The sequence below is a fragment of the Lolium perenne genome, chromosome 5 (assembly GCF_019359855.2).
Source record: "Lolium perenne isolate Kyuss_39 chromosome 5, Kyuss_2.0, whole genome shotgun sequence".
Classification (NCBI taxonomy): domain Eukaryota; kingdom Viridiplantae; phylum Streptophyta; class Magnoliopsida; order Poales; family Poaceae; genus Lolium; species Lolium perenne.
The window spans coordinates 13,897,153-13,969,241 of NC_067248.2; the positions used below are offsets into that span (position 1 = coordinate 13,897,153).

At 47.4% G+C, this 72,089-nt stretch overlaps 2 protein-coding genes across 2 annotated transcripts; one reads left to right on the top strand and one right to left on the bottom strand.

The window, feature by feature from the left end:
• Nucleotides 1–13,124: 13,124 nt before the first annotated feature.
• LOC127303227 (disease resistance protein RGA5-like) lies at nt 13,125–30,138 on the bottom strand. Its single transcript, XM_071820678.1, has 4 exons — nt 29,351–30,138; nt 14,896–15,282; nt 13,333–14,697; nt 13,125–13,131 (listed from the first exon to the last, which is right to left on the bottom strand). The coding sequence occupies exons 1-4, from the start codon at nt 30,136–30,138 to the stop codon at nt 13,125–13,127; spliced, it is 2,547 nt and encodes an 848-aa protein (XP_071676779.1).
• Nucleotides 30,139–36,957: 6,819 nt separating this feature from the next.
• On the top strand, nt 36,958–47,609 carry LOC127304562 (disease resistance protein RGA4-like). Its single transcript, XM_071820679.1, has 3 exons — nt 36,958–37,166; nt 44,812–44,997; nt 45,779–47,609. The coding sequence occupies exons 1-3, from the start codon at nt 36,958–36,960 to the stop codon at nt 47,607–47,609; spliced, it is 2,226 nt and encodes a 741-aa protein (XP_071676780.1).
• The last annotated feature ends 24,480 nt before the right edge of the window (nt 47,610–72,089 follow it).

The following is a 72,089-nucleotide window of genomic DNA, read 5'->3' on the forward strand; positions in this document are numbered from 1 at the left end:
ACCTTCACGGATGATCTAAGTAGATATGGGTATATTTACTTTATGAAACATAAGTCCGAGACTTTCGAGAAGTTCAAGGAATTCCAAAGTGAAGTAGAAAATCAACGTAACAAGAAGATTAAGTTTCCGCGTTCTGATCGCGGAGGCGAATATCTGAGTTATGAGTTTGGCATGCATTTAAAGAAATACGGAATACTTTCACAGTTGACACCGCCGGGAACACCACAGCGCAATGGTGTGTCCGAACGTCGTAATCGAACTCTCTTAGATATGGTTCGGTCTATGATGTCTCTTACCGATTTGCCGTTATCGTTTTGGGGTTATGCATTAGAGACAGCCGCATTCACTTTAAATAGGGCACCATCTAAATCCGTTGAAACGACACCGTATGAATTATGGTTTGGGAAGAAACCTAAGCTGTCGTTCCTTAAAGTTTGGGGTTGCGAAGCTTATGTAAAGAAGTTACAACCTGACAAGCTAGAACCCAAAGCGGAGAAATGCGTCTTCATAGGATACCCTAAAGAAACAATTGGGTACACTTTCTATCACAGATCCGAAGGCAAAATCTTTGTTGCTAAGAACGGATCCTTTCTTGAGAAGGAGTTTCTCAAGAAAGAAGTGACTGGAAGGAAAGTAGAACTCGACGAGGTTGATGAACCTTCTCTCGCAGATCAGAGTAGCGCAGTGCCGGAAGATGTTCCTGCGCAGCCTGCATCGATAGGAGAGGAAGCTAATGATGATGATCATGAAACTTCGAACGAGGAAGCTACTGAACCTCGCAGATCGACGAGGGAACGTACCACTCCAGATTGGTATGATCCCTGTCTAAATGTCATGATTGTGGATAACAATGATGAAGACCCTGCGACGTATGAGGAAGCAATGATGAGCCCAGATTCCAACAAATGGCAAGAAGCCATGAAATCCGAAATGGGATCCATGTATGATAACCAAGTATGGACTTTGGTAAACTTACCTGATAGCCGCAAGGCTGTCGAGAATAAATGGATCTTCAAGAGAAAAACAGATGCTGATGGTAATATTACTGTCTATAAAGCTCGACTTGTCGCGAAGGGGTTCCGACAAATTCAAGGAGTTGACTACGATGAGACTTTCTCACCTGTAGCGAAGCTAAAGTCTGTGAGGATTTTGTTAGCAATAGCTGCATTTTTCGATTATGAGATCTGGCAGATGGATGTCAAAACGGCGTTCCTTAATGGTGATATTGAGGAAGAGTTGTATATGGTACAACCCAAAGGTTTTGTCGATCCTAAAAATGCTGACAAGGTATGCAAACTTCAGCGTTCCATTTATGGACTGAAGCAAGCATCCCGGAGTTGGAACCGACGCTTTGATAGAGTGATCAAAGACTTCGGGTTTGTACAGACTCATGGTGAGGCCTGTATTTACAAGAAAGTGAGTGGGAGCTCTGTAGCGTTCCTGATATTATATGTAGATGACATATTATTGATTGGGAATGATATAGAACTACTAAGCAGTGTAAAAGGTTATTTGAATAAATGTTTTCAATGAAAGACCTTGGTGAAGCAGCGTACATTTTAGGCATCAAGATTTATAGAGATAGATCAAGACGCCTAATAGGGCTTTCACAAAGTACATACCTGGACAAGATTCTAAAGAAGTTTAGAATGGATGAAAGCAAGAAAGGGTTCTTGCCTATGTTGCCAGGTAAGGTCTTGAGTAAGACTCAAGGTCCGGCTACGGCAGAAGAAAGAGAGAGGATGAATAAGATCCCCTATGCCTCAGCAGTAGGCTCTATCATGTATGCCATGCTGTGTACTAGACCGGATATCGCACATGTTGTTAGTTTGACCAGCAGATATCAAAGTGATCCAGGAATGGAACACTGGACAGCGGTCAAGAACATCCTGAAGTACTTGAAAAGGACTAAGGATATGTTTCTTTGTTATGGCGGTGACCAAGAGCTCGCTGTAACCAGTTACACCGATGCAAGTTGGAACACTGATCCTGATGACTCTAAGTCTCAGTCTGGGTACGTGTTTATACTGAATGGAGCTGCAGTAAGCTGGATGAGTTCCAAGCAATGCACGGTGGCGAAATCTTCAACTGAATCTGAATACATCGCGGCTTCGGAGGCTTCATCGGAAGCGGTATGGATGAAGAGGTTCATTGTTGAGCTTGGTGTGGTTCCTAGTGCATTGGACCCATTTGTCATCTATTGTGACAACATGGGTGCCATCGCCAATGCACAAGAACCAAGGTCACACAAGAAGCTAAAGCATATCAAGCTGCGTTTTCATTCGATTCGCGAGTACATCGAAGATGGTGAAGTAAAGATTTGCAAAGTACACACAGATCTGAATGTGGCAGATCCGTTGACTAAAGCTCTCCCTAGGGCAAAGCATGACCAACACCAGAATGCCATGGGTGTTAGGTACCTTACAATGTAATCTAGATTATTGACTCTAGTGCAAGTGGGAGACTGTTGGAGATATGCCCAAGAGGCAATAATAAAGTGGTTATTATAATATCTTTGTGTTTATGATAAATGTTTGCATACCATGCTATAATTGTATTAACCGAAACATTGATACATGTGTGTTATGTAAACAACAAGAAGTCCCTAGTAAGCCTCTTGTATAACTAGCTTGTTGATTAATAGATGATCATGGTTTCGTGATCATGAACATTGGATGTTGTTAATAACAAGGTTATGTCATTGGTGAATGGTATAATGGACATTCACCCAAATGAGCGTAGCATAAGATCAAGTCATTAAGTTCAATTTGCTATAAGCTTTCGATACATAGTTACCTAGTCCTTCGACCATGAGATCATGTAAATCACTTACACCGGAAGGGTGCTTTGATTACATCAAACGCCACTGCGTAAATGGGTGGTTATAAAGATGGGATTAAGTATTCGGAAAGTGTGAGTTGAGGCATATGGATCAATAGTGGGATTTGTCCATCCTGATGACGGATAGATACACTCTGGGCCCTCTCGGTGGCACGTCGTCTGATTAGCTTGCAAGCATGTGATTGAGATCACAAGAGATGACATACCATGGTACGAGTAAAGAGTACTTGTCGGTAACGAGGTCGAACTAAGTATGGAGATACCAATGATCAAACCTCGGACAAGTAAAGTATCGCGTGACAAAGGGAAACGGTATCGTATGTGAATGGTTCAATCGATCACTAAGTTATCGTTGAATATGTGGGAGCCATTATGGATCTCCAGATCCCGCTATTGGTTATTGCTCGGAGAGGAGTCTCGACCATGTCTGCATAGTTCGCCAACCGTAGGGTGACGCGCTTAAGGTTCGATGTTGTTTAGTAGATATGGAATATGAGATGGAGACCGAATATTGTTCGGAGTCTCGGATGGGATCCAAGACATCACGAGGAGGACCGGAATTGTTCTGGAAGAATTCTGCTGTTTTGTATTTCAGAAAAGTTGTTCTGGAAATATTCTCGGAATTGGACGAAACAAAAACAGAAGTTCTTATTTTTCTGTCACGCAGACGGAGTCCAAAGGGGAGACGGAGAAAGGCCAGGAGTGGGCCACACCACCCCTAGGCGCGGGCCCACCTCAGGTCGCGCCTAGGCATGGTGTGGGCCCACCAGGCGCCGGCCCTAGATGGGTTTTGGGAAACCCTAACCCTATTTCCCCACTATATAAAGAGGGGTGGGTTGGCCGGCCATAGCTGCTCCGGACGCAACCCTAATTTGCCACCTCTCCTCCCTCCCAGTTTCTCCTGCTCCGGCTTAGGCGAAGCCCTGCAGGAATTCTCCTCCACCACCACCACACCGTCGTGCTGCTGGGATTCCGAGGGGATCTACCACACCTCCGCTGCCCGCTGGAACGGGGAGAGGACGGGCTTCATCGACACCGTACGCGCGACCGAGTACGGAAGTGCTGCCGGATTGCAGCACCGGGACGATCATCTACACCAACAACGAGATCTAATCTCGTAGGCTTTGGAATCTTCGAGGGTTAGTCTCATCTCCATCTCGTTGTTCAGATCTCATAGATTAGATCTTGGCTTTTCCATAGATTAGATCTTGGATTTATTCGTCTTTGCGGTAGGAAATTTTTTGTTTTCTATGCAACGAACCCCTTCATTTCTTTGTATGTTCTAACCCCGAGTTATACATGAGAATTTGGTCACTAACTATTTTTCCCGAAATTTATACTGCTCCGTTACATAAAGGTAGATTTATCTAAATTTGAATGTATTTATATATATTAAATAGTGTGTAGATATATCTACATTTAGACAAATGTATAACATATTTTCGAGACGAAAAGAGTATTATCTTACATATTATTTAATTAATATAGATGTGTTCCTACATATACCGCAAAATACTATATGTACTTCATGTGTGGAAAATTCTATCAAACCGGTCTATTCGTGTATTTTTCTTGCAATATTTGCTAGACATACATTGGACTATTGATAGGCCAACAATTTTATTTACCTAAGGATGCAATCATGCAGCTAATGGACGTACTACGGCTTGGAGACGAAAAGAAATATTCAAATTATTGTAGTACATTGAAGCATCCAAGTTGGATCAATTAGCCCTGAAGTTAATTTCAAAGCATGGAGTAGCCTATGTGTGCGGTCATTGGACTCCTGCTACGTGAGAAAAAAAATAGAGTTGGAGACTAATTCACCTAACCATGTGTACATATACGCTAGTCTCTATACTCCTTCTATTTTCCGTTTGTACATATGGATGACCCTACGTGTCAAACATGACATACTCTGTAGGCCCAAAAATATATGTTTTTACATGTTACGTAATTGTTTTAAATCTAGGCTATTAAAATTATAGATCTAATAGTTAAGATAATTCTGATGATGTGGATTAACGTAGTGTCTCTATTTCAGACCCTCGTATCTTGCTTTTAGTATATAATAGATTACGGGGTTTAAAGAAATCTTCTACATGTCAGGGATGGGGGGGCTAGGCCATTGATGATCCCCTCCCTCCGCCATTCATCTGACCGACCAGAAACACAATTCTAACAGTGCCGTGGCCTACTGGTCAAAAATCCACCGCTGAAACCACGTCGTGATTCGTGCATTCCTATACGTACCGTTAAGTTACAGACTAAGTTACAAATACTGAAATTTAGTCGTGCGGTCCATGCCTTCTGCAACACGAATCACGAGGAGCAACGGACGGTTAAAACTTGACCGGTAGGTCACAATGCCGCTAGAAAAATCGCTTTTTCTGACCGACGCATCGTTCACATTACCGCGGTGGCACCTCCATCGAGTAACCATGGTAGCCACCCCTATCCAAATTGCATCTGCTGGTGTTGGATTATGATGATTGCCACTATGTCATGCCGTTGATACGACAAGGTTGTCCACGCTGCCAGGACACCGCAGCGAGAAGACTCCATCCGCGCCAGATCAGATGTATGCCACACACCTCTGCCTCAATTGGACCGCCGGGAAAGAACAATGTCGCCACGATCTACTCATTAAGGGTACTCAAGACCGCACCATCTCACCTCGCTAGGAAGGGAAGAATTCCTCCACCGCCGTGCATACCTTGCCCGGATGCGCCCTAGGCAGCGGCGAGGGGAGGATCAACGGGAGAAGAGGTGTCGGTGGCGGCTATGGTTTCTCTTGTGCTACCGCTGGAGCTACATGGGAGAGTTTATGTTTCTCCTTACCTCATGTGGTAAGGAGAATGCTTAAACTATACATTATGGAGTACATATTTTTTGTTTAGTGGTGAGTATCTTCAAAGTATTGTGGTCTGGTTGACCTAAGGCAAACGGACCAAGGTGGTGCCGGTGTCCGGTGTCCGGGGCGGCCAAGGGCTCCAGGAAGAAGGCGGTGGTGACGACCCCGATGCGGATTAGTTCGAGTAAAGCGGGAACGGCGGAGGTGCATGCAATGGAGAAGGCCCAGAACCTGGCGGCGGCAAAGAACCTGGAACACCCCCCGGCGATATGTATGGATGCTGACTTCTCGATCCTTCCCTCTTGTTCAGATGCACACCTTTCTTCTGTGATCGTGGATAGCAACATCATCTTCGCCCCGAGCACGGGCTCCTGGAAAGTGGCTTTGGACCTGGTCCGGGCCAAAGAGTAGGCTCAAGCTGCATTGGCCGTGGTGGCAACACGCAACATTCAGGAGGAACAAGAACGGGTAGCCAGGGAGGCTAACCTGGCAGTGGCAGCATCCGGGGAGGATGCTGACCCAGTGACCGGAATGGGGAGGACCCAGCTCCGGTTGTTTCGGGTGCGTCTCGGGAGGGCGACACTTCATGTAGCAAGCGGCTGAGCGCACGCGCGAGGCGGCCTCTGCTGACGACCCGCAAGAGATGCGGGAAAGGAGCGGGATCCAAATGAAGGCGTTCATATATAACATGAGGGGGTTCGGGGAGTCAGGACGACAAATCCAACTCAAAACCTACCCACGCCAACACAGGGTAGATATTGTGGCGCTCCAGGAAACCATCAAGGCTGACTTTTCCATGGCGGAGCTCCGCAACCTTGAATTTGGGGGCCAGTTCTGCTGGAACTAGGTACCGGCGATCGGGCCTTCAGGGGGAATGCTCCTTGGGTTCCGCGATGACTATTTCGAGGTAGGGGAATGGAGGAAAGGCTCCTTCTTTATATGCGCCTCTATCTATCAACGAAACAACAAGCTGAAGTGGTGCTTCTTCATGGTATACGGACCAGCGGACCACAACCATACGGATGAGTTTCTAGGAGAACTTGCCCGGGCCGTGACGGATGCCCCCTACTCGGTGTTTGTGGGCGGGGACTTCAACCTTATTTGCTCTGCTAGGGATAAATGCAACAACATCTCGTGGTCTAGGGCTAGAAGGATCAATGACACGATCGCCTCTTTGGCCTTGCGTGAACTGGACATGGTGGGGGCTCGGTTCACGTGGACTAACAAGAGACTATGCCCTACTTAGTGTGTGCTAGATCGGGTCTAGTTGCACCTGCCTAGGAGGCGGCGTTCCCTCTTTGATCTCTCATGGTGATCACGAGGGTAGGGTTGGACCACACCCTCCTACTGATATGTAGCGGGGAGGGCTCCTTTGCCCAATAAACCAGATTTTCCTTTCAGACCTGGTGGTTCGGGGTACTAGGTTTCGGGGACCTGCTTGGGGTAAGATCTCGAGCTTCATCGCTGGCCGGGGCCCTCACAGGTGTAGCGTGGCTCAGTGGTAGTGCATCTCCCGTAACTCCCGCCAATTTCTCAAGGGATGGGGTGCCAACTTGGAAAGGGAGAAACGAGACTTTAAGGAAAATCTTCTGGGCCAGGTTTCATACCTGGATCGGGAGGCGGATGCTGGCGGTCTCGCTAAGGAGGGCTGGGCCCTTCGTTACATAATTGAGGATAAGCTGGTGGCGCTTGACCGGGTGGAGGAAGAATATTGGCCGCAAAGGAGTAGAGTTCAGTGGACCCTCAAGGGTGACTCATGCACTACGTACTTCCATGTTATTGGAAATGCTCGATTCCACAGCTCATAGTGGAGGAGGGAGAGGTGGACGTGACGAGGAGGCTCCTCGGTAATGTCCACCATAAGGGGCTTAGGGTTGACGGAATCCTGCAAGTTAGCACGAGACATCGGATACCAAACGAACAGAATGCGAGATTTTCCCAGGTTTGGGGCCCTCGATGAGGTAAAACCCTTACTCCTGCTTGTCTGATCTTGATTTGTCGATGAAAAAGGTTACAATGGGGCAGCCGATAGACTGCGTTGTGGTAATCTCGCCGATAGGCAAGGTTTCTAGGGTTTGGTGTATGCGAGATTGTGTAGGTCGAATCGATGATCCCCGTGCAGGCCCTCTCTTGGCCTTTATATAGGAGGCCAGGTCCCGAGAGTCTGGCACGTATCCAACTATGTTACAGTAAGATCTAGTCTATCCCTTTCTTATTCGATGTCTCCTTGCCTTGTCAATCAAGAATCTATCTCCTTCTATCTTTCCACCGTTTCAACCGATGTATTGATCCATCTTGAGCCACGGTGATTCTCACGGGCCAGTTGTTGGGCCAAAGGAGGTAGGCAAATGTTGGGTACCCGAAAGGTAATGCCCACATCAGTAGCCCCCAGGTGACTTGCCGAAGCAAAGCTTTGGGCAGGGACTAAAGTTGTCATCGCCCGAACGTCTTGATCAGTCGAAGAATGTTGAATCTTGTGCTTGATGTAAAATTGAAATCATTTGTTATCGGGTGCGCGAACAGCACTCCCGATGGGAGTAGCCCCCGAGTCTATGGGTGGATGCTTGCAACCGTGCGTAGACTCAAGTTGTACTACTCAAATGTCTTGCTGTTGATGTAGATGTTATTGAATCTTCTCCTTCATCTGATGTCTTTTGAATATATCGGGTTTTAAGGAATGTGGACTTCGAGAGAAGCTGATTAATTGAACGTACGTAAGGGATGAATGTAACGAGCCCAAATTTACTCGGTGAACCGAGACTGGTTAACTGCCGAATCGAAACAACGTTACCTTACACAGGTTCAAGTCCCCGGGCTCGAACCTAGCTTGTTAGAACCTTCGGGTCCATTCTTCCTTGAATGTTTTTTTTGTCGACGAGGTTTCTATCTTTTTATCGGGTGCGCGACCAGCGCTCTTGATGGGAGTAGCCCCCGAGCCTGTGGATGACGGTGAAGTAGTCATGCATAGGCTATAAGTTGCCGAGTCGAATATCGTAAGTTTCTTCGAGTTCCAATAATATTCGGGTGCTCCATCACGAAGGAGCCGATGATTTTGATCATGTCATTAGCGACGCGGCAACTGCTGCGGCGCGACTGACAGGACGTGACCTAATGGGTCCACCCCACGTCTGCGCGGTCAGTTAGGAAATGACCGGACCTTGCGCACTGACCGAGGCGTTTCCTTGATCCTCGTGCATAGTGGGGGTAGTGGGCCGCCAGTTTCTCTCCTCTTGCAACACGTGTAGAGTTAGATTTCCATCCATTTTTTGCGATGTGCATTTGATGGCCGAAATCTGAAGTAATTTCTCCCTTATAAAAGGGAGACAAGGGTTAATCTAGATCGCCCCTGCTCCATTGCTCATCTTCCTCCTTGCCTCCCGCTCGCCATTGCTGCTGCACTTAAGTCTTCAAAGCTCGAAAGAGAACTCCCTAGCGCCATGGGAAAGGAAAGGATCGCCGCGTCTTGCAGCATCGTCGTGAGCGCCACTAGCTCGAAGGCGCCCAACGCCGTGCAGAGGTTCGCCACCGTCGCCAGAGACCTTCAATGTGATTGGATAGCTTCCTCCATCACCAAGCGTGATGAGAAGAAGATGAGGAGCTAAGGACTGATTTCCGCTGACGTGAAGGATGTTCGCTTCCCAGGTTTCGAATCTCGCCCTAATCCCCCTACTAGATTTACCATCATGTTTCCTGCCTGCTTGTACTGTTGGGTGTCCCTTCCAGCCCACGAATTCCTTCGTTGCCTCCTCTTTTCCTATGGCATTCAGCTCTGGTTGTTGACGCCGAACTCCATCTTGCATATGGAGATCTTTATTACTGTATGCGAGGATTTTCTCGGCATTGACCCACACTGGGGTCTGTGGAAGAAGATATTCTTTGTCAAGCGCCACAGCGGGGGCAGTGGACCCCATGTTGTCGGAGGAGTCGGCTTCGTCACTTGGAATGAAGTTAACTATTTCAACTTCCCGATGAGAGAATCCATTCAAGGCTGAAGATCAAAGTGGTTCTACCTCAGGAACCGACCGGCTTCGGGTCCTCGCTCCAACCTACCAGCATTCGAAGATGTCCTGGGGGCAACGCTGAAGAAATCTTGGCGGAATATTTTGACTGCCGAAGAAAAGGCGGTAGCCGATATTTTGTATGAGAAGGTCTTGGATATGAAGAATGCGGGCGGCTGGACAATGTCTGGTACCGAGGTTGCGTCTTTGTTCCTGAGGCGCCGCATCCAGCCAATAATGCCCAGGGCTCATCAGATGTGGCTGTACACCGACGCTAAGGATGTGACCCGGGTTAATGCCGCAGATCTCTCGGAAAAAGAGCTCCTTGATGAAGTTAGGCGCCTGAGGTACTTCAACTATTTTACACTTTTTTTTGCGAAAACTATTTCACACTTCATTAGCTCTCTATTCAATAATATTGTTCTCTTGTATGAATTCAAATAATGCACCCGTTTCCACTTTTCGATTGCAAGGTAACTCTTAAACTAACTAGCTTACCTGGCCAGCATGTTCATCCGAGCATTCAGATTCATTCAGAATGCTGATTATTTCTGATATAAAGGTTCGATCTTCTGGTTCTTCTTCCTTGCAGCGTACTGCTATTTCCATGGAAAAATATAAAGAAAGACAAAGAAGAATTAGAAAACTTTTGGTAGATCTTGCAAATTGTTCATTAAAAAGATTGGGGGAATGAACTGTAGAAAGAAATCAAGTATAAATACCAGTAATAGGTAGACCCGAGGACTCCGGCTGCATATGAATCCTGATAGCAATAATCATTAAAAATGGGTCAAACTTTATTTTCATTATTTTCCCTTTTTTTTACCTCAAACTGTATATTCTTTTGGGATGGTTTTTACGGTAGGGGCTGGCAAATATCAACCATCCACCTAGGAGATCCAATGGTCAGGCTTGACCAATACTTGCCAACTAAATGAGTAGTATTTTTCCACCAAATGGCAGATTCGGTAGAAAAGACACACATTCATCTAATATAGGAAACTTCCTTATATTAGTTTCCTTAGCTTGACGTTCTTTATAATACCATTTTTATCTTATTTCTTAGACTAATTTTGTGTACAAACTATTCGTGCATGTGGCTCACAAAATCAAATCAACACTTCATGAATTCTAGAGAAAAGAAACGTTACATGTGGTGTATCCCTTCGTAAGTTGGCAATTATAATAAATTTTATTTGAGATCCCATTCGTAGTATTGAAAAGGAGTAGACTTGTTTTTATGCCAAAATGCAGCAGTAGCAGTCATGCACAATGATCTTACTCTCTGACGGGGTAAAGATGATTGATTGATTCTTGTTCTTACATTCGTTGTTCTTAAGTATTTGGGACCACTACTCCTTAGACGCCTTCAAATGTAGTAGGTCTTAAGCCCAGATACATGCAACAATTTCACATGACGCATATTCATATGAGTGTAGGTAAAATAGGTAGGGATTGATCGATCCGTATCTACGTTAAGTATTATTAGCTTATCAAATCATGATGTGGCACGATTACACTTACCATAGTAGCAAATAAAATCAAATCCCTATTATGATTTCTTATCCAGCGATTTGTCTGAAATACTATTCCTCGAAATAGGCTTTCGTCCCGCTTTATAAATAAAGCCGCAACGGCCGAACCGATACAAGGTGGAGAGGAGAGCCTCTTACAAAGCAGATCAAAGATAAAACAAAAAAGAACATAGAAAACCTAAACTTGCCACCGGAGACAGATGCACGAAACCAAGTCGAGTCGGGACTCCACAACGACGCCCCCAAGAGGGTAACGACGTAGCGCGCCGCCGCCGTCGAGACCGTGAGGTCTAAGGTTTTCACCCGGAGCCCTACCACGGGCCGGATACCCACAACAACGCCCCCAAGAGGGTAACGACACCCGTAGGTCATCGCCGCTGTTGGCGCCGAGGCGCTGAGTTTTCACCCGGAAGCATCTGCACACCGCACCCAAAACTAAGCCGCCCCTGTCCCCAAGTCAGGCTCCCGAAACATGATCTGGGAGTTGCCAAAGCCGAAGCGCCGCCAACACCAGGATCCCCCATCGTCTGCTCCTCGCCATCCCCATGACCGAAGAGAAAGACCACCACTACCGCCACGTTGCCCGCCGTAGAGCCACCCGCGCAGTCCACCTTCCGAGGCCGCCGCCCCAGCATCCCCACGAACTCGAGCCCATGGCTTGATCAGCACACCGCAACACGAAATGGGCAGGGTATGACAACACCATAGCATGCAACCGTCAAAGCAAGTGGCAACCTAGGGGAGGGGATCCACCCACCGCCACCAGAGGAGCACGCCGTCCGGACGCAGTAGCATGGCCGAGGAGGCCTAGATCAGGCCCGGCCGCCTGCCAGGCCATGATCAAGCCCCTTAGCCAAGCCGCCGCGCTGCTGCGCCTAGGCTGCCGCCGCCATCCAGCTGCAGCTTCATGCCGGACCTACCCAAGCCACCACCGAGCCGCCATGTGCTAGCCATAAGCCATGAACGGCGTCGCCGCAGCCTCACTCCTCGCAAGACGGCCCGGCCGAGACCGCGCACAACTGCAAAGAAGCACCCCTGCCACGACGCCCGGGGACATAGCCGCGCCGTTACTGACGCCACCACGCCGCCGGTCAAGCCGGTCCATTTGTCGGCATCTCCAAACTCGCCACCGAACAGCAGCCAGAGCAACGCCTCCACCTTCTCGGACGTAGGAGGAACCTCACGGGTCGCGCTGCCAAGGGCCGCCGGAACCGAGCCCACCTTGCCCAGATCCGGAACCAGCAATGGTGCAGCATGGGAGGGGCTCCGCCGGCGTTGGCCACATCCAGACCCTCCTGGTCCAGGACGAGGCCCGTCCGGCCCAGATCGGGGCCCGCTTGGCCCCAACCTGAGCGGCGCCGCCACCAGCATCTCCCCTCCGCCGCTGCCTTCCGCCGCTGCCCTCCGCCGCACGCCGCGTCCGCCCGCCCCTCCGCCACGAGTCGCCGTCGACCCGCCGTACCGCCGCCGCTGGACCGAGCTCGAAGAGCCCCTAGGAGCACCGCCGCTGTCCGCTACTGCCCCGCGCAGAGACGCAACACGAGCGGGTAAGGGAGGTCCCGCCGCCGCCGGCACCGCGCGGGCTTTGCCCAGCGGCCCTCGCCAGCGGCGGCGGAGGAGGAGGGAGGAGGGGGTGTGGAGGCGAGAGGGGCTAGGGTTCGCCCGGTCGTCGCCCGCGGGGGACGACCCGAGCGAATCGTTTTTTTTTTCTCCGTCTGAAATACTATTAGTCCTATGGACTAGTAAATTGTACTGTAAGAGAACTCTATTTGGTACTACCTCTGGTTCGAATTACTTGATGCAGGGCCAATCAACCTCATGGTCTGCGGCAAGTAAATGGGGCTGGAGGGAGTAGTAAAGTTTGTCCGGACTTATTGTAAGCGAATTTGGGTCCTATTAAACGCTATTATCATATTTGGAAAATATAAACCCCTTTCCAAATTCGGAAGGAGACAATCCTAACTTTTTTCTTTAATAAAAACACGCATATGTGTGTGAATATTGATTTAAAATATTAAAAAAAAACTTACTTTCCTTTCGCAAGCCATTGTGCCCAAATAAAAGGACAAGGGAGGCGGTACTTTTTTTAAAGGTAAATTTATACCTTAAATCAGCTTCGTTGTTGTCATCTTCCCCTGAGTCACGTGTCACCATTCCTCTACCTTGGTCACCATAATAAATCGAATCGACCAATTGCACCTTAGGATTTCTTGGATCGTTTCTAATGGCCTTCCGCCAGGCAGACCCTATATCAACGCCCGCAGAACCAATTATTGCAGAGATCTCTTTAAGACCTAATAAGCGCTCAATGATGATGGTCCGTGTAGTCCCTTGTTCATCCACTATCGGGGAATTGAAACATAGCTTGAGCTTCTGGAGATTAGGCATTGCACCCGCTTTAAATATCAGCCAAGGAGTGCACGTGAACTTGAAGTATTTAAGGACTGAGAATCCTTCCTTTCCAAAGACAATTCTTTCTGCAAACATTGGCTGGACATGCAACGAGAGAGTAGTGAGGGCAGGTAATCCTTTCAGGATATCAATATCTTCCCTATACAGTTCCCTAACTGCAATTTTAAGAATGCATAGTTGATGAAGTTCCCCAACCCACTTGGGGGGTCTGGAGAATATGCAACAGCAACACGACAACTCGAGCCTCTGAAGATATGCTGGGACATGGGCCAGGATGCACAAGCTGTCACAGGACATGCACATTCTTGAAGAGTTAGCAGGCAGATTATTTACATTACATGATCCTGAGGCAGGAACCAGAGCTAGACTTCTTAAACTCCTTAGTTTCTCCAGAGTTGAGCGCAGTAACTTCATGTGCTCTTCCAGATTTTCAATTGTCGTACAATTGAGCTGAAGATCCAGCAGACTTGTCAGATTGCCAAGCTCCCTGACATCAGCGTTGCTTGGACAGCAGACGTGCATTAGTTTCTTCAGATGACCAATATCAGATGGAATAGCAACTAATTCTGCATGTAATTCCAGTGTACCTAATTGTTTCAACCTTTGAATCTTAGATGGAAGTCTGACGGTGATATTACATTCGATCTTAAGATATGTCAAATGATACAGCTCACTAATTCCAGTGAGATAAAAAATCATGTCTTCATCAGCCCAAATATTCAGAATAAGAACTCGAAGAAGCGCATAATCCGCAATAGAGGGCACACATTCCAGGAATCCATAGAATGCAAGTGACCGAACTTGGGACAATATGATGCTTTCAGGTATGCTTGCAGCTTTTTCACATCCAAACTGGACAGACAGTCGACGAACAATGTCAGGGTGTCCAAGAGTTGATTCAAGATTGTCCACAACAACAATGAAATTGTCCTCCTTGGATTTGTTCCAAATAAGATCCAATACCATATGGTGAACTGTACATGACAATAACTCGCCTTTATGATTTATGTCTACAGGTTGAATCATTCCTCTAGTGACAAGCTCATCGAAATAAACACGTGCAATTTCCTCTTTTTGGTCTTGATTAACCTGTACAATTTCCTCTGCTTGATCTTGAAGAATTTCTGATATGTTCTCTCTCTGGTCTTGAGGGACCTGTGCAACTTCCTCTCCTTTATCTTGAAGAATCTCTGAAGTGTCATCTCTTTTATCTTGAGCAACCTCTGCCATTTTCTCTGTTTTATTTTGTGGAATCTCAGAAATTTCCTCTGTATCTTGCCTTTCTAGTGCAGCGATGAAACCTTCAGCTACCCATTGTTTTATTACACCATTCTTCATAATCGTCCATCCCTCTGGATACATACTAAGATAGAGCAAACATGTCTTCAAATGAAGCGGAAGATTATTGTATCTAAGGTTTATATCTTCGTTCTTCTCTTCCGAAGTAATAGTATCTGTGCAACCATTAAGAGCATCCATCTTAAAAGTACTAGACCCTAAATCATAAGCAGAGCATGCCGATGCTACATGCTCACTTTCTGTGGTTATTATTATTCTGCTGCCACAGTGATCATCAGGAAGAGCACGGCTAATAATATCCCAAACTGATGTTCTCCGTATATCATCAATTATTATGAAGTACCTGTAATATAATATGTTCATAATTGAAATTTTATAGTTGATACAAAACCAACAGTATAGAAATAACTATCTCCATGTTTATAAATAATTATAAGGGTCGAACGAATATGGATAGCGATAACCAGATAACTCGCCAAATCATGTAAATGTGCTGATTTGAGTATGAGGCACATCAACCTCTGGCTCTACTAATCTAGAATACTGCCCGTACCGGTGTCCACTATGCCCTCTGGAACCGACTTTTAGCGCCTGGTCAACTTTGCTACACTTTTGATAGAATTTTCTTCATTAATTGCAGGTCCATTTATCTTAAAAGCTTGATTTTCTACCTTCTTGGGGGACATTAACATACAGAGTGGCACGGTACCGGTCAGTATTATTTACCTCGCTAGAAAATAATGACATAAATAATGATTCGAGGCTTCCAAAATTCTTACCGATGCATTTGCACATCGTACATCATGGCGGTCCTGCAACCGTGGTCTTCTAATCTAGACTTCTGCTTAGTGCACTAGGTGATTGCACAGAACATGAATTTTATTTGAAGTTTATGATCCCGTAGCAGCTCACTAGCACTTAGCTAGTAGAAATAAATATCTATATGTTTATAAATAATTATAAGGGTCAAACAAATATGGATTACGATAAACCAGATAACTTGCCAAATCATGTAAATGTGCTGATTTTTATCCAACGTATGCAATGCCAGAATCGTCTATCTTTTTCCGAGAAAAAGGTTGAAAACTCCCTGCTCTGCATCAATGTGATGCATGCAGCCGTTTTGTATTAATTATTGAGCAGAGTATATAACAAAGGTAAAAAATAACCAAAACATTACAAGATATGAAACAAACACGTATAGCTAAATCGACTTCTTCCCCATCAACATCTTCATAATGATAACTTATCGAAAATCGGCCGTAGACGGCCTGGACAAAGTTTTTCATCCTATATGCCGAGACTAGCCAATGAAGACCAGCACACCAACAAGTAGACAATGCTATCAACAACATAACGATGCTTTCAACAAGATTTTCATCCGTCCCAAAAGGCCAGGATAAGAGTTTTCACCTCGATTAGGCCTTGTTTGATGCAAGAGTTTTTGTGAGGATAATTCCCACGGCGATTGGGTGAAACTCCTACCCTTACCCAGTTTCCTTAAATCCACACAAAACACCAATTTACTAGGTAAAGATAGAGTATTGGGTACTGAGAAAATACACTAAAATTTGAGAAAAAATGAGGATAGGTGAGGATTAAACTCGCTCAGTACTTGATATAGTATCAAACATGCTTTTAAAAATGAGTGGAGATTTAGGATTTATTAGAGATTATCTCCACTAATTCTAAAATGCTAAACAAGACCTTATGAAGTGGTGTTCCAATCAGCGTCTTGATCACGGATCGATGATCTCTCAGTACTGGATCGATGCATCTCTCAGTACTCCGCGCTAGGCCTCCCGATGGCCTTTTTTCTCGTTGTACGGACTTCGTCACAAGTCGTGGGTAGTTGCGATCGGACATTGTTTTCACCTTTTTCCGTGTTAAAATATATAGCCTAGCCCTTTTCATTAGTTTGGATTTTTGAAATAATTATTTGTGCATCAATCTAATATGGTATCAGAGTCAGGAGGTCTCAAGTTCAAATCCCGGTTAATGCACTATTTAATCTACTTCAAATAGTTGCGGCCCCCGATTACCCACGTCTAGTGTCTTCCCGTTTGTCCAGCCTAAACATCAGAGGAAGTGTTAAAATATATAGTCTAATTCTTTTCATTAGTTCGGACTTTTAAAATAATTGGTTAGTGCATCAATCTAATATCCCGCATTCCTTTTCTTTGCGCGCGAACAAATTCTTGATTGAGCACGCTCTCTTCTCCACGACCCTCATGCCCTGACTGCTGCCGGTAGCTTTTTTGGCTTAGCTTGTGAGGATCGGTGCCAGTCGATGCGGGTCCAGGCGCCGCGGGTGGCCACGCAAGACTCAGCAGAGAAGGTCACCTCCGCGAGCATGCAGCCGCCGTCCTAGGCGGCCATTTGTTGAAAACAAGCACTCCCGAAGGACAAGCAATAATGGAAAGCTGCGGCTCCAGCCTCCAAGAACAGTTCTGGTTAAGGGCGTCTCCACCGGGCCGATGTATTTTGGATGCTAAAAATAATCACGCACGTTCGTTTACGTTAAGCCGCGGATGCGGAAATGGTCATCGGGCCACTCGCGTTCGTTTGCGCCTTGGGGTCTCCCAGTGCCCGACGCATTTCGTCCGGCTCAGCTGGTTTAGTGTTATTTGCATCGAAAATGTGCAATATATGAAACAAATTAGCCATAGAAAACAGCGAAAATAGAGATTCTAAAATACTTTATTATTACAACCAAATAAACACGAAAGTCTACATGCATCAAGCATTAAAATACATAGAGCATAGCCCACAATTAACAAATAAAAGTGGATGAGATTGGCTACTCATCCATCTGTTTATGCCCAAGCCAATGTCCACTGTCAAATCCTTCTGGAGGTCAATGTTCATATTTAGGAACTCCTCCCAGGTATCTGCCCCAGGGTTTGGCTCAACCAACTCACCCGGAAAGTCACATCCATTTTCATTGCGGCCATTAGGGCGCTCTGTCTCGGCGATCATGTTGGGCATGATCACACAACAGGTCATCGCCTGATGCATGGTCTAAAAAGACCATGTTCTATCTGGGTGATGAACAATAGCTCGTCAAGTTTGGAGCACACCAAATGCACGCTCCACATATTTCCGGTAAGCCTCTTGCAACTTGGCAAATCTCTTTTCTTTGTCTGTTTGGGGATTATGGATTGTCTTCACTAGTGTGGCCCAGTCAGGATATATGCCATCAGCAAGATAATATGGCTTGTCATATGCATTGCCATTGATCTCATAGCTCACCTTTGGAGCAGTGCCTTCCATAAGCCGGTTAAACACTGGAGAGCAGTTGAGCACATTGATATCATTGTGGGAACCGGCCATGCCAAAGAAAAGAGTGTCAAATCCACAAATCTTGCGATGCCACTGCCTCAAGAATAACAGTGCATCCCTCGGCATGACCGTTATACTGACCCTGCCATCCAAATGGACAGTTCTTCCATTGCCATTGCATGAAATCGATGCAACCGATTACGCCCGGGAACCCTCTAGCTTCATTGATCGACAACAACCGTCTAGTGTCCTCAACAGTTGGGGCTCTCAAATACAGTTCGCCGAACACCCCATTCATGGCTCGACAAAACCGGTACATGGATTCAAGGCATGTGCTCTCACTCATTCGTAGGTACTCATCGAAGATATCACCAGGCATTCCATACGAAAGCATGCGAATAGCTGCGGAGCATTTCTGGTAAGAGGCGAAGCCTAGCTTACCAATGGTATCGGGCTTGCATTGGAAGTAGGGGTCATAGTCTCTGACACCTCATTCGCAGGTACTCATCGAAGATATCACCGGGCGTTCCATAAGAAAGCATGCAAATAGTTCCGGAGCATTTCTGGTAAGAGGTGAAGCCTAACTTACCAGATGTATCAGGCCTGCATTGGAAGTAGGGGTCATAGTCTCTGACACCTCATTCGCAGGTACTCATCGAAGATATCACCGGGCATTCCATAAGAAAGCATGCAAATAGTTCCGGAGCATTTCTGGTAAGAGGTGAAGCCTAACTTACCAGATGTATCGGGCCTGCATTGGAAGTAGGGGTCGTAGTCTCTGACGCCCCGTAGAATGACCATGAACAGGTCTCTTGACATCCGGTACCGGCGCCGAAACATGTGCTCATTGTACACTGGATCGGTGAGGTGGAAGTACTCTTTGTAGATCCGGGCATGCCCGCTGACTTGGTTGCACGACACGTTGCCCTGGCGGCCCTTCGTCGAGCCCCGTTACACCGGCATTTGCTTGTCATGGTGTTCGTGGAGGAGGGATGCCGCAGCAACCATGAGCTGCGACGTCTGCTCGGCATCTTCGTCGGAAGAGCTATCGATGCATTCCTTGCGCAACCTCTCGAGCGACTTCCGGATGTCCATCTACGAGGCACCAACAGTGCATCAATACCAAGTCATACTGCCACAGAATGGTCGGAAATGCCATCTGAAAAGTGCATCGGGATCATACCGGAAATTTATCGAACATGTCCTGGGCGTCGAGGCCGGCAGGCGCTCCCTGCAGATGTGCGGCCTACACGGACGGGAGCGACGCAGGCAAGACCTCTTCACTACCTAGATCCAAGTCTGGACCGAGGAGGAAGCGTGGCATGGAGAGACCATGTCGACAACGGCGGTGTGGCGCGGCGGCGGTGGGGTGGCGGCGTCACCCAAGGGACGGGGGACGCGAGCGAACGCTGTTCTATTTATCTATCCCTAGCGTGCGGGGCTGGCTTGGATTAGAAGGTCACGAAACGCGTCAGCGCCGTGTCGGCGGAGACGCATTCGCGATGCATATTTGGGCCCCTTTTGCGTCCTCGCGGACATGCCGGACATTTTACGTCGGGCCGCTGGGCTGGGGTGCAGGCCCATTTTTCAACCGTGTGGACGCAAACGGTCGCTTTGCATCCGTTTGCGTCCGCTCGTTGGAGATGCCCTAACAATTCTAGAGCATCTTCAGTTGCGTCCCCCAAATAACATCTGATAGAAGCGTTGAATCGATCGTTTGGGGATGCTACCGCGTGGTGAGTCGTGGTCCCCAGACAAAATTACGAAAAAATTAAATTCAAACAAAAAATTTAAATTACATTCAATTTTTTTATATTTTAAAAGATTTTTAATAAAATCCATCTAAACTGAAATTAAATTCTAGTGGCGACCACGGCAACTGCCAACACGGATCGGAGGGCTCGTCGGTGGGCTCCTCCTTCACAGCGCTGCTAGATCCAGAGCTGTCGTCGTTGTTGCCCGTGAGGTCGACTATAGGCTTACCAGATTCTCGGATGGACGCTGCGATGACATCCTCGACGTTCGCCTCCCAAGCCTTGTGGTCATTCACCGACTCCATCAACGCCACGTTGTTGGCCGGCGTGTCGGCGGGGTCATCGCGAACTCTTCCTTCACCTCTTGTTTGATCGACGGCGTGGGATAGGGGGAGGTACGGGTGATCGATGACGTGGAGAGTGTCAGCCCTAAATACAACGATCGGGACGAGGAGGAGTGGGACACCGTCCCCTGGGTTGCCACTGGGGCATTGGTGATGGTGGTGGCGATGCTGCTATCTCCACCCATGGATCGCCGCGCCGGATTCCCTTCAGAACGGCCTCTAGCATGTTTCCGGGCACACCCCAAAATAGGTGGCGCCCCTGCGCATTCTTCAGTGTCGGTGGCCCAACGAGCCCATCGAGCCGCGCCAGATCCTCCCTATCGCCCCGCCTCTAAGATGTGGCTCCACTACTTGTCGATGTTCCTGGCTGCCCACGTCGGGTCAGCCCGCTCCTCCGGTGTCAGCCAGCGGCGCTCGTCGTGGATCACCTGATACCACCGGTGCCTCCCCACCCTTAGCATCAGCGGGATGCCGACGCCATTGCTCACCATCTTCCAGCCGCTGCTACTTGGGAGCCCCATGCTAGGAAGAACCAGGTAGCGTGCCTAGTACAGGAACCAGACCTCAGTGACTGTGATGCTGCTGCGTCCGAAGCCGTTCGCGGCGGTGTGGGTGGGGTGGTGGTTTGACATGGCGTCGAGGCTACTGATCTCCATTTGGTGGAGCAGCAAGGATGTGTGAGAGGGACGGTGCACGAACGCTGGTATTTAGGGCATCTCCAACGGGCCGACGTATTTCGAACACCCAAAGTGGCCGCGTGCGTCCGTTTGCGTCGGCATGCGGACACGAAAATGGTCAGGTGTTCGTTTGCGCCGGGGGTATCCCCAGCGGGCCGACGCATTTTGTCTGCCCGGGCCAAATTTGTTTTGAAATCCCCAAAATAAGCAAAAAAAGAGTAAATTGTACCAAAATATGACATTCAAACAGCGCCCATGGTGGTTCAAATTGGTCACAAATAAGTCCAACATATAGTGCACATACTACGACACGAAAAATAGTCCAAAAGGGGCACAACATGGCCATGATCAATAACTGCAGTCCACAAGGAGGCCATGGTGCTTGACATTGGCGCGGCCGATCAGGCGTCACGTGGGCGGATTTCGGCGCGCTTCTTCAGGAACCAACCCTGGTGTCGTCGTCCATGGAGGCCAAGTCGGCCAGCATGATCCTTGCGTCCTCTACCCGAATCTTGGGCTCGGCGTCAATCCTTCTGGCCTCGGCGTCCAACCTTTTGGCCTCGGCGTCTGCCCTTTTGGCCTCGACGTCGATCCTTTGGACCTTAATGGCCTCTTTGGTGAGGTCGAGGTAGATGGCAGTAGAGGCCTCCCAGGCGCCTCTTCTCGTCCCTTCTCTCCTGGGCGAGTTCACCATCAGCTATGATCTTCTGCAAGGCTTGGCTCAACGCAAGGGCTGATGCCTCCCGGGCTAGATCGGCCTTGCTAGTCTTATGGCCCCGGGGACGAGGTGGAAGGGCATTCTGCCCAGGTTCATCGTCTTCGCCGTCGACGACCACCGTGGCTCTGCCATTCTTGACTACTTCTTGGTAGGCCGCATAGCCAACCCTCCACTTTGGCGCCTGCTTCAGCTTATCCCAACAATGAACCATATGAAAGCCCTTCTTATGTGTTGCCTTGAACCTCTCCAAGGCCCTGGGTACCTAAAATTGCTAAAATTTAGGTTTATGGTATGCTAATGCCAAGTACATAGATGGAATGACGATGCCCTTCCACTTACCACTGCCACCACGCCCGTGCCGCTCTCGGAGTGGGCTGCAACATGGTCGACGGCGGCGCAAAACTTGGAGGTCTCCTGTTTGATATAGCTCCATATTTTTTCTGATGGACTCTTCCATGCGATCGTTGCGCATCTCGTAGGGCTTGTGGTGCTTTCTCTCATCGTACTCTTGGACGACCTTTCACCAATACACCTTGCCCTATTGCTGGGCACCATTTATGGAGTCATGGCTGGTTGCGAGCCACGCATCACACAAACATTTGTCCTCATCGTCGGTGAAGCCGCTGGTCCTGTGGCTCTCCCCCTTCTTCTTGGCATCATCAGGAAGGGTTAGATCAGGCCCCAATGGCTCCTCATCGGCATTGACGCAGACGGATGTTGGTTGCAAAGTCGGCTGGGTGTAGAACAGCCATTCGCCATCGATGTCTGCCCCATCCAGTGTGTGTACCCACTGATCATGCGTCTCGGGGCAGGGCTCCTGGGTCCCTGTCCCGACGCCGCCTTCGAAGACAAAGCCGCCGCCATAGATCATGGCCGCAATATCCGTCTCTTCGCGTTCCGCCCAATAGGCCTACGAATCACCGGACGTAAGACGAATGAGACACTCCAGACCGAGACAATGAGAGCGAACGTACCACGCCGTCCATCGTTGGTGCAGATGGTGGCATTTTCTCAAACAGGTTGCGGGGCACCGGCATGTTCTCTGCTGGTACCGCTCGCGTCTTTTGTGTCGTGGCTAGGCACGAGTCACCGCTTCTCGGCGTCCGGTTGAGGTTAGGGAACTGGGGCCTCATTGAACTGGACCGGCGCGGGGCCAGAGGCAAACCGGGACGCCGCGTGGATCTGCGCACAGGCGGCGGGCATTCCAGGACGCATCTGGGAACTTACCGAGCTCACTGACGAGGCCGCGGGGGGGGGGGGGGGGGGGGCGATGCCGACGATCCTCTCTTGCTTGACATAGAGCATGGCCTCCGCGAGGCCAGGATGCAGATCTACCAGGGCGTTGGCTTTCGCCTGCATCTCCTAGGCCATTTGGGCAGCCGCCATCGCCTGCTGTGCGACCGCAGTGGCATCTTTCCTCTCCTTCAGATTCCTGCGCCTGCCCCGTCACTTCGCGGCCTCGAGGCCTTTCTCCTCCGTCGTCAGCACCTTCTTTGGCGCCTTCGCCTTTGTTACGCGGCCTCCGGTGGCGGCACGCTTTGAGCCCGATGGACATGCGGTCTCCATCGGGGCTGTGGCGGTGCCTACGACGGTGTCTGGGGCGGTGGCTGCGACGGTTTGCTTGGATTCCATGGCAGCTGCACCGAGGAGGACATCCATCGCGGGGGCTGGAGTGTTGGCGCTGCTCAACTTTGATTTTTTTGGGGCTGCGAGTGGTCTATGGCGGGAATGTGAGCGGCGTCTGAGCCACTGGCGTGCAGGCCATACGTGAGGAACGCCAGTCACTCGGCGCGACCGCGCAAACGCAAACGCGACGCATATTTGGGCCGCGTTTGCGTCTCCGCGGAAAGGCCGGTCACTATGCGTCGCGCCGCTGGGCCTGGCTGCAGACGCATATTTCGACCGCACCGTCGCAAACGGTCGTGGAGCGTCTGTTTGCGTCGGACCGTTGGAGATGCCCTTATGCGGTGGAGGTGGGCGAGGGAGCGGTCACTCGTATTAACGCCATCGCGGATGGAAACACAGCCATGCATGACGAGACTTCTCCCCGCGCTCATGGGGAACCTGCGCCGCGGCTACGAAACCTACGCCACGGCTGCAAAACCTGCGCGGCATTTTACGTGGCTTGACCGGAGCTAGGTGACGGGTTTAAACCAACCCTTTGTAAATGACGCGCGTGGCCTGCCACTCGCCACGCCGCCCCCTGGTTACGTCTGGCGCACCCACAAGCAGCCCTATGTAGCAGGACGCGCGGCTAAGCGCGGTTATCTATCAGGAGCGCCCAAAGGTCATTGGGGTTCGCTTTGGAGACCCCGACTAGAGATGCTCTTAGATTGGCACACAGTCTCGTCATCCTATTTTGTTTTAATTAAGCAAGTATGATCTATCAGGTAGTGAAATGGCGCCAACTGTTGGAAATATTCCCTAGAGGCAATATTAATATTGTTATTATCATATTTCATTATTCATGATAACTATTTATTCTCCATGCTAGAATTGTATTAGGTAGAAACATTAATACATGTGTGCTTAGTAAACAACACCAGGATCCCTAGTAAGATTCTACAAGACTATCCGTTGGTTAATGATACTTAAGGTTTCATAACCATAGACATGTGTTGTCAATTAACAACGGGGTCTTGTCAATAAGAGAATGACATGATGGACAATTCCTAACTAAGCGAAGCAATTTGATCGAATCAATGTTTAAATTGATATAGCTTTGCAATTTCAAATATATCAATCCTTACACCATGAGGTTATGCTACTCCCTAGTAGAGGAATAATACTTTGAGGGCATAAACCGTCACTTCGTAATTGGGTAATCATGCATAAATGTGTTCTTGGGTGTCTCAGAAAGTACTTATTGGGTAGTATGTATCAAGAGTGAGATTTGTCCATACGCGTGATAGATAGATAGATATACTCAGGGTTCGCTTAGGTAACATGCATTCTATATCGCGTGCAAGCACGTGACTAATGAGTTAGCCACAAGAGAATGTTGTATTACGGTCGAGTTAAGAGTACATGCTAGAAACGAGATTGAACTAGGTATGGTGATACCGACGATTGAATCTCGGGCAAGTAAAATATCGCGAGACAAAGGGAATAAAATATGGGATTGTTTGAATCCTTGACATCGTGGTTCAACCCATAAAGATCTCCGTCGATTCAGTGGGAATCATCATGGACATCTAGGTCCTGATGTTGATTATTAATTGGAGAAGTGGTCTCCATCATAACCATATATTCCCGAACCCGTAGGGTCGCACACTTACGCTCAACATCTTGATTATGGTGAGCCCGAAGATTTTTAGGATTCTCGAATGGGATCCAGGACATCACGAGGAGATTTGGAATGGTCCGGAGAATAAGATTCATATATGGGAAAGCAATTTTAGGGTTTTGGAAAAGTTCGGGATTTTTCTGGTATCGTATCAGAGAAGTTCTAGAAGGTTCAGGAGACCCCAACATTGGGGCCCACACCTCCCGAGGGGGCCACATGGACCAAGTGGGAGTGCCAAGGTCTACATCGGCCTAGGAAATCAGCCCCACATGGCCCATGCGGCCAGTCCCAGGGAAACCCCAAAAGTGGTGTGCCGGAGGAAACTTAAGGGGTAAGTCCCCCTGGCAGCCGTCCCTAGATGAGTTGGGCGGGCACCTTGGCCGCACCCCTGGATCTATATAAGTAGAGGGGGTAGGGGTACTTGAACCCTAACCGGCCTCCCCCTGCTGCCTCTATTCTGCCTCTCCGCTTGTGCATAGGCAAAGCCCTATCAGCGGAGCTCTCCACCATAGACACCGCCACCACCGGTGCTTGTAGATCCCATCTACCTCTCCACCATACTAGATGGATCAAGAAGGAGGATACGGTTTTGTGCCGCACGTGTGCATAACTTAGAGGCGTTGTTCATTGCAGCGTTGATCGGATTGGATCGCGAGGAGGAAATCTACATCGACCGCATTATTAGCACTTCCGCTTACCGATCTACAAGGGTATGTATATCTCAATCTCTTTCTCATTGCTCGCATCTTTATAGATTGGATCTTGGATCTTGGCTCTTTTGTAGATTGGATCTTGAATTCGATCGCATCTCGTAGTAATTTTTTATTTTCTATGCTAGAATCCCATCACCAACACCAACATGCGCCAAAGATAGCAGTTGGATTGATTTACAAGCAGTTTGGGTGTTCTGGACAGCAAAAACGGCACCGCGTTGTAGATGGTGTGATTAGGACATATACAATGTTAGGTGCTTAGAAGAGTGCTAGTTAGAGATATATTTATTTGTTTAGATTGCATGGAATATGTATAGAATTTGTAGTCCATCTCCTACCTTATATCTAGGAGAGCTTCTTAGCCTCCCACTCATGTACTACTATATAAAACTCACCCAATAGGCTATTACAACATCGGCCTCTCGGGAAGGTCAAACTCCGTGATCTTCATCGGGGCCGTGCAACCCATAGTAGGGTTCATCCGCCGATCGGTTGATCAGCCACCCTCGAGTTTTTTGTGATCTATAGATCCTTTTTTCTCATTGCCCGTTTGCTCGACCTGCATTTTTTATTTTTTGGTTGACTGGGCATAGATCGGATTGAGTGGACAACCGCTCATCTTCTTCACGCGCCTCTACTCCGACCATGGCGTTGACCTAGCCTGCTGTAGGCTACAACGCCCCCTCCCCGAGTGTCACAGCCACCATGCCGACTGCCGCGACCCCTCGGCCAGCTACCACGGCTGCCTCGGCAGGCTGTCGTTCACCTAGAGCGTATTCGCCTCGTCACTTTTGAAGTATAAATGTATTGCCTAGTTTCTTGCACTAGATCGGTCTTTTGGTGGCATTGGCTAGAGCATGCAGTTATTTATGGTATCAGAGCCCAGAGGTCTAAAGTTCAAGACCCGGTTGGCGAAATACAAAACAAAAAATTGCAACCCACTTTCGGTTCATGATTAGGCTTGAGGGAGCCACACGTGAGGGTGAGTGTTGAAGTATAAATGTATTGTCTAGTTTCTTCCATCATATCGATCTTTTGGTTGTATTGGCTAGAGCATGCAGTTGTACAATCACCAAGCACGCGCAGCTACCACCGATCAAGCTATGTGTTGCCTTCGCGTCTCCCGTTCAGACCGCAGCGCCGCTGCTTTGGTCTGTGCTACTGGCTTCGAACGCGCCTTTACATGCGTGTGTACACGCTGGTGGCCTCCAGTCACTGCACCGACTCGCTCCTTGCAGCTATTTCGCCCCCTCGGGCTGTAGAATAGCTGCACACGTTCATCTTCGCTGTCCCCGCGCACTGACGTCCTAGGCTACCACCGTACGGCCTCAGTCGACATAATAAATTTTTTTACTCATGACATGGCACTATTGTTCAAAGTTTGCATGAATGACCACGGCCAATGTTATTCAACGGGCTCACGCTTCAAGATCAAGCTGATAGAGGATTATTTTTAGAATTCAGGGGAAAAAAATTCTAATTTTTCATACATAATTAACAAGATAGGTGTTCTGATTTTCAACACTGTCAGCGAGGAAGACGATGAAGGCAGGGAAAGCGAGGAAGGCACGAAAAGCGAGGAAGGCATGAAAAGCGAGGAACAACCCCTTCGAACATATCCTTATTTCCAAAAGATGCAACCTTAATAACCGTGAGAGAGAACAACTCATACAATACCTTAATAAGACTAGTTTTAAAATGCACAAAATGGTAAATTCTTTTAGGTTACCTTCCTTTTTGTGTGTGTCCATAACTTCTGTGAAACCGTCTGACATTAAGCTATATTTCTTTCTTCCTATTTTGCATCCCAGAAATTACCTATGAAGGTGGCTTCATCCATTGGTATCACTAAGGAAGGCTTCGTTGGACTATGGTTTTGGGATGGCGAGAAAAAAATATTGCGTACACGATGGAAACGGATGACCGCCTCTCCTTCAGCGATGAGGGGTGGAAAAACTTCATCCAGTCTGAGCAAAATTTACAACTAGGACAAGCTATGCTCATCACTCCTAAGGAAACCGCGCGTCGGCGCCGGCAGCCTCTGATCTTTGTCATAGACATCATCTTGCCAGTGCTGGTGGAATGATACTCTTTGTTTTTCTTAGATGCAAAATTTGTTTGTTTTGATGTGGTGACCTAAACTAGCTAGTTAATTTTTATCGATGTGGAATCAAATAGGCCTAGTTTCAATCTATGTGAGAACCAACTATATAGTTTTGATGTCGTTAGTTCTGGTATACAAATGGCAAATGGTCCCACATGTCAGCTATTTTCGCTGCCGTGGCGGCCATTACTTTTGCCTGTTTTTCAGCTTACCAATGTGTTCTAATGGAGGCATGCCACTTGTATTTTCAGATACTGATGGCGTGTCACCAGTATTTTTCAGATACTGGTGGCGTGTCCACCAGTATCTAAAATGCTGGTGGTGTGTTGACACGCCGCTAGTACCAATTATCAGGGGTGCCATATTTGTGGCGTGCTGAATCTACGACACCGATGGCGATTTTACAATGACACCAACATGCTATTTCCTACTAGTGTTTGCAAGGTGTGTATGCATGCTTATGTGGTTCATATATTTTTTTATGATGTTCCTGTGGCTTGCATGCATACTATAGTTTTGTTTTGTGTGTCCATGATGTTTTTTGATGTTTTTTTTTTGCTTGCTTAGAGGCTTGTACGAGCATAATAGTGCTATTTAAAATAGCTTCTCCACTTTTGAGGAAGCTACTTATTCATGGAGTGGTGGATATTAAAGCCGAGTATAATATTCAACGAACTACGACTGAACTTTTATTAGCTACTTACATTTAGCTTTTAGTCATCTATCATGAGATTTGTTACCACATGGATAAGAATGCAATGAGCATCTCACTTTTGTCTTGGTTGGAAACTGTATTGGTTGTGTCAAATGATGATTTTCGCCTCGAGGTATCTATACGCCTAGACCTTTGCACCCCGTAGTGTACATGGCATACTTCCTCCGTCCCGTAATATATTGTGCACAATTTTACGTAAAAGTTAAACTTTGTAAACTTTGACCAATTATATAACAAGATATTCCAACTTTAAAGTATAGAATCAATGCTATTAAAATCACATGGAAATATATTTTCATATTTTATACATTTCATATCATAGATAATAATAATTTTTTATATATTGTCAATCGAACTTTACAAAGATTAACTTTGATTAAAACTTATACGCAACATATTTTGGGATGGAGTATATACTATTCTCTCCTTGCCACAATATAGTGCATACAAGATTTTTTAAAAGTTAAATGATGTAAATTTTGACCGAAGTTAATAAGAAAATTATCTATATTGACAACATCAAATGCATACAATATGAAAATATACATCATGACTAATCTAATGGTACTGATTTGGTAATTTATATGTTGAAATTTTTATCTATATATTTAGTTGAACTTTACATCGGTTGACTTTTTAAATAACTTATATGCACTATATTTTAGCAGGAAGGAGTACAAGTACCGATAGTCACTACTATTACAGCCCTACGGGGCATACGTGTGGGTGGCAGGTCTACAGGATAGTGGTGTCGTCTCTTTGGTAATAACAATTTTAAAGTGACTAAATATCATATGAGGACTCTGATGGAGAAGTACCTTTTGTGTTTTAGATGTGAACTGATTCTCACAATGAGGTCTTGCACTTCAGGTGTTGGTGATGCTGGTGTCGCCTTAATTTGGGAGAGGATGTTGGTGAGAATGCTCCTGATATCTGGATTTCGAGAAACCCGTACAAAAGCCCTACACTGAAAACTCTTTTTATACTTTGCATACAAGGTTCTTGCGAGTAATGTCTTCCCAGAACCTTCAAATCCATTGATAGGTACCACCTTGAGTTGTGTGTGCTTGTCGTCAAAAGCCAGCATCTCGACGAGTTGGGCTGTGAGGGTCTCAATGTCGCCTAAGTTTTTTTTCTTCAGGTCCTTCAATTCTTTTCTGAGGGAAGTGTCGTCAGATTTTTCTTTGCTGAGGAAAGATGGGCATCTTCCTTTCAAAACCTTAGCACGAGCAAGGAAGTGTGAGAGCTGGGGGCGCCACCTGAGCTTACTGTGGATCCAATATGCAATTCTTCGAAATGGAACAGGAATCCATGTTCTCGCGGCACCAGCACCGTATTGCATTATAACCACTTCCAAGTAGTCCTGGGTGTCATAACAAAGTTCCCTAACCTCCTTCATCCACCACTTGTCCATGAAACTTGTGTCTTCCATCTCTGACAGACTTTTCATTGGGTTGCAAAATTCCGTGAGATGATTCATGAGAAGCACGATTTGATTCGCACTAAGCTCCACCGGCAGATTGTGTTTGGATACCTCCAACGATTGAAGTTGGCCTATGAGGCGATATATGGGGCCGAGCGAAGCAGTAATAGGAGAATAATCCATGTGCACGTGAAGTGTGTCAGCATCCGAAACCCCCATGAACATCTGAAACCAAGCCTTGACATGCCCCAACAACCATTTCCACCTGGAAGTAACAAAGATAAGATCAGTAATTTGTACCTCTAGTTTTCCGTAGAGCAGCTTGGTTGATTGTGGATGCCTAGTATGCCTCCATGAACTCATCTCCTTTGATTTCACATTTTTTAATGCGTTTTCGAGAAGAAAAAGGAAGATCTAGCTACTGGCAAACGAGGAATAAATCACAAGAAAAAGCGTGAGTATGGATGGATCGAGGAAGACGATACCAGGACATCATTTTATTTCCGAAGAACATCAACGGACTGGTAGCAACCGCGATGCTTCTCTGGTGGGAAACTAACTCCGAAGACCATCAACTTGTGAGCATATATTTTTCCTTGGAAGCAACGACGATGTCTCTCTGGGGAATAAGCACGGAAAATAGTTGCGGCGCAGCTTGTGGACTTTGTTTCTCTAAAGTTACACAATTACACATTAGCACTCGGACTTCAAATAATTATGATGCCCCTTTGTAAACTTTGGTCCCCTATGGACTTCAATTTTTTTATTTGGATGAGATGCACCTAAACTGCGTAGCCCAAGTCTTCGGAACCTCCATTGTTGGTGCAAATGACAGTCCAGCCCAAGTCGTCGCAAGCTACATTATTGATGCAAATTACAGTCTAGACCAAGTCGTCGCAAGCTCCATTATTGGTGCAAATTACAGTCTAGACCAAGTCGTCGCAAGCTCCATTATTGGTGCAAATTACAGTCTAGCCCAAGTCGTCGCAAGCTCCATGATATGTGTAAATTATAGTCTACCCCAAGTCGTCGCAAAGCTCCATTATTGGTGCCGAGCTTTGCTTTTGTGAGGCCAGAAACTGAAGCAGTTGCGTCCACACCAAGTCACCAACACCTAATTTCCAGCCACACTCGATTGATCTAGTTCCACTTCGATTTCCGGCCATAGAAACACAATTTCCCCAATTTCCATTATCGATCCACAAGGAAAATCAAAGAGAGATGGCTGCTATAATTGCGGCCACGGTGGGCTCATTTCTCAACCTCGGGATACCTATGCTGTATAATGCGGTGACTAAAGATCGGCAGCAAGATGTTATCTCCATGCGATTGCAGCTCAACTACATCCAAGCTTTCTGTGAAGATCATTGCAGATCGAGAGCTGCTACTTGTAAGCTGTTGGAGGTATATCTTAAAGATATGGAAGGCTTGGCATATGAGATCGAAGATTTCATAGACTGCTTCCTGAGCAAGTTCAAGCCTCGAGACCGCAAATTTCCAAGCAGCATCCCCGGCCGTGCTTGGCGCTTCGCCATGAGGATGATGATACCCAGCAGCATCCAGATAGACTGGAAGATTCGTGAACTCAACGAGAGATCAGCAGCTGCAGGCGAGCGCTTCAAGCGTTACGCGGATACAATTAAAGATGCACAAATCAACCGAAAAGCAGCACCGACTCCCTCACAGGTTGCTTCCCACATCAGCATGGAGGACGCGGTCAAGGAGTTGCTTCAACTTCTTCTCCGTAAGCGGAGCGAATCGGAGAAGAAGAAGCTGAAGGTGATCTCCATCGTGGGCTACGGCACGCTAGGTAACACTCATCTGGTCCACAAAGTTTACAATAACAATCAAGTGCGCAATGAGTTCCATGTGCGCGCTCGGGTCAATGCGGCCGGAAAAATTCTGCGGCAGATCCTAGAAGAGATTCAGCAACAGCTACCCCGGAGAAAGAATGGTGCGGTTACCTCCAACGTAGATGATCACAAGGGCAAGTCAGCTGTGGAACACCAGAAAGATGGAAGGTGAGCAGCTTTTCATGCCTTCCTTACTTGTATTTACTCGTACTAAATTTCTACGGACAAACATGCATGAGTGCTTTCTTACTCAAAGGGAACGGTTTCACATAGTAACTCAAACTAGATTGCGTTTGTCTCAAAAAGATAAAACCTAGATTGCGTGCGCATGCCATGCCGCCTTTCTTTTTCTTGGGATGATGACACGTTAGTTTGCCCCGATACTTGCTTATCTTAAAGCTCTTCCAAGACATTTTAACTCATCGAGAAATAAAGTAAATACCAACCACGCAACCAAGCACCGCTCAGATCAACTGAGCCACAACACAACGACTGACCCCCATCCCATCCAAAAGGTAACGACACATGTAGAGGCACCGAGAGCTGATTTGGGTTTTTACTTTTTACCTTGACAATGCTTGTCAAGAAGAAGATTGTGCATATATAATAGAATTTTAGAACATTTGGAACACGGAGAATATTTTTTACAAGGAAATGTTTATGAGAGTCGGCAATTTGTGATGGACCGATATGAGTAATAGGTAGACGGGGAGGCTCATTTCCCCCTTCTCTTTCTCTCTCTTCCTCCCTTTACTGAGCGACTCCGTCTTCTCCCTGGCCCCTCTCCCCATCCTCTCCGGTGGCGCTCTACCAGCAGGAGATGACGCGGGAGAGAGAGCCGACCTCCTCTGTACATCACTCGTTGTAGGGATAGGGTGTTAGATCGAGTCTAGGTCTAGGTTTTACCCATGTGGAGAATGGCGTGATTCCCATGGGGATCTGGCTGATGTGGAGTGCGAGATGCTCCCGGTGGCTTGTGGTGGCGATGCAGCTGCTCATGGAGCTCCGATGCAGGGATCCAGAGGCGGGTGGCGGCAGGGATTCTACGTCCCTCTCAATAAAGCTCTTCTGGTGCTCTTGAGATTTGGGCGGCGCACCCTTGGTTTTTCCTCTTTCAAGCCACCTTGGTGGTGGAAAAGAAGAGGAGATCCCATGTAGTGTTGTTCTTGGCGGATCTGCAGAGCGGAGTTCTGGAGCTGATGGATTTGTTCGAGCGCAACACATGGCGACCGTTGTTGTCGTTGTGATCTTCAGCCGAAAAGGTGGCCCTTCTTCAACCTCCATGGCGGAGGCCTTGTCGATCCACCGCTGGAGCTCGACGCTTCTAGGAGGCCAAGTGGTTTGTCCCCGGAATCCTGGAAGTAGCCAACAACTGGATTTCATCGTTAGAGGAGAACCTTCGAGCATGCTGCTCTTGGAGCTCGGCGTAAGCGCGTGGAGTTCGCTGCCAATTTGTGGCACATGTGCTCTTGTCCTTGATTGATTTTCCTCGTTTTCTTCGATGGTGCTTTTTGTAAAAGTGGAGGCCTTAGAGCATCTCCACCGGGGAGCCCAATAGTGCCCCCAATAGAAATTTGGGGGCCGGCAGGAAAATTGGGCTAAGACCATCTCTAGCAGATCCCCATATTGGCCCGCATATGCAGAGTTGGGCCAATATGGGGTTTTCGCACGATTTTTTGGCAAGGCCAGACACCGCATTGGTGGTCTGGCCCGGATAAAATTTGGAGGCCGCAGCCCAAACTCGGAGCGGGCCGCTATATATGGCGGTCAGCGGCTACGGATGGGAGTCGAACCCCATCCGTCTCTCCGCCCGCTCCGCTCCTGCCGACGAGCAATCTGCGTGCTCCGACGACAAATCAGCGTGCGCCGGCGAGCAATCCAGACGGCATGGTGTCCGGCGGAGGTCGGGGATGGCATGGGGGAGGGAGGGTGGGCGGCAGCGCGCGCAAGCTGACCGCCGCGGAGCTTGAGCAGCAGCGGCGTGCCTCCGACGCCGCATCCGTGGCTCCTACCGGTGGCTGCACCAGGGGCTGAAGCCTCCACACGCCTTCGCGCGGCGCGAGCCACAGTACTACCGCGACCTCGAGGCGTCGAGGTCGCGGGATCCACCGGTGCGCCGCTCCATCTCCCACGACCTGGAGGAGTCGAGCTCCATCATGCCGCGCGAACTACAGCGCCCCGGCCCCGCGCCGCCTCACCTTCTCCGAGGGCTCGAGCTCGAGCGGGCCGCCCCCACCGCCGCGGTTCAACCCCGACGAATACGTGGCGGGGACATAGCCGCAATCGCGGCGAGGCTAGAGATGGCCGCACCCGTGCTCAAGGCGGGCGACTTCGTCCCCGACACGGCCCTGAGCACGGTGATGGCGCTGGTCGAGGAGAAGTCCATGCGCGACGCCGACAAGCAGGCGGAGTGGCGCCGTGAACAGGGGGCGCATGATGCCTGCTACATTGAGCTCGACAACGACTAGGCTGCCGGCTCCGCCGCTGCGGCACAGAGCTCCCCGGTGAGCGCGCTTACTTTTGTTGGCCTCGGCGGCGCTATTGACATAGAGAAGCGGAGCACTAGGCTCCGCTGTTTTAATCTCCCTAAATGTATGAACAATCTCTCGCGCGAACGAATGTTTGAATTATGCAGTTTATTATCGCGTATCTGAACCGCGCATCTGAAATTCAACCTATTTGGGGTGGCCTGGATCGGTGCATATGGGGTTTGGGGTTTGGCGCTTCTGCTAGAGATGCTCTAACACTGGCACACCCAATAAAGTTCGGTGGCGGCCCAACTCCTCGTGTTTCATCAATGCCTACGGCTGGTTTAAACCCCCGGATCGACACCTCCATCTCCGCCCAAATCCTCCCAACCATAGGCACCACTGCCCGTCAAATCCATCGCCTGCAAAAAAATCCACCGCCGGAGACATGGCGCACAACTACGACGCCGATGGAAGCAACGCCGGCAGCGAGTGGTCATGCCAATTCAACCTCGACAAGGAAGACATGCTCTACCGGCACCATATCCCGGTGCCGATGGAGTACCACCTACCGCACGGCTGGCACATGTCCGCCGCCGACTATGCAGTGTCGCCGCCTCCTCCGGATGGACCGGAGTTGTGCTCAGCGAGGGCCGGCGTGCACAAATGATGCCAGCGGAGCACCACCGGCCGGAGTGGGCACCGACCAACCCGGAGTGGCACCGCGTCTTCCAGGAGTAGCGCGACGTCGAGGTCGCCAGGTCCACCGACCCTGACACCAGCAGTTAAAATGCACTGGCCGCCGAACCTGGTGGTACGGCCGGGAAGTCAACGAGACACTTGCGGCGTACGGCTACCGCCCGCCCGCGGCGTACGATAGTTCAACCCCACCTCACTGGTCATATTCCTGCAGGCGCAGCGCATGGCGGCGCCTCTTGCGCGCACACCAAGATGGGAGGCGTCGGGCAGTACGTGAGGCCGTCCGGCGGTGTCGTCATCCGCAGAGGTAGTGCCACCGCACCTACCAGAAGGACTGCGCCGGTGAAGAAGGAGGCGCCTGGCTCGCTTGTACGCGGGCGCCTCGACCTTCGCCACCCAAAGGAGGAAGCCGTGCACCCGCCGCCGACATCGAAGAAGAAATGGCAGGAAATGGAGCTCGAGGCACAGGCTGCCTACTGCGGCCCCGACGACCAGGAGGACGCACCGGTGCAGCACATGGTTGTCGGCTGCTACATCGACGAGGACTACCGGCAGGTGACCTACAGCGCGCGGAAGGCGGATCTGTGGTCCGCCAAGGACTCCGCAATTTCGTCGACTTCGCCGCCGCCGCTCCTTCTCCACCATCGGCGCCAAAAGTGGGGGAGTACTGGGAGTTCTCCGATGACGACGACGACGACGGCAGCGACGACAGCGACTACAGCACCTTCAACCGCTAGTTTTTCTTTTAAAAAAGGAGTAATAGGCAGACCTGCACCGTTTGGTGACCTGCTCTTCTTGGTGTAGTATATCTGGGGTGTGCTGGATATTTAATCGGTCCTAGTCGCGCTTTTCCAACAACCATTTTCGCCCGGCACGGTCCAATACTGTCTGGTGCCCTGAGGCCGTTCCCGCTTCACAGGAGACGCTTCGGGCACGTCGGACAGAGTGCGAAACCGCGTCACGAGTGGAAGGCCCGCCGCGTCATTGACACGGAAGTCCAAAATCCCTCGCCTACCTCTGGTCAAGCGATGTTAATGGCATCGCGGCTTTCCCAGGCGGCACAGTGAACCGTCTCGTTGCGCATGGCTGCGTGGCATCCGCTCCGACGTTTATTGCGGTGAACGCCTCCGCTACCGCTTCACTTGTCGCCGCTGTATAAAGAGCGCCCCCTCCTTCCTTCTGGTCCCTTCAACATTCCAATATCGCCACGCCTCTCTCGACAGCCGCCGCCTCCTGTCTTTCTCACCACCTCCTTTCTCCTCGCAATGTCGAACAGCTTCGGGCGCGGTAGCCTCATGGTGGCGGAGGCGTGGGCGCTATACCACGCACGCTACCCCGTCCTGCTGGACATGCGCCTACCAAGCAGCGGTAGATGGAGGATGTCCATCAACGGGATCGGCGTCCCACCGCCGCCAGGCACGGATCGTTGGAGGGACGCGATCAGAGCCAGCGCATGCGCCTCAGCGCCGAGGAGCACGCCGATCCCACCTGTGCCACCACAGGCAACGACGACTGGTGGGCGGATTTCTTCTAGGCGCAGTACGACGCCGACATAGCCAACACCGACGGCCTCGTCGGCATGCAAAACACGTGGAACGGGGAGGGGCGGCTCTATTTCTCGGGCGTTCCTGGGCGAACCCTGCCAGAAATCCTCGACGTCATCCACAAAGGCGTCCCCAGGTTAGATATGCCGCCTTCTCCGCCGTCATATCCTCAGGTTCCGGCGCGCTGGCAGCCGAGGAGGACGAGTTTGTCCTCCTTGCACTCTTCTTCTTTGGGACCGGCGCGGCAGCAGCAGCGGTGGAATCGCCATCCGCGAACCAGCGCGGCAGCAACAGAGGCGCGCCGGTGCCCTCCTCGTTCCGAAGCCGGAGGTGAAGGAGGAGCAGGACGACGAGGAGGCCGCGAAGAACAGGAAGATGGTGGAGTACCTGCACCAGCAGCGATGACCCGAGGACTGTCTAGGGCTGAACGCGGCGTTCATGGCGTCGTTGAACGACAAGGACGCCTGGAGAGGCTACATCGACGCGGCGATCGCCATGTCCATCCGCGATGCCAGAATGTCACTCGTCGAACTCACCAACGACGGCGAAGCTGGGCCCATCGGCGCGGTGAAGGATGAGCCTGTCAATGAGCCCGATGAGCGCGGCAAGCAGGACATCGTCGACGACAGCATGTACAACTTCCACCAGTACTACGACCCCTCTAGGCGCCGCAAGTACTACTAGATTAGGGTTTAGGTTTAAATTTCATTCGAATTTCGCTCAAATCCATGTAATATATAGCAAGTTTGAATTAATTCGACGGTGTTCGCTTAAGTTTAAAAAAAACTAGATTTTTCTTTGGGGAACGCGGCTGAGTAGCGACACCCCCAAACACGATACGAAGAAACATCGTCCCCAAACGCTAAATCTAACACGCTTTGGGGATGCTTGAGGGAAGCAACTGAAGATGCTCTTAGCTAGAATGCAGCTGAGCAGAGAAGCGGCACTATCAACAACATTGGAGAACTGCGTGGAGAACTGAGTGCCAAAGGGAACGTTGCCGACATCCGACACCTCAAGATGCTTCTGCAGAGTGGTATGAGCGTGCTCGACCTATCAAGAGGGTGCCCATCGGCCTTCTGGCTACCCACGCTATCCCAGAGACACCACGGCGCATGAATGTTAGCGTGCAGGTGGCGGACCAGCTTAACCTGCAAACATGTGTTCTTGATGATCAGGCTCATGATTCCAAGACCTCCCTTTGCGCTTTGTCTGTAGAGGGCGGCGCGGGCAACCAGCCATTTCGCAACCGATGGCATGTCCAAGGCATTCTAGAGAAACACATTTTTTCTGATAAGGGAAATATTTTAATACCGTGAAGATATGAATTACACCTAGCCTAGCCTGTGCACCAACATATTATCTACAACTGGACAAGACATAAAAAATGCACACAGCCATAAACATAAGAAAATAAGAAAAGAAAAATAAGACCCCGCCATAGTGATCAATCACTCCCAGTAGCAGAACCCAATGTGAAGCCGCTACTGCAAATCAACAATCACTAGGTAGGCATCACGTGTGCAGTTTGGATGGGAACATCCTATATCCGCACGACAACCTCTGAAGCAATGTCGATCCTGTCTTCGCCTACTTAGTAGTCTTGAGCTCAACATGAGGCGTTGAGACTTCCGGTATTCCAATTGTATAGCCGCCATGATAATCCCCACCTCTTCCTACACCATGAAAATCATGGCGGATATGCCGTTGACGACATGTTCCATGGTTTATAGATGAAAAGTGGAGCTTCACGACGCGTCCACACTTGATGCCGCACGGGCTGATGTTTGCGAACATGTACGACCAAATTCAATCCAATCCAGAGGTCAAAGAGTGTCATGCGCCAATCCATGATATTCACCGGTGGAAGAAATCCAGAATTCGTCAGCCACCAGATCGACCATCAATTCTAGAGAAACACGTGCCACAATTCTTTAGTGGCATGCAACATTGTGGAAGGTAGCTCCACCGCCGCCATGGCGAATGTGGGGATGGCATCTAGGACAGTGCTAAGGAGGACCACTACCTCTAAGAAGACTAGACCGAAGGAGTTGAGCATTTGCAGGATGGGCAAAGTTGTTAGAGCATCACTAGTAGAGCCACTAAACGCTCAAATCTTCAAAGCAGTTTAAGGGTTGAGAATGAGCATTTTTTGGCACTTTTAAGGGGTGAAAAACAGGGGCAAAGACTAGAACCCTCAAACCCTTAAAAATGAGGATTGAGGGCAAAGACTAGAACCCTCAAACCCTTACAAAACATTCATTTGATATATCACAATTATCATCATCTCATTAATGGTTTGAAGAAAACAATAATCATTCTAGTTATTATTACAACACCAAATAGTACTCCAAATAGTACTTTCAAGCACATAATAATCATTCAAATAGGACATAGAAAAGTAAAACAAAGATAGATCATGGGCGTTGGCGCCGCCCATCCAACTGCCAATGGTGCTCTACTAGATCATCCCGGAGCTGACCATGAGTCTTTGCATACTCAATCGCACGATGTGCTTCAAGAAAAGCTTGTATGCGACAAGGGTTTCTTTCCGGTTGCACACGGGTACCAACGTTGTCATAGAAACAAGGCAGATTTAACCCTCTCTCATCCTCGAGGATCATGTTGTGTAGAATCACACAACATCAGGATTTTTTTGTCCGCAAAATGAGCTGGACCCCGAACTATGGCAAACCTTGCTTGCAAAACACCGAAAGCTCTCTCAATATCCTTACGGGCTGCCTCTTGTGTCTTGGTGAAATGAGCCTCTTTTCTGGTTAAGGGCACCCCATTTTTCTCCTTGATGGACTTCACAAGAGTTGCCCACTCGGGATAAATGCCATCGGTGAGATAGTATCCCATTGAGTACTCATTATCCATGATTTTGTAGTTGCAAGTTGGAGCATCCCTAGAAACTAATCTTGCAAACAAAGTAGATCTATTGAGCACATTGATATCACTGAGTGTTCCCGGCAAACCAAAAAATGCATGCCAAATCCATGTGTCCTCCGATGCCACGGCCTCAAGCACAATGGTAGCATCACGGCTTTTACCGCAATACATTCCTTGCCATGCCTTTGGGCAATTTTTTCATGTCCAATGCATGCAATCTAGACTACCAAGCATCCCCGGCCATCCCCTTTTTTCATTCATCTCCATCAATCTCTTTGTATCTTGCTCGTTGGGTGCCCGAAGATACACATCACCATACAACCGGATGACTAATTTTGCAAACCTACAGACGGACTCCGTGGTTGTATCTTGTCCAATGCGAAGATACTCGTCGGTATAGTCCGCGGGTATGCCATCTACAAAAACAACAAACAAAAAATTGTTAGTGCTAATAAATAAAAGAGGAAAAATGAAACAAAGAAAACAAAAAAGGAGGAGGCATACTTGCAGGCGCGGCGGCTCGGGGCGGTCGGGGCTGCGCGGCAGCCTCTGGTCGGGGGCGGGGCGCGGCTCGGGGAGGTCAGGGGTGGGCGGGGAGGGGAGGGCAGGGACGGGGCGCGGCGGCTCGCCGCGGTCGGGTCCGGGCGGCGGCTCAGGAGGTCGAGTCCGGGGCTCGAGGGAGGGAGGCGGGCGGCGGCAGGGCGGAGGCTGGGGGAGGTGGGGGAGGCGGCGCGCGGCTCGGGGAGGCTCGGGGAGGTGGGGGAGGCGGCGGGCGGCAGGGCGGGCGCGGCGGCTCGGGGCAAAAGGCGGCGGGGAGGCGCGGATCCGGGTGCGATGCAGCTCGTGGCCGCCGGCGCATGTCGAGGGGAGGCGGGGGGGGGGGGGGGGGAATGGCGATAGGCGGCGGCCGGCGGCGCGGACGCGGGAGGTTGGGCCGGTGAAAATTCCCTCCTGCGCGAGTTGGAAGAGGAGTGCGGGTTGGGGCAGTTTGGCCTCCCAACCCTCACTTCTATAGGTTGGAATTGGGTTTGAGGGTTGGACCCCTAATTTTCTAGTCTACATGTTTTTTCTCTCGCAAACTGTAAAAAAACTATTATTTTTGAGGATTTGAGGGTTTATGGGCACTACTAGTGATGCTCTTAGGGCGGGGCTCACCCTAGAGCACAGGGACGCCAACAAGAGCTGCACATGGCCAGGACTACTACAACCTACGCATGTAATGCCACCAAGATTCGAGCACCATCGCACATGCCTCTGACAAACACTAACACTAACAGGAAGAAGCCAACAAAGGAACGCCGAGGGTGCAGAACATGGAGCAAACTTTGAACCAATGCTGAAGCACCGCTTCTTCACCGCACCACCTTTAGAGAACCGTACAGAGAGATGTCCAAGGCGACATCTTCAAGAAGAACACGACACAAGAGCGCCCCCAACGTCCTATCCGAAGATTTTGGGTTTCACCCGGAGCACGTAGACAAGCCAGGAGCAACCACAGTGTCGTTGTCTAATCGACGGTACCCCGAAAGAGGTATCCTCACGAGGGGGAGAAGAAGATGGGGCCATTGGGCGAAGAGGTACCGGGACGGTGATACACGATTTACCCAGCTTTGGAACACGCTGCACGATGGTAAGGCCTACTGCTCCTTGTCTGGAATTATATGGATGCTTTCGCGTAGTTACAATAAGTTGTGGTTGTGCCCTTAGGGCTCCCAGAATCCGTCTTATATAGACGCACGGATCTAGGGTTTTTAGGGAGAATCCTAACCAGATACAAGTTACCTAACTACAGAATATTACATTGCCGTACACGTTAAAGATCCACCTATTTCTAACTTATCGTCATGGATCCGACTTACTTCATGGGCCTCCACGGATCCGACTCCTTGCGCAGATCGGGTTAGATCCGGCTCCTTGTTACTGGGTTGGACATCTTCCATATTCAATCACAACAACAACTGGGCCATCCGGTGGGCCATATGGCACCACCACTATCTGTGGGTTACCCGGGCTTGCTGAATAACTCACACTACTGTGAGGTACCCGTTAATTATACTCATAACACACAACGACGCATTCAGGAAGGGGACGACGTCCATGGATGCCGCCGTCGTGGCCTAGGAGGGCAAGGGTTTCCCCTCTGCATATGCTCCCTACCAACTACACAAGGTGCCGATCGCCGCCGGAACGACAAACAAACCGCCATCACAACATGCGGCTCGCCAGCGGCATGCCACCCACGGGACTGTGGACACCGGCCAACACCAAAGCCTTTGGCTCGCCCGTCAACCAGAAAGACTCCCACCCTTCAGGGCTGCTGCCCAGATTTCCAAACTCCGTGCGTCGTCGAACTGAAGAAGGTACCCGAAACACGGCCTCCGTGAGGACCAGCGCACAACTGCCAGTAGGCACTCTACCAAACGGATCACCACAACGTTACCAGAACCTGCCGAGTGACATCCCTCCATATATCTGCGACAAAATGCCACCTTGGCTGCTGTGGTCGCCAGATCGGGAGACTGACATGCACGCAAGGGTTGGCCGGTTCCTGATGAAGAGTTGGAAAAGTCAGAATATGATGCTTTCTACTTAAGCAGTAGGGTTGGCCCGTAGAATGGATACTGGTGTGTTCTACACAATAGTTCCTGTAGAACATGTTTCAACCAAACCTCTTTCCCTTCATTTCGAGTATTCCGTACGTACAAGTGTCATCATGTTCTCCCATCGCCTCCAGCATCACAGGTATATGTCGACATTCACAATTAAGGGAGTGAAATCTTCCAGCGTTAGTTTTTCAGCGGAGAGCGGCAGAAGGGAAGCATTGAACATGCATCGGGCCAGAGTGCTTTTTTGAAAGTTAATTGTCAAACCGATCGTTTCAGCAAATTCAGCCAACCGCACCGTGTCCTCCCCAATGCACTACGGAAAGAACTGCTTCGTTCTTTGCTTCTGTTTTGGTCGGAGATAGTAGGTAGGTTTCAAGCCGTTTTTTTTTAATCTTCAGATTTTGACAAATGTTTAAATTTAAAAAAAAATGAAATTTTTTAACTTTTCAAATCATTCAGATTTAACAAAATTTCAATTTTAAAAAGTTCAAACTTGAAAAAATGTTCAACATTGAAAAATATTTAAATCTTGAAAAGTTCAAAAAACTGAAATCCGAAAAAGTTCAAATGGAAAAATGTTCAAAAGTAAAAGAAGTTCAAAAAATTCAATAAATAGGAAAAAAATGAAAACCCTGCAGAAACCGAAGGAAAACAAAAAAAAACCGGACAACTCCCTTGCAAAGCGCAAAAACCTAACAAAAAACCCCCCACAAGCATACAACCCTCGTGATGGGCCTTACCGACAATCACCGCGGCCGCAATAGGCGGTGAATAGGAGGAGCTCCTATACACCGACCGGGTCGGTGCGGACGGGGTATCGCACACCCCCGACCCGACGGCTGTATAGTGGGTCGCGGCCCACCAGGTAAACTCGTTTTTTTTCTTATTCAGTTTTTCTTATTTTCAGTTTATATATTTTCAATTTTTAAAAGTTGAATTTTTTAAATCTGATTATTTAAAAATCCAAAGTTTTTAAAATTTTGTTATTTCTTAAAATTCTATTTTTGTCAAAATCAAAATTTGAACATTTTTTGAGATTGACCGTTTTTTTTCGAAATTTGAACATTTTTTGAAAATAAACATTTTTTAAATTTGAACATTTTTTGAAAATAAACATATTTTTAAATTTGGACATTTTCCGAATATAAACATTTCTTGGATACGAACAATTTTTAACTTTGAAATTTTTCCAAATTTGAACACTTTTTAGATTTGAAGGTTTTCCGAACTTGACCTATTTTCAAATTTAATTTTTTTGATTTTATACAAAAAGAAAATTAAACAAAAAAATAAATAAAAAAGATAACAGAAAAACAAACAAAACATAAAACAGAAACAGAAAATAAAAATGAAAAAAAACGAAGAAGCGAAAATACCCGACCAGGGTGTACGATGGCTGGAAGGCACTAGTGAATAGGTTGCACCGACGACTTGGGCACAGTGGGGGACGCCTATGCATCGCTTTAAGCGGGGAAACTCGTCTAGGCCACGTCAAGAATTTTCAAATGGGCCAGGCCCATATTTCGTCCGTGACATGAGGTTTTGGTTCTTTTCAAATTGTTAAATTACGAAAAATGTTTAAATTTAGATATGTTCTAATTTTGACAATGGGTAAATTAAAAAATAGTTCAAAATTAAAAAATGTTCAAAACTTAAAAAAGTTTAAAATTTAAAAATGTTCAAAATTAAAAAAATGTTCAAAAGTAAAAAATGTTGATAATTAAAAAAATGTTCAAAACTTGAAAACGTTCAAAATTAAAAAAATGTTCAAAACTTAAAAATGTTCAAACTTTAAATATGTTCAAAACTTGAAAACAATTAAATTTTAATAATGTTCGAAATTTAAAATATTCATATTTTTTAAAAACTTCAAAAAACTAACATGCAAAAATAAAAAAAACAGCAAAAACCGAAAAAGAACTGAAAGCAAACGAAAAAAATAGCAGAAAACCGGAAAGCAGCAGAAAACTAGAAAAAGCGTCCGAAAATAAAAAAAAAATGGAATCCATCCCTGGCAGGAAAACGAGGCGGAGGAGTAAATGGGCCATCCCTGGCAGCAATAAGCGGTGAATAGGTTTCACCGGCACGGTGCCATGCACCGGTGGTTTCTCTCGATTGGGCTGTTCGGCACCGAACCTTCTATCGGGTCATGTGGACCATTGTTAGATGGGCCAACCCTCACAGACTAGATATGCTTGGGCCCACCTTCTGTCATGTGGACCATTGTTGAGCAGACGATGCATCTGTTCTATGTTGTCCTTTTTAAATCCATGCCCCAATAGGTCATGAGGCCATCTCTAACAGGATGACTCAAACCGTCGCTGCGATCGCACCGTCGAAAAATGCGTTTATATCCATGCACAGCGGCCCGACGTATAGTGACCAGGCTGTTCGCGGAGACCGTAAACGCAACCCAAATATGTGTGTCTTGGATGCGTGTCTGCGGACGCTATGCGGTCACGCGGCGTGACCGCTCTCGTCTGGGCGAACGTTTTGTCAGGCTAGCTTGGCAACGACCCTGCCTCGAAGCGTCTTCTTAGCGACGGCAGTACTGGTGATGAGGCGTCGCTTCGGCAGTCTACACCACGTTAATGGTGATGCCTTACCTGCCGAGCCACCGCCGCCCACCACTGCCAAGGAACTTAATGGTGATGCCACGCGTGGCACGCCCCTCGGCTGCCTCCGACGTATATAAACAGGGGCGTGCGCTCGGCTGACCCATCTCATCTCCTCCACACAAACCCTAGACGTCGCACAACCTCCACCGTAACGCCGCCTCACACCTGTCCTTTAGCTTTGCCATGAGCAGCGCTGGACGCGACCAGGCTACTGCGCCTCCACCTCCTCCGCCTGACAGCTCCGACGAGGAGAACGAAGATAGCGCAGACAACGTTACCGACGCGGCCATGGACGCGAAGTTCATGGCTGACATAGAGCATGAGGCAGAGGAGGAGCGGGCGGCCCACGCGACGTTCGACACGTAGCAGGAACGCCGCAGGAAGGCGGCGGCCGCAGAGGATGAGTCCGACGATGACGACTTCGAGTTCGACTGGACTGGGCTTGACCCGGAGGAGAAGGCGGCAAAGCAGAGGGCCTTAGTCGAGTCCTTCAAGACGTTGAAGAAGGCTGAGGGTGCCGCTAACGAGGCGTTGCGGCAGCGGCTACTGGAGAACGTGGCGGCCCACTGAGCTCTGACGACCGCACGATGGATGCAGCGGTAGGCGGCGGAGAAACTGATGAAGAGGGAGGGAGGCAACGACGAGGCCGGGCCATCAAACGCCCCGAGGGACGACAAGTAGTTTAGGGCCTTGTTTTTCCTTCTTGTTTTTCGTATGTACATTATGCATTTGAGCTGAATGAAAAATATGTTGGAAAAACAATATGGGTCGCCCCGCTGGGAGCACACCTAGATGAAAATGGACGCGTGGTCAGAAACGACCATTTTCTTGTCCGCGATCCGACGCAAACAGCGTGCGTGGCTATTTTAGGTGTCCGAAATGCGTCGAGCAGTTGGAAATGCCCTGAGTGTACGAATGATCATGCGGGAATATGCCCCTGTTATGTGCAGGCTGTTTCATAAAGAGATGTCTAATCTTGTTTTTTTTTTGCGTTTTTTTACTTTATTGTCATTGTTCGATATTTTCGATGTTTGCCTCTTGGATATGCGGCTTGTTGTAAATTCTTCGAAATTCTCTTTTAGATTTGTTAGGACAATTGTTCCTACCTACTGATTATTCTTTTTGTAAATCTGTGTCCTATAGGTATTTGATTCTAATTGATAATGTGGATATAAAAGAATTGGCGAACGTAATCAAACACTGTGATAATGAAGCTGAGCAGGACATATGTGTCGTTGCTACGACTGACTATACTAAAGCGATACACTGCAAGTGCTCTTCACCAACGCCCGATAGCAGTACCACAACCCAATATTTGGAGATAGCAGAACTGACAAACACAACAGATATAAATGAGATCGAAAGACTTGAAAAAAAGTTGCAAGACGTGCTTGTGAGTAACTACGACAAGAGTCTATCTAGCCTTGACTTCGAGCAGTGCTTGCTATACCTTTGCATGTTCCCACATGATCATCTTGTGAGGTCGAATCTTCTAATAATGAGATACCTAGCTGAAGGAATTGTATTTAGTCAACAGAAGAAGCACGGAGAGGGTAAATTATGTAATCCCCAAGAGTTTTTGAAGATCCTCACCGACCACAATGTCGTTCAGCCCATTCAAGTCAGCAAAAACGGTGAAGTGAAGAGATGCCAACCTCATGTGATGATGCTCAACCACATTTCCGGCCAATCCAAGTCGAAAAATTTCTTTGCATTGCTCTGCGGTTCGACAGCCATACATGCTTTGGATGCAGACCAGAAGAATCCTATCCGGAGGCTTTCTCTCCATCCTATCAGTGATGAAACTGACATATTGAGCTTACCTAAGGCAGAGGCTTTAGCTGTTCTCCGGACTCTGGTGGTATTTCATACTGGTAGCCTTGCCATTGTTTCCCAACTTTCCAATTACGAGTTACTGCGAGTGCTGGATCTGAAAAAATGTGCTGTTCTAACCAATGAACATGTCAAGAAGATATGTGACCTGCTGCTTCTGAAATATCTGAGCCTCGGGGAAGGCATTGATGAGATTCCGAGGGAAATAGCGAAGCTTGAATGGTTACAGACACTTGATATGATGAGAACCCAAACAGTTTATGTGCCCGTGGAAGTCATGGAGCTCCCACGGTTAAAACACCTCCTGGGAAAGTTTCAGCTATTCAAATGTGACATCACAAAGAAGAAACTGAAAGAGCTACTGTCAACAACTAGCAATTTGGAGAGATTTTCAGGATTTTTTATCGATGATAGCAAAGAATTTGAACGCCTCATGAGTCGTATGGTGAAATTGAGCAAGGTTAAAATATGGTGTGATGAGAAAAACTGGACTGACGGTGACTCACTCTCAACTGCCATCAAAACTTTCAGTAAGAAGAGTCACAACCTTTCTTTAGATGGTCAGAAGAAAGGTTCTCTATCGATTGATTGCAAGGTATGCCCAAAGAAAATCCTTGAATCTCTGAGCGAATCCAGTAGGCTTACCTCGCTGAAATTACACGGCGATTTGACGCCATTCCTGGGTTTCACAGTCAATCCAAGTATGCAGGAGATATCGGTGGCAGGTATTGAAGAGCTATGTCTTTCAGGGACAAATCTGAGAGGGGACGAAATTCTACGCGTCGTTAAACTTTTCAGTGCTTTGACATATCTGAAGCTGGTTGAAGATGATCTGGGGCCACTCGAGATACCAAAAGGTTGCTTGCACAGCCTAAAGAGGTTATGCCTAGTGGGTGTCCATATTCTCCGGAAAATAACAATCCAATCTGGAGCTCTGCTTTGTCTTGTCTCACTTCATATGCTCGGCAAACAAGAAAATCCTTCGGCCACTGAAATCACAAGCCTCAAACATCTGAAGGAAATCGGACTCCATTCTGGAGTCGCTCAAGATATAAAAGAAGACTGGCAGTCACAGGCAAGTCAACATGAAAACAAGCCCAAACTTGTGTTCATTCAAAGCCCCGAACATTCTGCAGCATGATTATGGTTTCATCGAGTAGCATCACCGTGAGTGTTGCCCATTGCCCAGTGCTCCATCGTCATCATTTTGTATCACTTGTCAAATCTTACAACTATTTTAATTGTTTGTGTGCAATGCAAAGCATCCCAATCGATCTCCTTGTGCCGTACTAGTAGTTTACACTGTTTTTTTCTGCTTCCAACTGTATTCTGGTTTTCACCACATATAAGGTTCACCGTGTATTCTTGAGTTTGCCCGTTTAGTACGCTATATAAGAACACAAGGTGTATCTGATACTTTTGGTCTTCGTTGTACAATTTTTATTATCCTATTTCCTTTCAGGCTTGTGCTTCCGATGATTGTGGTACCTCCCATAATGTCTCTTATATTTTTGTATATTGTCTCTTCATACTTCATTTTCTTACACTGGATAAGCATATTTAGTTTTTCTGTCAGGTGCTTGCAATAAGTTTGATTCCGTATATACCCAATATTTTTGGAAAGCATGCACGATTGCATTTTAATACTTTTCTTACACATCAACAATATCCAAGTAATAAAAATGCAGAAAATACAAGAACATTTATTCACATATGTGAAGATTTTTTTCACATTTATACCAGTTTGGCATCCTCATTAGCCGATAAGACAGCTTTAGAGGCCATGCAAAAACATCAAGACCATATTTACAATGAACCATTGCCCACTCAGTCCTAGAAAAATGTCTTATAAGGTTTTTTTAATTATTTGAGTTTGATTAAGATCATAAATAGTTATATCAACATTACCATAATAAATATATATACCATGAATACATATTTCAGTATGGTACTATTGAATTCATTGTTGATATTTCTTCTTTAAATTTGATCAAACTTTTTGCAGAGGGAGTACATATTTATATCCACGTATTTAGGAAAACTAAATATTTCAATATACCTATCGCTTAGTCTATGAGACGGTCCCATTAATCTAACAACCCTACCTTTTTTTAGGACAATTAATGTTAAAGGCTCCCACTGCAATTTTATAAATATAAGTGATATGTACAAGATATTTACATTGTTTGGTATCCAAGAAAGGAGTATATCTAATTTTGATCTGCTAGCCAGTCATTGAATTATTGAACCTATTTTTTTCCTGATTCTATGGCTTACAAGCCTCAGTTCCTGGTAGTATATAGCTTTCAAACTCGGAAACGTTGGGTTTTGGTCTTTGAAATGCAGTGCATATTTGAGCCACGTCTACATCTTCACAGACAACCCGGTCACTATGCGACTGGCTGCTGGACATGGGTGCAGGCACATTTTTTGGCTGCGCGGTCGTGAAGCATCCGTTTGCATCAGCCCATTAGAGATTCCCTAAGAAAAGGATCAAATCGATGGCCGCGGTTGTCATGAAAGTTGTGGGAAAACCTTGCGAAGGGAGGAGGAAGCGCCTTCCTGGGAGGGTGGCGTCCGTTCCGACTCCCTCGGGAAGAGTACAGCGTCCTAGGCTATATGTATGATGATTCCCTGACCTGGCGGGGCCAACCTGCTCTACATCTCTCATGGTCCCCATGGACGGATCTAGCGCTCGATGGAATCCAATGTACATGATCCCCCCTCCTGATGTGTGAGTAAAAGCAGAGGCACACGTCTGGTCATGCTAGCAAAGAAGGACACCCGGTTATGATAATCCGAGGATACACACGAAACCCGCGGGAGAAAAACGAGACGAGTCAACATCAGACCTTTCACAATGGGTTGGTTCTTAGCACGTTTCAATAGGACGTGGTGTTTCTTAAGATATAAGTACTTCAATACATTGTGTCTTAGTGTTGTATCTAAATTTAATGATTTTGGGCTCATGCATGCATTTGATTGGGCTACTAACGCTTTTTGTCCATGGTGACGTGCAAGTGTTGTATCTTAGCTAAGATACAACACCATTCTCTTTCATCAATAAATAGGATGCTACATAAGCAAAGTACTTATTAGGATATCGTGCTAAGAAACATCCATTGTGAAAGGCCTCAGAGGACAGCATGATCCCGAGAGAGAATTACTCACAGACATGCTACACACGTCAATAAGAGAAGTCACTACTAGAAAAAAAACTTAGCACACCTATTTTTCTTAGTAGTGGCGCACCATGGTGTGCGACTACTATAACACCACTCCTAAGGGTTAGCAGTGGCGCACCATGTGGTTCGTCACTAGTAATCCAAGTACCAGTACCAGTAGCGCACCCGCCACTGCTAGCTCATTGGTGCACCACTGGCATGATTATTTTGCTCGTTTTTGTTCTCGTTTTTGTTCTAGTTTTTGTTCCTCATTGTTTTTATCTTTTTATTGCCGGTTGTCGGAGAGGAGGAAGGAAGGGATGAAGGAGGAGGAGGAGAGTGGGCTGGGTGGCTGAAGAAGAAGTGTGAGAGGAGGAAGCAGGGAGGAGGAAGCTAGCTACCGGAGAGGAGGAAGGAGGAAGGAGGTTGGCTGTCGGAGAGGAGGAAGCAGGGAGGAGGAGGAGGACACCGGCTGCCAGAGAGGATGGAGCTATGCTGAAGAGGAGGGTGGAGGAAGAAGGAGAGGATGGAGGAGATGGGAGGAAAGGATGGAGGAGAAGAGAAGGAGGTGGAAAGGATGGAGGGGACAAGGAGAGGGTACGCGAAACGTGTGGAGGGAGGTGGATAGGAGTAGCGGTAGGTAGGTGGCTGGCCATTTCAAAATTAGTAGGCGGGAAACTTAGCACTGACGCACCACAAGGCTTGTGATCGGATGTAAAAAAATCGTAGATACATTTTGATATGAAAAACTTTTTCATCAAAGGTCGTATACAACCAGAAAAAATGTTTTACCGATACATGACACAATTTTGCAAAATTGGTCGAATTTAATGTTTGTTTCCCCCTGTAGCAATGGCACACCATGGTATGGTGTGCCACGGTGCACCACTGGTAACCCTTAGGAGTGGCGTTATTCCATTTGTCCATGTGGTGTGGTTCAATTGGTACGCATGTCATCGTCAAATCGACACATGTTGGCTTTATAATGCGTCATGTGGCCAATGCCACGACGATACTGACGCCAGGCTAGACGACAAAGCTTAGAGTCGACCGGACTGATAGCTTAATGATTGGTCTGACAAGTTAATCATTGTTCCGACATGTTAATCATTGGCCGAACACACCTGACATGATGGTCGTAGGTGAGGGGAACCGGCGCATGACGGTTATTTGCGTCACAATGACTTGGGCCGGGAGGGCTCTCGGCCAGCACAAATCCGTCAAGGATGTGTGATGGGAAAATATAAATGTCAGTCCGGCCATCTGTGACGCAAGGTTCGCCACGGAAATCGAAACAGTCAGTATGAGGTCTCCGTGACGGTTTTTGGGCATTCGCCGACGAACTAAAATCGTTATGGACTTGCAAACTATTTTTAGTGCCGGTGACTGACGCCGCAGCTGCCGAGTCGGTGTCGTCTGCCAGGGACGACTCGTCCTCGACGTAAGTCTCCCCCGATAGCGGGAGAGTGGTGGTGAGGAGTTGGCCCGGCCCGTAGGGCTCGTGCAGCTGGCCGGGGCGGACCTCGGCAGAGTCGGTGATGCCGGCGTAGGAGACGAAGAGGTTGATCATGCCGATCGGCACCATCCAGGCGTGGGTGATTGGCGCTGATGCCGAGTAGTAGGTGCTCGTCTGGATGTAGAAGAAGCCACTTGTGGTGATCATCCTGCCGGAAGTGAACAGTTGGCAAACCGGCGAGTAGGGCCTTGCCGTAGATCAGAGGCCAGACACCCCACGCCCCACGGTGGGCACCACTGTCGTGGTTATGACCACGGAAGGTGTTACAGGGTGTAGCACTTCATCGATGCAGTGCAAGGGAAGCGTAGTCATCTATAGATCGAGGTGCGCAGGGACACGGGTTTTACCCAGGTTCAGCCCCTTCGGAGGAGTAAAAGGCCTACGTCCTACTAGATTGTATTGCTTTTGATAGTGTTTACAATGGGGGTGCTCAGCCAGTCGGCGTGGCGACTAGGAGCATTGAAGATGGGGGAGAATGAGATTTGATCCCATCTAAGGTTTAGCTCGGGGCTTTATATGGACACCACCGGTCTAGGGTTACATGGAGATTAGATCAAGTATAACTGATCACTATTAGGCCCGGATCCTTTATCCCGCGCCAAAGTCTTCAACCGCTCCAGTCGCACGGGCCTGCATCCATTCGCCTTGCTCCTCAGACTACTCATAGTGGGAGTAACTTCACTAGTAACTAAGTGTCCAACTCACCAAATTTGCTTATGTGGCAGCAAGTTAATGATGAGAGAGGAAGATATAGTAACATAGCTAGTTATTGTAACATCACACTTCCCAATATACAATGAGTCTAGAAGATAATTAATGAAGACATCTATGATACTACTTTGATGTTACTAACCACTATGAAGGTAGTAACATAGAGTAGTAACATGCACATGTTACTACTCTATGTTACTTCCCACTATGACTAGTCTTAGGGTTTTGGTCGAGTCACCCGGGGCGTTTTGGCCCAGTCGCCCAGCAACTGAGTTTCCCCGGCCCTTCTTTCTTCTGGCGAGTGAGCCTAATGATGGACCCCCATGGGCACATCCCCATCAATCGGTATACCTAGTTGAGCCTTTATGACCACCCTATCACGGTGTGGCGGTTGAAACAACTAAAGCAACCTCAGGAGATGGTGATTAATACGATCTCACGGTCTTAGGATTAAGTTACTATGCACTCGATATAAATATCTTAACATTGAACTCCATACGATATGATCGTGCTACATACTTATGTTGTGGGTATGTCCACCATATCATTCATCTAATTATATGACCTCGTTATCAATGACGTGTGTGTCCATGATCGGAAAAACCTCGACCAACTATCGACCTCAATGAACCAGTCATGCACTTGCGTGCTAACTAGGGACAACTGGTTGTTTACAATACCACATGTGTATTAGTGTTCTCCTCATAATACAGTTATAGCATGGCGCGAAACGAATTATGAACATTTGGAAATATAATATATCCATTATTATTTGTTTCTAAAGCACTATCTCCAACATCTACCCCGTGTAAAAGTTAGTTTCATAGCCTTTTTGGCAATACCAATTGGGATTTGATACGCCTCTTTTGGTTTAGGAGGCTTTTCAAGCTTGTTCTTAGTAGCATAAGCATATTCATATAGAGTAAGTTTCATATTCTCATGGCCTTAGAAAGCCATAATAAAACAAATAGTAAATACCAAAAACAATAAAAGTTTCCTTACCAAATAACTTACCAATAGCGCGACGCTCCCCGGTAATGGCGCCAGAAAAGTGTCTCGATGGCTCCCAAGTGCAGGTGACCATTTTAGTACTTTTCAATAAGAAAGGTTGTCGAAACCATGACGAGCTGAAGGTATTGGTTAGTAAGTTTGATGTTTTCAGTGTGAAGTTTGCAATAAAATAAAGTGCAAGAAGTAAATACCTATAAGTAAATGCTCTCAATGAGAAAAGACCCAATCCTCTATGCAGCAATCAGACAAGATCAAGTGTGTGTGTGTGCGTGAACTTATATGTGACAAGCATTCCCAAGGGCAACATGGATTTACTTAGCATTTAGATTTCTACACAACATGGTGAATATCTTGTCAAGTTTCATTATCTTAGGGGTCGAGCCTAAATTAGGTGCAGCCAAAGATATGAGAAAATACACCCCTTATGATGGGTCCTAGAGCCAGTTTCATGTGCAAACATAGGAATCATTAAGACATAAATATCCCACCATAGCAGTTAGTTCATTGGTCCCCAACATGATCCCTTCTAATGCAACTGAAAGTATTGGAAAATGGTTTATGTCATTCCGTCCCTTCCAGCCCTTATCATTACATCAAAGTTCAGCCCTATGAGCCCATATATGTGAAGTAATATGCAGTTGAAGTTCCCACAAAACCATCATAGAACCACATAAAAGATAAAACTTGACCAAATACTCATTGCATATTATATGGAAATCATAGCAAATTCATCCTATGCCCTCACGAACATGGGAATCTACTCACAAGTGCCAAACATGGTATGGGTCAGAGGCATATGGATTACAACACAATCTGAAAATATAATCTCTCCACCAAATAAAAACAAGTTACCAATCACAATCATGAAAATAGCACTTAAACGATATCTGGGGTTCAATCAATCACAATCTATGAGGGGGATGAAGTAAATCTTGGATATGGAGATAGTGATTATGATGTTGCTGATGGAGTTGTTGATGAAGAGCCACCCCCCCCCCCACGCCAAGGCGGAGTGGTGATGACGATGGGGTCGATTCCCCCTCACTGGAGGCTCCGTTCCTGCAGGATATGCCCTCTACCGGAGTAGGAGGGGACTTTCGCCTCCGCCTCCGCCTCCTCCTCTGTAAATCTCGGCAAAATTATGGCGTAGATTTTCTGGCGTGACGGAGGTTCTATCAAAAGGAGGGGCCAACACTGTGCTCGAGGGACAAATGGGCCTAGGTGGCGCGCCCAGTAGAGGGGGACGCGCCACCTGATCTCTTTTGGTCCCCGTGGCTCCCCTCTCGTACGTCTTTGGTCCTCGATCTTTATCTCGATGAAAAACTGATCAGATATTTTTCCTTTGATTTTCAGGTGTCTAGAAGGTTCCTAAAACAGTAAAATATGAGAAAGGAGGTTTTCTATCTCCCAGAAGTTAAATACCAATGAAATAGAATTTGTAGAAAAGTGCTGTAAATCAACTAAAAATCCAAAATAATGAGTGATCATGGAAAATATCATTCAAAACTAACCATATAAGTATCTAAATTGATGATGTAAAATGGACGTATTAGTGTTCAAAGGGCATGCAAAGGGGTGGACGGTATTATTAGAGGCAATTGCGTCCCATGATCTATGAATTTGGCACTCCTTCTGTTGGGGGGATGACCCCCGGTATGCCAAAGGCATGCCGAACTTGGCTAGTTTAAGCTGTTGAGGTACCGGTTTAGAGAATGTTCCGGACAATAAAGTTAAGCTTATGGCTAAGTGAATCTATACCGGTATCCCAGAAGGGGTATACCGGAATAGACTAAGAAGGTACCGGAGTACCGGTACAGGCTACACTGTAGCTCGTCGGCAAGCTGGTCAAAGATTCTCTCAAGAGCTAGAGGACAAGGATGAGCGAAGCACTTCAGCTTTAATCGAAGCTCTGAGGCCAAAGCAGAAGATGACGTAAAAGCTACCGGAGGATGTCACCGTTCCTGATTAAAGACATACCGGCGTCACCTGCTGTCAAAGAGGCTTTGTAAAGTAGTTTGTCTAGTCAAAGATGCCATTAGGGTTTCCTAGGGTTTCTTCCCCTGTAAGCCACCCTCTCCCCTATATAAGGAGAGGGAGCACACCCTAGCGCGGGATCCACGAACAACGACCTGAGAGGCCCTAGGAAAGAGCTGGTAGCCTGTAACTTCATTTGATCATGGAATAGAGAGATCCAAAGTTGAGCTAGTCCTTGTGTTCTTCTTCTTCAACCTCTGGCCAAGGCCAAGTTCATCAAGAAAGCATCTGGCATTCCATCCGGAATCCGTTCCAACCTTACCAAAACCCTCCCCCGAATCCTCTAGCGCACATTCGGCCCCAACTCAAGCCATCCCATGGCATCTGTCTGTTCACCACGACGACAGTTGGCGCCCACCGTGGGGCCAGCAGCTGCGCTTGCTGGAGTTCATGTTCGGGCGGGCCTCCTCACCGTCTCCGGCGAGCGTGTGGTCACTGCGCTCGTCGACCGCGTCCTCTCGGTGGACTTCATCAACGACAACGCTGGCTGCTTCACCAACGGCGACAAGTTCCCCAAGAACGGCCGCGTCATCGAGCTCGGCAGCCTCCGCGTCTACTACGGCACCGTCCCCGAGCGCCAGTGCCTCTCGCCGGTGCTGGTAGCTCCGGACCCACCAAGATCTGCAGCTCATAGAGGCCGCACCGCCGGCAGCGCGGAGGTGCTGGTGGTTGGCGCGGCTGGCGCCGGCAAGGAAGCTGCGGCGGAAGGCGCTGGACAGACGAAGTCTACGCGCACGGCCAAGCCGCCGACCGAGCGTGACCAGGGGGTTGCTGGTGCATCTGCAGCGCCACCGGAGACTCCTCTCCAAGCGGCCATGAACGTGCTGGCGACGCCCATCGCGCAGAACATCGATCCGGCAGCGGCTCAGGCGGAGCTGGAGGCGCAACGCCAGAAGCTGCTCTCCGGAGGCGCGGACATCATCCGGGCCCAGGGCGAGCTGAACCTAACCCTACGTGAGTATAACGCTGCCCATGGCTTTGCTTCTGTTAGCGCTCAGCCTGCTAGAGTACCGGAAAACCGGCTTAGAGCTCGCAACCTAGATCAGGATCTGCGTAAGGAGATTTTTGCCGGAAAAAGTACCTCTGCATCTTTGAGCATCGTAGAAAACCCTAAGTACAGTAGTCCGGATAAAACCATAAAAGCTGCTAGGGCTGCAGTAGAGCTGTGTGACTCGCTTACCGGAGATGCTTTAGCAAAACAGCAAGATCGTGTTAGGGAGTTGCTTGACATGATACAGGAACAAAATGCTGAGCAGCTTGCTAAGGTGAACAAAGCTGCAGCATCGAAATCTGTGCGTTCGGCAAAAAATGCCGGAAGCAAGTCCCATGGGCAGGCATCGTCCCCCCATCCGGACAGAAGAAGAGAAAAGGATGTGAATGCACAGCAAATGACTGTGTATGATCCGGTCCTTGCCGAAAAACAACAAGCCAGGCGACACGAGGCCGGTAGAAAAAGCCAAGGGGCAGTTCGTGGCTATGCCGGAAATGGCTATGCCTGAAATGATTATGCCGGTAGAGGTGAAACCGGGCAAAATTATCGTGCAGCAAGAGCAGCTTACGTTGAGGAGGAAATGCCTCCGCAAAGGTACCGGCAGGCAAGAGTCACGGTACCAGAACGTTGCGATGAAGCTGATTCAGGAACTGAAAGAATCGCAGCCTACCGGAACCCTTTGGGGGAACGCGTAGGAGAAATGTGCCTGCTAGACCGGGATGCGAGGCACAGGCTGGACAGGGTGTATTTATCTGAGATGATCGAGGCAGAAGGTCCTCCGGGCCCAAAATGCTTTGGCCCACGAATCATGAAAGAGGAACCACCGGTTCACAACTTCCAGTTGCCCCGTGACACAAAAACATACGATGGCACTACTAAGCCGGAAGACTGGCTTGCGGATTACGTGACCGCAGTGTACGTCGCTGGCGGCGGAGGAACCGTAACAGGTGGAGGAAACCGGCGTTGGGCCGTGAGAATCGTACCATCCTTCCTGGTATGTCCGGCACGCATTTGGCTTAACAACTTGCAAGCAGGAAGCATAAATGGTTGGTTGGACTTTGAGGAAGCTTTCGTAAGTAACTTCAGCAGTACGTACCGGAGGCCAAACAGACCGTAATAGCTCGCCCTGTGCGTGCAGCGCTCCAATGAAACAGACCGGGATTACCTGACCCGGTGGAACTCCACAAGGAACTCCTGTGAAGGAGTGATCGAGGCACAGGCCATTGCTTGGTTTTGCAATGGGTGCAGAAGAGGTTCACCGCTGTGGCAAAAGCTGCAGAGAAGCATGCCAGCAACTTTGGCAGAGATGATACGTGTGGCAGATAGCTACGCATTGGGAGACCCAATGCAACCGGCGGTTCAAGCTGAACCAGCGCAAACAAGCCTACCGCGCCAAGATCAATACCGGGACAACCGGCACAACAAAAGAAGGGAAGATTTTCCGGATCGGAGATATGGTCCGCAGCAAGTAGCCGTGGTGCAGGATAATTCCGGCGTCGGCGGAAGCCAGAGGCAAAAAACCGGATCGCAGCCATGGGCGGGTCCTAAAAAACAATGGGTTGAAAAGAAACCGTGGCAAAATGATGAGAGGTACACCATGGAATCCGCTATGGATCAGCCGTGCCGGTGGCACACACCAAATCCCGCAAGGCCTGCGAACCATTTGACAAAAGATTGCACTTGGACCAAAAGATTGATGGAAAGAGGCATGATGAAAGATGCAAGGGACCCGGGTACCGGAAGACTACCACCACCACCCCCGCTTACCGGAGCAAATGCCCTACCGGTACAGCCTCAGCCGAACCGGCAGCAGCAACAACAAGTTCATCAGGTGGAAGATGGCAATGGCCAACCACCACCGCCGGCACCTTTGGGCCGGAACGTTTACAAGGATCCGCACCTCTGCTGTGTTGTGTTCGTTACTGAGCCAACAGACAAGCAAAGCATGCATCGCCGTTCCATGGAAGTGAACGCGGTGATGCTGGCAGTTCCAAAATACATGCTGTGGTCAGATCAGGAAATTACCTGGTCATTCAAGGATCACCCTAAGATAATGCCGAATCCGGGTGGCTACGCTCTCGTTGTGGACCCAATCATGCATGGGTCAACGACTCGTGTCAAGTTCAGCAAAGTGCTGATAGACAATGGGAGCAGCATAAATATCATGTACCGGCACACCATGCATACGCTTGGGATAACAGAAAACATGCTACAACCAACTCACACAACGTTCCACGGAATCGTTCCGGGATTGTCCTATTCGCCCATGGGAAAAATCCGGGTGGATGTATCGTTTGGAGGACGTGATAATTGCCGGGTCGAAAATCTTCTGTTTGAGGTGGTGGACCTAGACAGTCCTTACCATGCACTGCTGGGGAGGCCGGCATTGGCGGCGTTCATGGCCTCAACTCATACGGCGTATCTCAAGATGAAGATGCCGGCACCTCGTGGACCCTTGACTGTGGTGGGTAACTATAAGGTCTCGCTGGAAACCACTTCCGCCGGATCAAATCTGGCAGAATTGCTGGTGATTGCAGAGGAAAAAAGAAGGATACAAACCGCGGTTGCGCTGGCTCAGTCCTCACAGTTGAGCTTAGCGGCAATAAGTGGCAACTTGGGCACACCGGCATTTAAGCCAACCAAGGAGACAAAGGACATCGTGCTGGACCCGGCATACCCTGAGCGTACCGTTCGTATCGGTGCTGGCCTGAGTAAGGCATAGGAAAGCGCGCTCGTCAACTTCCTCCGTGAGAATCGGAATATCTTTGCCTGGTCTACCGATGACTTGGTAGGTGTTCCGAGGGAGTTGGCTGAGCACTCTCTGAATGTCCGGAAGGACGCGAGGCCTGTAAGACAACCCTTACGCCGGTTCGCTGAAGACAGGAGGAAAATCATTGGAGAAGAGGTGACAAAGTTACTGGTTGCCGGTTTCATCGTGGAGGTACTGCATACCGAGTGGCTAGCCAATCCGGTGCTGGTCGAGAAGAAAAAAGAGGAAGACCCCAAAGCTCCAAAGGTGTGGCGCATGTGCATCGACTACACCAACCTGAACAAGGCTTGCCCGAAAGATCCTTTCCCCTTACCCCGGATTGATCAAGTGATCGATTCTACTGCTGGCTGTGAGCTGTTGTCTTTTCTGGATGCTTATTCCAGTTTCCATCAAATTCCCCTGAAAAAGGAAGATCAAATAAAAACTGCGTTCATTACCCCGCACGGGGCTTATTGCTATGTCACTATGCCTTTCGGTTTGCGCAACGCTGGTGCAACGTACCAGCGCTGTATGCAAAAGTGTTTGTTTGATCAAATTGGAAAAAATGTGCAAGTCTATGTGGACGATGTCGTGATAAAAACTAAGGTAAAAGAAACCTTGATCGACGATCTAAGGCAAACATTTGACAACTTGAGGAGGTTCCGGATGAAACTCAATCCGGCAAAATGCACTTTCGGTGTTCCTGCCGGCAAACTGCTTGGCTTTCTCGTGTCAAGCCGCGGAATAGAGGTTAATCCGGTAAAAATCCGGGCCATCGAAAGAATGACTATACCGCAAGATCTCAAAGATGTGCAAAAGTTTACCGGAAGCTTGGCATCGCTAAGCCGGTTCATAAGCCGGTTGGGCGAAAAGGCTTTGCCGCTATATGCTCTGATGAAAAAGTCGGATACTTTCGTCTGGACCCCGCAGGCAGACGCCGCGTTCAAAGAACTAAAGAAAATGCTAGCAACTGCACCGGTATTGGCTTCGCCTTTGGAAAGGGAACCCATGCTGTTGTACATAGCAGCAACGAACCGGGTCGTGAGTGTTGTGGTTGTGGTAGAAAGAGAAGAGGAAGGAAAAACTGTGCAGACGCCGGTATACTACCTGAGCGAGGTGCTCTCCCTCTCAAAACAAAACTACCCTCACTTCCAGAAAATGACCTACGGCGTGTTCATGGCCGCCACAAAGCTCAAGCACTACTTTGAAGAACACCCCATGAAGGTGGTGAGCGAGGCACCCATTTCAGATATCATGTGCAACAAGGATGCTAGCGGCAGGATTGCCAAATGGGCAATTCAGCTATCGCCGTATGTACTAGTATACAAGAGAAGAGACGCCATAAAATCACAAGCCTTGGCTGATTTTCTGGTCGATTGGGCGGAAATGCAATACAAACCGCCGGAACAAAAAATAGAATACTGGAAGATGCACTTTGACGGATCCAAGCTCAAAGAGGGTCTAGGTGCCGGTGTAGTTCTTACTTCACCTAAGGGAGATCACCTCCGGTATGTTCTGCAAGTGCACTTCAGGGCATCAAACAATGTCGCTGAGTATGAGGCTCTAATTCATGGGCTCAAGGTCGCAAAAGAAATCGGTGCACACCGGGTCATTTGCTATGGTGACTCAGATCTTGTGGTGCAACAATGTTCTGGAGATTGGGACGCAAAAGATGCCAACATGGCCTCATACCGGTTTCATGTGCAAAAGATTGCCGGATTCTTCGAGGGGTGTGAGTTCCACCATGTCCCGCAGGCGGAAAATGAAGCCGCGGATACGCTCTCTAAGTTGGGCTCCTTGATACGTCTCAAACGTATCTATAATTTCTTATGTTCCATGCTAGTTTTATGACAATACTCACATGTTTTATATACACTTTATATCGTTTTTATGCATTTTCCGGAACTAACCTATTAACAAGATGCCGAAGTGCCAGTTCCTGTTTTCTGCTGTTTTTGGTTTCAGAAATTCTACACAGGAAATATTCTCGGAATTGGACCCCACGAAGACGGAAGTCAATATTTTGCCGAGATGGACCTGGAGAGCCAGAGAAGGGCCGGATGGGGGCCAAGGGGGCCCACACCATACCTGGGCGCGGGCCCCTCCCTGGCCGCGCCACCAGGTTGGGAGGCCACCCCCTGGCTCCTCCGACTCCGCCCTTTCGCCTATATATTCTGTCCGTCGCGAAAACCCTACGAGACCCGACGATATTCCATGAAGAGTTCCGTAGCCGCCGCCATCGCGAAGACAAGTTTCGGGGGACAGAAGTCTCTGTTCCGGCACGCCGCCGGGACGGGGAAGTGCCCCCGGAATCCATCTCCATCGACACCACAGCCATCTTCATCGCCGTTGCTGTCTCCCATGATGAGGAGGGAGTAGTTCTCCCCCGAGGCTGAGGGCTCTACCGGTAGCTATGTGGTTCATCTCTCTCTCCCATGGTGTGATCTTTATGTGATCATGAGCTTTGTATCACTATTAATCTATGTGCTACTCTAGTGATGTTATTAAAGTAGTCTATTCCTCCTCCATGATGTAAAGTTGACAGTGTGTGCATCATGTAGTACTTGGCGTAGGTTATGATTGTAATCTCTTGTAGATTATGAAGTTAACTACTACTATGATAGTATTGAAGTGATCTATTCCCCCTTTCATAGCTATTGTTGACAGTGTGTATGCTATGTTAGTACTCGGTCTAAATTGCAACGGTATTGTCTTGGATTATGATTTGATGAGGATATCCCTATGAGTGGTGTTTGTCAAGTACTTGATGAACTTTGAGCGGAGCTTTTGTAGCCACTACATGATTAGTGATTCCAATAGGAGAGTAATTCAGAGTAGCACAAGTGAAGAGAAGTTATTTATTTATGTGATCATTGTTGAGAGTGTCCACTAGTGAAAGTATGATCCCTAGGCCTTGTTTCTAAGCATTGAAACACTGTTTCCAACAAGTTCTGCTACATGTTCGCTTGCTGCCATTTTTATTTCAGATTGCAATTACTACTTATAATCATCCATATTACTTGTATTTCACTATCTCTTCGCCGAACTAGTGCACCTATACATCTGACAAGTGTATTAGGTGTGTTGGGGACACAAGAGACTTCTTGTATCTTAATTGCAGGGTTGCTTGAGAGGGATATCTTTGACCTCTACCTCCCTGAGTTCGATAAACCTTGGGTGATTCACTTAAGGGAAACTTGCTGCTGTTCTACAAACCTCTGCTCTTGGAGGCCCGACACTGTTTACAGGAATAGAAGCGTGCGTAGACATCAAGCTATTTTCTGGCGCCGTTGCCGGGGAGGTAAGGTAAAAGGTATTCACATCCTCCGACTACTAAGCTATTTCCTAGCACTGTTGCCGGTGTGTGAGTGCTCGAAGTTATTTCCTTTAGATCCTGCAATTATATCTTTTTGTTTCTTGTTTTTATTTCACTAGTTAGGCTTAATGGAAAACAACAAAAAAATTAGAGATCTTTATAGTATCTATCTTGAGTTAGGACATGAGGTGTTTGAAGAGAAAATTAAAACACCTATGGAAGTTTGTCTGCATAATAGTGGTAGTAATGTTATTAGCATAAATTCTTTGGACACCATTATTTTTAATGCTATGGAAAAACCCAAGCTTGAGGAAGCTAGTTTATCTAAAAATCCTTTTTGCTCCTCAGCTTTGGAAGAAGTATTTTGCCTTGATAATGCTTTGTCTCCAACATGTGGTAATTCGAATGATGCTTGTGATATTCCAAATCCACCTGTTGAAAGTATTCCATATAAAATACCTATGGAAATTATTGAACGTGTTGTGGATAACCGCTATGAAGGGGATGGAACTGTCCATCCTGGAGATCATTTACTGTTTTTACATGAATTATGCGGGTTATTCAAGTGTGCAGGTATTTCTATGGATGAAGTTAGGAAGAAACTATTCTCTATGTCGCTGTCTGGTAAAGCGGCGCATTGGTATAAATTGCTGAAGAATAGGCATTCTCTTGATTGGAAGGATATTATGCCTCTATTTTATTCTAAATTCTATCCTCCAAGTGAAATTCACAAAGACCGAAACCGCATATATAATTTCTGGCCTCATGATGGAGAGAGTATTGCCCAAGCATGGGGAAGATTGAAGTCTTTAATGCTCAAATGCTCCATTCATGAGCTTCCTGGTAATATCATCATTGATAATTTCTATGCAAGACTTTCTTTTCAAGATAAAACCTTGCTGGATACTACTTGTTCTGGATCATTCACGCGCAATAAAGAAGAGTTTAAGTGGGACCTTCTTGATCGGATTCAGGAGAATACTGAAGATTGGGAGAACGACAAAGGTAAAGAATCAGGTATAAACTATGAATATGAATGCATTAAGTCTTTCGCTCAAACCGCTGATTTTCAAGAGCTTAGTGCTAAATATGGTCTTGATCCTCAAATTATGGTCGATTGCTATAGAGCCTTTGCTTCTCATATTAATGTTCCTAAAGAAAATTGGTACATGTATCATGAACCTTTTAAAGACATCAGCATGAAGGATGAAACTGTTATTAATGATTGCAATGAACATGCTCAAACTTCTGAAAATGCTATTTCCTAGAAGCATGTTAATTTTTGTGGAGTTCATAGACCTTGTGAAAAGAATAAAATTGAAGAAGAATATTGTATCCATCACAGGAATGAAAAAACTAGAAAGTGGTCTAGGGCTCTAGATGATCTTGGTGAAAAAGTTTGTGCCCTCTATCCTTTTATTTGTGAACTTTGCCATAGAGTGGGTCATTTTAATTTTCAATGCTCCTCCAATGATAATTCGAACCTCATAAGTGCTGCAAATTTGTATTGTGATGATGAAATCACTCCTAATCAGCATGATGAACTTACATTATTTTTGGAGTGTGAAGAGTTATTGAGAAAAACTTCTTTGGTGGATATGAGTGCTCTTGATATTAATAGTGTCCTGCATGGGTGTCTTTCTTATTGCATTGATAATTGCCATACAAATACTTACATACAAAATATTTTAGAAGATGACACTTTGCCAAAATATGATAGGACCGCTGTGTGTTTTGAACTTATTAATGAAAAGGAGGAATCCTCCCAAGTTTCTTCTATTGTTTCTGGAAATAAATCAGGTTATGTGGAGAAGCCCCCCTTCAAGCCTCTTCCTCCTAAAGAAGGGAACGAGGAGAAGGAAAAGAAGAAGAAGAAGGAAACGAAGAAGAAGAAGAAGAAGAGGGGGAATAAAAAGAAAGAGGTAACGGCATATCCCCGCGTGTATGAGATAACGATAGGTAACCGTAAGTATGTTGCTCCTAATGATTATTATGATAATGAATCTGAGTACAATGATCTTCCTATGCCCTTTACCTACATTAGTGATCATGATTTAGAAGAGCACACTACTTTTGATATTGAAAATCTCTAGGAAACTAATTCTGAAAATGATGATGTTAATAATTGCCATAGTATTAGTACTATCCATGCTTCTTCCCATAATGATATAGAAAGCTCTAAGCTTGGGGATGAGGTGTTTAAAAATCCTTTTGCTACTGATGATTATATCTTTGATACATCTCCTTCTAGTAACAATGATGGTATGATTACAGATCAACACACTGTGGAAGATAACTATTCTATTTCTTATGATGACACTATGCCTCCAATCTTTGACAATTATTATAAAGAATGCTATGACATAGGTTATAATTATCCTTATGAAACTTGTCATAGTTATGATGGGATTGCCAAAAACAATTCCCTTAGTATGCAACTTGTTTACCATGTTCAAATTCTTGATAATGATGCTGCTCCAATTACTATTAATGAGAAGAGTTCTTCTTACGCCAAAATTAATGATACTTTTATGCATATGAACCATGATAAGAATGTTTTAAGTGATGGTTATATTGTGGATTTCATCAATGATGCTACTGAAAGTTATTATGAGAGAGGGAAACATGGTTATATGCATCTTAATAATATTAAGTTTCCCCTCTTTATGTTGAGAATCTTGAAGTTGCGCTTGTCTTGTTTTCCTATGCTTATTGCATTATGCTTACATGACTTGTTTATTTACAAGATTCCTTTTCATAGGAAGTGGGTTAGACTTAAAAGTGTTTCTTATTTGCTTTTGATGCTCTCTTTTGCTTCAACTCTTATTTCTTGCGAGAGCATCATTAAAATTACTGAGTCCATCTTAATGGCTATAAAGAAAGCACTTCTTGGGAGATAACCCATGTTTTTATTTTGCTACTGTTTTGTTGTGTCTTGGAAGTTGTTACTACTGTAGCAACCTCTCCTTATCATGTTTATTGCATTGTTGTGCCAAGTAAAGTCTTTGATAGAAAGTTGATACTAGATTTGGATTTCTGCGCAGAAACAGATTTCTAGCTGTCACGAATCTGAGCTGGTCTCTCTGTAGGAGAATCTAAAAATTCTGAAAAAATTCGTGAGTAATCCTCAGATATGTACGCAACTTTCATTCAATTTGAGATTCTTCATCTGAGCAAGTTAAGTGCCTCGAAAAAAAATCGTCTTTACGGAGTTCTGTTTTGACAGATTCTGCCTTTTATTTCGCATTGCCTCTTTTACTGTGTTGAGTGGATTTCTTTGCTCCATTAACTTTCAGTAGCCTTGGGTAATGTCCAGAAGTGTTGGGAATGATTGTGTCCTCTCTGAACATGTGAATTTTTGATTATGCACTAACCCTCTAATGAGATTGTTTTGAGTTTGGTGTGAAGGAAGTTTTCAAGGGTCAAGAGAGGAGGATGATATAATATGATCAAGAAGAGTGAAAAGTCTAAGCTTGGGGATGCCCCCGTGGTTCATCCCTGCATATTTCAAGAAGACTCAAGCATCTAAGCTTGGGGATGCCCAAGGCATCCCTGTAACGGCCCCGGCTAGTACCCCTATAGTTTTTGCTTGTTCCTTTCCTTTTATGCATCAAATCATGGCATCATGCATATTTATGGATCTCAAAATTATTTTATTAAACTCTAGTATTCTTGCTTCCATATTACTCCCCTCTCTTTATCTCAAATTAAAACATATTATTTTTCTCTGACTATTTTCGTATATAAAACTATTTGAAAACAGTTTTAAAACAAACATGAAATAAATAAAAGAAAACTGTTTTAATAATAATAAAATATAAGGGAGATGAACCTCCCACCGGCCAGGCCTTGTTCAGCCCAGCCGGCACCCCTTTCCCGGCCCAATCTAGCCGCTAGGGCAAACCCTAGCCAGCCACCGAACTCCCCCTGGCCTTTTTGCAAGAAGCCCCCCGCGCCGCCGGCAATTTTCGCGATCGGGTCCTCCCACCCCAGCCGCTGCCTCTCAGCTCTCTTCCTCCCCGAGCGCGACCCGCGCCCCGCTCGCCCCGAGCCGCTCCCGTCCTCTCTCCCTTTGACAAGGGATTAACTTGTCAATGCCTATGGATTGTAGGCTAGGGTTTAGTTGGAAGTAGAGGGTAAGTAGATCTCGAAGGTTTCAGCCGAAAAGTACTCGACTATTATGAAAACTAGGGTTTGTAAAACAATGATTCGATCCTCTCCTCGTCCCTCGACTCCCCCTTTATATAGGAGATGGAGCCGAGGGATTCGTGTTGTACAAGTTACAGAGTCCGGGACGGTTTCTAATTCATCCCGTAAGATTACAAATAACACTTCCTATTACAACTCTAGCTTTCCCTAATAACATCTTGGGCTTCCGAACCTTCTTATTCTTCGGGTAATGGGCCTTCAGTAAACCCCAGGTACTATCTTCGGCAGGCCCATTTGGGATGCCTATGTCAGTAGCCCCCGAGATTTTGCTTGAATCGTAGGGTCAAGGAAAATCTCCACTGTTTATTCTTATTCGACAGCTTTAACTTTTCTCTATTTTTCCTCATTGATTCTTATATTGTACAGGGATAATGGTAATTGGGGCTAGTTCATCTGACGGATCAGGTACTAGTTAACTGCTCTAGTGGCAATCCGCAAAAACCTACTTCAAAATCACGTCCCTGGACATGATCTTGGGATACCGGTGTAAACTTCGACAGGTGCCGCTTAAGGTCTTACCATTCTGTCGAGTCCCAGTAAAGTTTATCGGGTACCTAACGCGTCCGTTAGGATTTTTCTTCGTATCTGTTGATACGGATAAAAGTAGCAGAGCGCAGTCTTTGGCGATGCCACGCCCAGCAGAACGGATCTGGGGTCTTACCTTCGCAAACTTGCGGCATTCAGAAATTGATCGCAACTTTGGCGTTCTGAGAATATATTGTCGAGTGCTTTTTCGGCTGTTTAAATGGCACATTTTATCGAGTCAAAGATGACTTATATTGCTCTCCCGATGGGAGTATATGTAGAGTTAATTATAACTCGAAATATACTCTTTTGCTCTTCTATCTTTCTTTTTTCTCTTTCTTTCTCTTTTTTTTTTTTTTTTTTTTTTATAATTCCATCGGGTACGCGAACAGCGTTCCCGATGGGAGTAGCCCCCGAGGCTACAACCAAGGACTTGTACTTGGGTGTAGGCTCCACACCTTATGCCGACATATTTCCTTTATTCTCCCGAAGTTTTATAATTTCTCGGGTGCGCGAACAGCGCTCCCGATGGGAGTAGCCCCCGAGGCTATGAACAAATATTTGTATTTGGTCATAGGCTCACGCCATTTCTATTTTGTCTTTCTAGATCTTTTTCTTTTTTCCAAAGTAGCCCCCGAGCATTTGATCAAAAACTTGTATTTGATCAAAGGCTCAATCATTATTTTTCCGTGTCGCCTTTTATGAAGCTGGTGAGTCGAATTTTTTCTTCTGTCAAGATGACTTTGTTGCTGACGATAACCACGATTACCTGTCAAAAAATTTGCGACAAGCCTTTTCTCACCGCCATGCGGGCCCAATTAATCCATTATCTTGACACGTCGTGCAAGTGGGGGACACACGTCCTCCGCTTTTTCTGGCGCACGCACCGTAACTCCCGCGACGTTGAATTACTTTCTTACCCTTGATGCCACGTGGCTATCATCTGTCACACATTTTCCTTATCCAACGGTTCGTCGTTTCACCGCACCCTTATATAAATTCGTCTTCTTCCTCCTTGGACACTTCCGCTCGCGCCGTCTTCTTTCTCTCAGCTGCAAATTTCTCCTGCGATCCACAGCCTCCTAAACTCTTTGCCTTCCTGCTGTGAGTCCTACGCCATTGTTGATGCCACCTCGTCGCTTGACAAGGCACAACACGCCGGAATCCTCCATGGCCGCCGTGGATCTTGGAACGGCGGAATGGGAAAGATCGAAGATTTCTGCTCAGGACGTCAACATGCTGAGGAAGCTGGGGATCAGCAAGAAACCCCAGGCATTGCGCTTCCCCAGTGAGGAAAGTTACCCAACCCCTCCAATGGGGTATCGGGTAAGTTTTGTCGACCACCTCATCCGCGGTCTTTCCGCCCCCATTCATCCTTTTCTCCGTGGACTTCTTTTTGTCTACGGTCTGCAACTCCACCACCTTACGCCAAATTCAATCCTCCATATTTCCATTTTCATTACTCTGTGCGAGGCCTTCCTTGGCGTCCAGCCTAACTGGGCGCTTTGGAAGCGCATTTTCTTCTGCCGCTGTAATGGCTCGCCCAATGTCGCCTATAATATAGGCGGCGTTGTGATTTCTGTTCGGCCCACGGTCGACTACTTCGACGTCAAGCTCCCTGACTCAGTTCAAGGTTGGCGCAAGAAGTGGTTATACATTCAGGAGGAGAACCATGGATGTGCAGAGGACAACATCCCTCCTTTTGATGGTGCCGAGAAAATTTTTCGCCGCCGCTCCTGGGACGCGGAGGCCACCGAAGAAGAGAAGGCGTCGACGGAAAACTTGATGGCTCGCATTCACGAGTTGCAAAATACTCGCGGCAAAGAGTTATCGGGTATCCAAATTACTGCATATTTTCTTAGGACTAGAGTGCAGCCGCTTCAGGCTCGCAAAAATCCTCTATGGAAATATGCTGGCGACGAGGATGTAGATCGGCTGTCGGTGGATTTGGAGGTCAAAAACTTGGAAAAGCTTGTCCGAAAAATCTCATCTCTCAGCAAAAAGGATCCTGTCCCTGCTTCTTGTCGTGTTAAACCATTCAGCGCCGTCAATCCACTCCCCCAGGTAATCTTTGTCTATTATCTTATTGTTGCTTTGCTAACTTTTTTCTGACTTCTTTTCTGACATCGGTCCCTGTTTTTATTTTGCACAGAATCATCCAGACCTTGTCTCGCTTCCTCCTCTCCCTGAAGGTGGAGAAGTCGAAGAAAGGGCCATTGTCACTGATGACAATCAGGAAGCTCCATCTTGTACCAATGAACCCGTGGATTCTCGAAAATCTGCGGGTTCTTCCGAAGGTACTGTGTCGGCACAATCTCCTCCTCCCGCTGTCTCCCCGAAAGGCAAAAGGAAAAGGAATGATGTCGAAGATTCCGGCACTTCCAAAGCCGAAGAAATTGGTCCTTCACATCCGAAGGCGGCTTACGATCCTTATCTTGAATCCCTCGTCAGCTCGTAAGTTATTTTTATGTCTCCTTTTCTCTGTACTCGAAATGTTTGTCTTGTCTTGCTTTTTATGCCGTCGAGTTTTTAATCACAGCGATGATGAGGAAGAAACACCAACTGTTGACGTGGCTCCTCGGACGAGCACATCACATACTTTGCTTGCCTCGGATACGCTAGTTGAAGGAGAAGAATCCTCGCCTCCTCAACGAGATGTCATCACCACTACTCCGCCATCAAGCCCCCTTGCTCCTTCACCAAAAAGGGCAAGGATTGAAACGATCATTGAGCCTACCCCTCAATTGGGTAGCTCTTCCACTCTGCTCTTGGATGATGTGAGTTTTTTTTTTTTTTTTTTTTTTACCAATGTTTTTCTTTCTTTGTCCTTCTTTGACAGCCCATGATCCAAGAGCTTATCCGCATCGGGTCCCAATTCATTGGGTACCGTGAGTATGCCAGCAGAACCGAAGGTAATAAATTTTTTTTTGCTGTCGTTGTTTGTCACTTCTTGCTTCTGTCGTTTGTCGCAATTTTTGACCTTTTTCTTTTTTATTTCGACAGAGAAACTTGCAGAGGCCAACAAACGTGCCGACGCACTTAATCAAAAACTAGAGCAAAGTGAAGCGGCCCGCAAGAAAGCCGAACTTGTTGCTAGCGAAGCCAAAGCAGAAGCTGATGAAGCCAAAGCAAAAGCTGCTAGTGTCGAGGAACTGCAGAAAAGACTTGAAGATGCTGAAACTGCTTTAGACGAGCACAAAACCGCACAGGCTGCTCGCGAGCAGGGGATTCTCAAGCGCCTGAAGTCGCAAAGTCGACGCTTTCAGGGTAATATTATCGATCTCTTCTATTTTTTATGGGATCTGCTGTGTCTTGTTTTTTGACCAACGTTTATTTCCTGTGGCAGGCCAAACAAACCAAGAGTTTGAGCTGGAAGATCCCGACAATGATCCTCTCCTTGACGCGCTTTCTTATCTGGAGTTACATGGATCCGAAATTCGTGAAGGCGTGGCGAATGCTGACGCGGGACTGTCGACGCTGTTCCCCTACTTCTTCCCGAAGAAAGAGGAGCCCAAGACTTTCCTTGCCCTTGCCCAGAGCTTCAATTCATCAGAGGACCTTGGACTGAAGATGCGCCAGGAAAACATGAAGATTGCTGTCGAGAGTACTGTTGCCCTGGTCGCTGACAGCCAACAAACTATTGATTGGATGAAGGTTGGCGACACCAATCAGATAGAACAGTCGAGATGGAGGTCGTTGATTAAGGCAGCCAAGCCCAACACGAAGAAAATCCTGGCCTATCTCGGGATCAAACCAGCTTCAACTCCTAGCTCATCAAGGCCGGAGGTCTAGTTGCATGCCTCTTTGTTTTTTGCTTTCTCTCTCTTTTGCCCCTGTCGCCAATTTAGCTGTGGCGACCATTATCCTGGTAGTCCTTTTTTTTTTGTTTGTTTGGAGAAACTTCTTTTGTAATGCCTATGTAAATATGTCTAGAAATTAATGAAATTCCCTCTGGCATTATCATTGATCCTGGCGCTTTCTTTTCCAGTTAATATTTGACAACTACTCGACCAATCCTTGCTCTGCCGATGCTTCACCTGCCTCTTCCTTCTCGAAGAAAATGCCAATCGATGATAACCCTCTCGAAGGTTCTTTAAGCAAACGTTTGTCGGAAGATCTGCAAGAACTTCGACAACAACTTCAATCCGCAAAGAAACAGACTCTTGCGATGATGGAAAAATCTCGACAATCGTCCAAGAAGGAGGAAATTGCTCTTCAACAGGCAAAAGAAGCCATTGCTGCGAAAGATGCTGCTGTTGCTGAAGCTGCTGAAGCTTCTTCCCGCGAGAATTATATGCTTCAGCTAATGACTGACGCCAGTTTGGACATGACAGGTATGTTTCCTGCTTGTAACCATGTTGGATATTATTTTTCGCCATTCGTTCCTTGATTGTTTATTTGCTGTGTCAGGCTCGTTTCTGGATGCTGCTGCTGAAGACCAACGTGTTGAAGCTCGAACCACTGCTTTGCTGAGACTGGCTGCACAACATGGGTCTAATTTTTGGGTTACTCCTGAGCGCACCCGAGAAATCGTCAGATTTCAAGATCGCGCGACTCAGGTCTGTGATTTCCTTGACTTCTGTACGAAGACTTTATTCTTAGTTTATGGGACCATGTTCCCTCGGAACAAAATGCCAGAAACCCTTCCCTCTTTAATGGAGAAATTTCGAGATGCTCCTCGAATCCATGGCTTTGTGCGAGCTCAACTAGAAGCTGGGGCAAGGTTCGCCATGATTATGATACAGATCTGCTACCCAAAGTTGGATCTTACTCAAATTATCGACAAGTGTCTGGCCAAACAGGCGAAGCGAAGGAGAAATGTCGGCAAAATTGACGACGCTGTGCGCCCTGTAGCCGAAAAGATGATGGATGAACTGCTTCGGCTAGATGCAGAATTCTTTGTAAGGGGTAGTTATGCTGAACATAGCACTGGTGCTGCAAATAACGAGGGTATCAATATAGATGCTATACTGAATACTAATTGAAGATTTTCTTTGTTGTTTTTCCTCTGTCGAAGAACGCCTGTATATTGTAAATAACACATATGTTGTCAAGTATCTCGAACTATTTTTGTTTCAACGAGCCCCCGAGCTTTTTATTGAGTCTTCCTGTGTCTCTATATTGTTTCGCGAGGTGTATTGCACCAAGGCGAAGTTTATTGGTTTGCAAGTTCTATTTTGTCGGTAATTTATATATGGTAGCTGCTGGGTGCAAGCCCCCGAGCGTGTCGAGAAAGAAAATGTATATCACCAATATCTTTTCTATATTGTAGCACCGCGAGCCCGCCTCATTAAAAACCTTTCCGGCCCCACTCGGTGCCCCGAAAAGGAAAAGAGTGCGTCTGAAAACTCGCGGGCGTTTCAGTACATTGTATTTTTACAGAGAAGGACTTCAT

What these genes read in the sequence shown, in the direction of transcription:
- LOC127303227 (XM_071820678.1), bottom strand. Translation starts at nt 30,138, where the DNA reads ATGGATTATTCTCCTATTACTGCTTCGCTCGGCCCCATATATCGCCTC. An exon ending in TCACATCTAAAACACAAAAG is followed by an intron (nt 15,283 to 29,350) that starts GTACTTCTCCAT and finishes ATTATATTACAG; the next exon opens with GTACTTCATAATAATTGATG. An exon ending in GATACAGAGGAAATTTCTGA is followed by an intron (nt 14,698 to 14,895) that starts GATTCCACAAAA and finishes GGAAATTGCACG; the next exon opens with TGTTTATTTCGATGAGCTTG.
- LOC127304562 (XM_071820679.1), top strand. Translation starts at nt 36,958, where the DNA reads ATGGCGTCGTTGAACGACAAGGACGCCTGGAGAGGCTACATCGACGCG. An exon ending in AGCATGTACAACTTCCACCA is followed by an intron (nt 37,167 to 44,811) that starts GTACTACGACCC and finishes CCTGTCCTTTAG; the next exon opens with CTTTGCCATGAGCAGCGCTG. An exon ending in GCCCACGCGACGTTCGACAC is followed by an intron (nt 44,998 to 45,778) that starts GTAGCAGGAACG and finishes TGTGTCCTATAG; the next exon opens with GTATTTGATTCTAATTGATA.